At 54.1% G+C, this 68,927-nt stretch overlaps 2 protein-coding genes and 1 long non-coding RNA gene across 10 annotated transcripts in view; all 3 read right to left on the reverse strand.

Annotated features, from left to right (window-relative positions):
* Positions 1 to 9,864: 9,864 nt before the first annotated feature.
* On the reverse strand, positions 9,865 to 14,686 carry LOC111092674. Its single transcript, XR_005379477.1, has 3 exons — positions 14,584 to 14,686; positions 10,902 to 11,021; positions 9,865 to 10,674 (listed from the first exon to the last, which is right to left on the reverse strand). It is a non-coding gene; the product is annotated as an uncharacterized LOC111092674 (long non-coding RNA).
* A 6,922-nt stretch (positions 14,687 to 21,608) lies between these two features.
* On the reverse strand, positions 21,609 to 52,469 carry PPM1F (protein phosphatase, Mg2+/Mn2+ dependent 1F). Of its 4 annotated transcripts, none has more exons than XM_038576001.1 (9): positions 52,411 to 52,428; positions 51,248 to 51,435; positions 45,570 to 45,815; positions 41,056 to 41,198; positions 35,813 to 36,015; positions 35,002 to 35,190; positions 31,739 to 31,882; positions 26,935 to 27,028; positions 21,609 to 25,742 (listed from the first exon to the last, which is right to left on the reverse strand). In XM_038576001.1, the coding sequence occupies exons 3-9, from the start codon at positions 45,764 to 45,766 to the stop codon at positions 25,390 to 25,392; spliced, it is 1,323 nt and encodes a 440-aa protein (XP_038431929.1). In that variant the 5' UTR covers positions 45,767 to 45,815; positions 51,248 to 51,435; positions 52,411 to 52,428; the 3' UTR covers positions 21,609 to 25,389. The 4 variants fall into 4 exon arrangements, with proteins under 4 accessions (XP_038431929.1, XP_038431930.1, XP_038431928.1 ...); XM_038576002.1 differs by lacking the exon at positions 52,411 to 52,428 and adding an exon at positions 52,340 to 52,356 and having other exon boundaries at positions 51,248 to 51,279; XM_038576000.1 differs by lacking the exon at positions 51,248 to 51,435 and having other exon boundaries at positions 52,411 to 52,469.
* A 4,673-nt stretch (positions 52,470 to 57,142) lies between these two features.
* The window catches only part of TOP3B (DNA topoisomerase III beta), a 24,677-nt gene continuing 12,892 nt past the window's right edge, over positions 57,143 to 68,927 (reverse strand). For 3 of the 5 annotated variants that reach the window (XM_038576005.1, XM_038576004.1, XM_038576008.1), the window contains 13 exons: positions 68,529 to 68,725; positions 67,924 to 68,080; positions 67,023 to 67,136; positions 65,245 to 65,335; positions 63,592 to 63,746; positions 63,330 to 63,435; positions 62,488 to 62,634; positions 62,200 to 62,373; positions 60,819 to 60,947; positions 60,187 to 60,336; positions 59,714 to 59,814; positions 58,758 to 58,959; positions 57,233 to 57,714 (listed from right to left, as the gene is read on the reverse strand). In XM_038576005.1, the coding sequence (XP_038431933.1) occupies positions 57,233 to 57,714; positions 58,758 to 58,959; positions 59,714 to 59,814; positions 60,187 to 60,336; positions 60,819 to 60,947; positions 62,200 to 62,373; positions 62,488 to 62,634; positions 63,330 to 63,435; positions 63,592 to 63,746; positions 65,245 to 65,335; positions 67,023 to 67,136; positions 67,924 to 68,080; positions 68,529 to 68,725 (2,205 nt within the window). Of the gene's footprint in view, positions 57,715 to 58,757; positions 58,960 to 59,713; positions 59,815 to 60,186; positions 60,337 to 60,818; positions 60,948 to 62,199; positions 62,374 to 62,487; positions 62,635 to 63,329; positions 63,436 to 63,591; positions 63,747 to 65,244; positions 65,336 to 67,022; positions 67,137 to 67,923; positions 68,081 to 68,528; positions 68,726 to 68,927 lie in introns of all 5 variants that reach the window. The other 2 variants (XM_038576007.1, XM_038576006.1) reach the window with 2 other exon arrangements.

The following is a 68,927-nucleotide window of genomic DNA, read 5'->3' on the forward strand; positions in this document are numbered from 1 at the left end:
TTAAAAAAATTAAAAAGAGGGGCAGCCCCCGTGGCGCAGTGGTTTAGCGCTGCTTGCAGCCCAGGGTGTGATCCTGGAGTCCTGGGATTGAGGCCCACGTCAGGCACCCTGCATGGAGCCTGCTTCTCCCTCTGCCTGTGTCTCTGCCTCTCTCTCTCTCTCTATGAATAAATAAATAAAATCTTTAACAAAAATTTTTTAAAAATGAAAAAGAGAATTATCATATGAGCCAATAATTCCACTAGAGTATTTACCCAAAGAAAATGAAAACACTAATTTGAAAATATACATATACACTTATGTTTATTGCAGCACTATTTACAATAGCAAGAGATGGAATCCAAGTGTCCTTCCATAAATGAATGGACACAGATGTGGTATATATACAATGGAATATCACTTCAGCCATAAAAAAGAATGAAATCAGGCAGCCTCAGTGGTTTAGCGCCACCTTCAGCCCAGGTTGTGACCCTGGACACCTGGGGTGGAGTCCCACGTCAGGCTCCCTGCATGGGGCCTGCTTCTCCCTCTGCCTGTGTCTCTACCTCTGTGTGTGTGTGTGTGTGTCTCTCTCATAAACAAACAAACAAATAAATAAATAAATAAATAAATAAATAAATAAAATCTTAAAAAAAAAAAGAACGAAATCCTGTCATTTGCAACAACATGGATGGACCTAGAGGGTATAATGCTAAGTGAAATGAGTCAGACAGAGAAAGACAAATACCATATGATTTCATTCATATGTGGAATTTAAGAATGAAAACAAATAAACAGAGAAAAAGAAACGAAAAGCCAAACTCTTTTTTTATATATAAAGATTTTATTTATTTATTTGAGGGAAAGAGAGCATGAGCATCGGAAGAGGAGCAGATGGAAAGCGTGAGAAACAGATTCCACACTGAGCGGGAAGCCAGATGCAGGGCTCCATCTCAGGACCCTAAGATCATGACCCGAACCTAAGTCAGATGCTTAACCACCTAAGCCATCCAGGTGCCCCCCAAAAACCAGACTCTTAAATACAGAGAACAAACTGGTTTTCGCCAGGGAGGCCTGTGTGGCTCAGTGGTTGAGCGTCTGCCTTTGGCTCAGGGCTGATCCTGAGGTCCTGGGATCGAGTCCCACATCGGGCTCCCTGCATGGAGTCTGCTTCTCCCTCTGCCCATGTCTCTGCCTCTCTCCGTGTGTGTCTCTCATGAATAAATAAATACAATAATAAAAAAAGAAAACAAAACTGGTGATCACCAGAGGAGTGGGGGGTGGGGGATGGGTGAAATACATGAAGGGTATTAACTACACTTATCTTGACTGAGAAATGTAAAGAGTTGTTGAATCATTATATTGTATATCTGAAACTAATATGACACTATATGTTAATTATAGTTGAGTTTAAAATATAATTAAGGGGATCCCTGGGTGGCTTCAGCGGTTTAGCACCTGCCTTTGGCCCAGGGTGCGATCCTGGAGTCCCGGGATCAAGTCCCACGTCGGGCTCCCGACATGGAGCCTGCTTCTCCCTCCTCCTGTGTCTCTGCCTCTCTCTCTCTATGTCTATCATAAATAAATAAATCTTTAAAGAAACAAATAAATAATTAAAACTTTTTTTTAAATTACTGAAGACAGAGTTTCAGCGCAGAATGAAGAGTAAACGAAACCCAAAACATCAAAATACCAGAATATTAGATTATGGAAGTTAGGCAATGTATAATAAATAAGGCAAATGTAAATAAATATGAAAAATGTAAATAGGGGATCCCTGGGTGGCTCAGCGGTTTGGTGCCTGCCTTTGGCCCAGGGCACAATCCTGGAGACCCGGGATCGAATCCCACGTCGGGCTCCCGGTGCATGGAGCCTGCTTCTCCCTCTGCCTGTGTCTCTGCCTCTCTCTCTCTCTCTCTCTCTCTCTCTCTGTCTATCATGAATAAATAATAAATAAATAAATAAATAAATAAAGAAAGAAAGAAAGAAAGAAAGAAAAATGTAAATAGCTAAAGTTTCTATATAAAAACAGGAAAATCTCAGATCAGATCAAAAGACAAACTCTGAATATGTACTGTTGTTAAATATAAAAAGAGTGCTAAAGAAATACATATAGTATAAAAAGGCATTTGGCACCTTAGTGGTTCTATTCGTTAAGCATCTGACTCTTGATCTGAGCTTAAGTCTTGATCTCAGCATCATGAGTTTAAACCCTGCCTTGGGCTCCATGTGGAGAGTACTTAAACAAAATAAAAAGATATTGTAACACCAAATTGTACCCCCAAAAATAGCAACATAAGGGCAGCCCGGTGGCTCAGCGGTTTAGCACCACCTTCGGCCCAGGGTGTGATCCTGGAGACCTGGGATCGAGCTGCACGTCGGGCTCCCTGCATAGAGCATGCTTCTCCCTCTGCCTGTGCCTCTGCCTCTCTCTCTCTGATAAATAAATAAATAAAATCTTAAAAAAAAAAATAAGGTGGCTACTCCTGGAAGCTTGGAGGGCAATTTCTTTAATATTAGGCTGAAGGCTGGGCTGGCCACTGGCACCATTATTATATAACACCACAGTGGCCCAAACAGAGCAGCTATTTTTCATGTCCTTTTCCGGGGTCCTCTTATCTATTCATCCCTTAAACTTCTGAATCCTCTGCTTGCCAGATAGAAACTTTCAGGTGTAGGTTCAGAAAACTTTGAATCCAATGGAGTCAGGATGAGGATGAAGTTTGCCAGGCACCCAAGGTGCAATATTTAAGAGGTGATGGCTCCAGGGTCAGGGAAGCACAGCAGCAGCAGCCGTGGGAGGGCACCTCCTTAAATACTGCATCCCCAGTGCCTCAGTTGCCTCACCCGAGCCCTGGCCCTGTCAAACCAAATTGGTCTAAACAGTAAAGACTGTCTCATCTAACAGGAATCCCACAGGTAAGGTTCTTGCCCCTCTTCTCTGCCCCTTTCTAGTCTCTACCCTATTCTGTGCGTTGACATCATCCTTGGGCAAATGGGGAGATGGCTTTAGCATCTCCAGACTGCACGTGGTGCCCCACTATTCAAAGGCAGAAAAGGGATTGTGTCTTTGGGAGTCTCCTTCTTGGAACTCTAGAACTTCTAGAATTCTCCTTCTTAGAAACCGCCACTCATCAGGCTTCTGCTCATGCCTCACCAACAAATGGGGTTATGTGCCCACCACGTCTAATCATCATCAAGAAGGATGGGGCACCTGGGCAGTGCAGCCAGTTTAGTGTCCAACTCTTGGTTTTGGCTCAGGTTGTGATCTTAGGTTGAGAGATCGAGCCCTGCATGGGGCTCTGTGTTCAGCAGAGAGTTTGCTTGGGACTCTCTCTCTCTGCTCCTCCCCTCCCTCTAAAATAAATAAATAAATCTTTAAGAATAAGGAGACCACCGTGAGTGCTTTAAGCTGGTCAAGGTTTACCCCAGGGACCTAGGAGAGGGTGACTCTCCCCTAGTTTTATGGGGAAAGGTAGACACCCCAATCAAATTAAGGATGCAGCATTCAAAAAGAAAGAGGGAGTGCATGGGCCACTGCAAGGGTTATCTCACACGACGTACTCATCCCAGAGAAGCCATCACCTTCACCCAAGTCTCCCCGTCTAGCCCAAATCACACATATCAGTTCCACATTCAAGCATACAGGCCTTCCTTACAAATCTCTCCTTGAACCTCCCACGTGCCCACTCTGTTTCCAGCTCACCCAAGGGCCCTTCTACTGTCTCAGTTCCCCAAGCCAAAAAGTAAACACTTTCTTCAACCTCACTCTTTACCAACCCCAACATCCAATTGATACCCAAATCCTCCTCCCTGGTCTACCTAAATATTGCTTGCTTTTTATTTATTTTTTATTTTTTTAAGATTTATTTATTTATTTATTCATGATACACACACACACACACACAGAGGCAGAGACACAGGCAGAGGGAGAAGCAGGCTCTGCACCGGGAGCCCGATGTGGGACTCGATCCCGGGACTCCAGGACCGTGCCCTGGGCCAAAGGCAGGCGCTAAACTGCTGAGCCACCCGGGGTGCCCCTATTTTTTAATTTTTTAAATATTTTAAGTTAACATACAGTAAAATTGACTTTTAAGATGTACAACTCGGGATGCCTGGGGTCTTCTTATCTGCTTATCAGTTGAAAATGAAGAACATTTTTTTTTTTCCCCAGTTTAGGGTTGTTATAAATAGAGCTACTATAAACATTTCTGTATAGGTTTCTGTGTGAATTTAAGCTTTCATTTCCCTAGAGTAAATACCCAACAGTGGAATTGCTGGGTCCTATGGTAAGCCTGTATTTAACTTTACAAGAACCTGCCAAATTGTTTTCCAGAGTGACTACACCTCACACACCACCAGCAATACAGGAGAGTGCTAGTAACTGTATTCTTGCCAGCCCATGGTATCATCAATATTTTTTTATTTTGGCTATTCTAATAGGTGTATAATGGTATCTTTTATGTTTTAGTCTATAAGTTTTATAGTTTTACATTTAGATCTATGATCCATTTTTAGTTAATTTGGGCATAACATGTGAGGCTTAGATTGAGGTTCTTTTTCTTTTTCTTTTTCTTTCTCCTCCCATGGAGGTTCAATTGTTCCAATACCAATTGTTGAAAAGACTGTTCTTCCTCCACTAAAGTGCCTTTGCAGCTTTGTCAAAAATCAATTGGCAAGAGGTGACATCAGAGAAGATAGCAGAGTAGGGAGTTTCAGGACTCTTTACAGAAACAACTAAAGTGGCAGAAGGGCCTGCAGCGACTATTTCAGAACTCTGGAGGCCAGAGTCTAGCTAACACTTGCAGTAACAAGGGGGGGGGGGGGGCGGGTGATAAAGAGGCTGGGAAATTTCAGTCAATTTCAATTTTCTTATGGGAGCAGATGCCATGGCTGCCCCTCATTCTGGTAGCGGGCAGCTGCAGGGACTGTAGCCTGCATTCCTGGCAAAGCCTGTGGGACCCAAGGAGTTCAACAACAACCTTGTCCTCCAAAAACTGAGATTGTGGGGTCTGATTACTAATTGCAGCTTTTGATTGCTGAGAGGCCGGCACAGAGGTTGGCCATTGTTTCAACCCCAGCCTGCTGAAGCAGCTCCCCAACTGTGAGAGTATTTAAAGAGATAGAACCTCTTTATTTTTCCTCTCTTGGGAGCCAGACATTTTTTTAAAATCTTTTATTTTTTAAATTAATTAATTTATTTATTCATATAGACATAGAGAGAGAGAGAGAGAGAGAGAGAGGCAGAGACACAGGAGGAGGGAGAAGCAGGCTCCATGCCGGGAGCCCCACGTGAGACTTGATCCCAGGACCCCAGGATCACGCCCTGGGCCAAAGGCAGGCGCTAAACCACTGAGCCACCCAGGGATCCCCGGAAGCCAGACATTTAAGGAAATTTCATCAGATCGTTAGCTGACTTTAGAAACAATGAAAGAGGAACTTCAGTGGACACCATCACGAGGAATACACCCTGTAAAAATAGTTTGGAAAAGTCCTAAAAGGATGGCTCCAGCCATCAACAAGCAAAATCAACAATCCCTAAAAAGTGAGAGAATTAAATTCCCAGAATTGCCACAGAAGAGTACTCAGAATGTCCAGTTTTGAAGAAAAAATTTAAAAACATACAAAGACAGACACCTGGTGGCTCAGTAGTTGAGTGTCTGCCTTGGCTCACCCCAGTCCTGGGATCAAGTCTCCCCACCCCCACCCCCGCCCCATCCAGCTCCCCACAAGGAGCCTGCCTCCCCCTCTGACTATGTCTCTGCCTCTCTCTGTGTCTCTCATTAATAAATAAATAAATAAATAAATAAATAAATAAATAAATAAAATCTTTAAAAGAAAAAAAAGAGGTGGATGCTTAATTGAGCCACTCAGGTGCCTCTATCTTCTAATTGCTTTTATTTATTTATTTATTTTTTTAAAGTGAGTGTTCTTTTTTTTTTTTTTTTAATTTATTTATTTATGATAGTCACAGAGAGAGAGAGAGGCAGAGACATAGGCAGAGGGAGAAGCAGGCTCCGTGCACCTAGAGCCCGACATGGGATTCGATCCCGGGTCTCCAGGATCGCGCCCTGGGCCAAAGGCAGGCGCCAAACCGCTGCGCCACCCAGGGATCCCTTCTAATTGCTTTTAATTATTATTTAATTATACTTGTTTATAACTTTTATAATTATTTTATAATTGTTATAAGTTTAAGATATTATCATTCCCAAGACAACCATTAAGAAAATAATTTGAAATATATAGAAAAGGAAAAAGGAGGGAATTAAAATGGTACACTCCAAAAATAATCAACTAATTTTTTAAAAATTGGTGGTAATAGAATAGACAAACAAACAAACAAAAAAATATATATATATGACACACAGAAACAAATAACTAAATAAATCCTTTTTCACTGGCAAAAGGAAATTCCAGGACATTTGTGTATCAGGCTTAGTGAGGAATCAGTCCAAACTGGAGCACAAAGAGAATTCTGAGGAGGAGGTCTTCAGGGAAAAGATGAAACTGATCAATTATGGCATGAACATTTGGAAGGATTATTGTTAATGTGTTTGGAACATTTGGAAGAAAATAGGTCTAGGTACTTAGAAAACTAAACAAGTGAAAAAAAAAAAGAAACAATTATAAATTCCAGGTAAAACCACCTTGTAAAGGAAAGAAAATCTAATAGTTTACAGCTTGAGTAAAGAATGTTTATGTGGTCAATAATGTAAACACAAACTATTGATTCAACTATAAACTATAGAAACCTATAATGTGAGAATAAGAGGAGAAAAATGAGGGTTAGAGTGATGCATAAAAGCTCATTCCTCACTGCCAGAATAAGAAATAAATATTGGGGCAGCCCCGGTGGGGCAGCCCCGGTGGCGCAGCGGTTTGGCGCCGCCTGCAGCCTGGGGTGTGATCCTGGAGACCCGGGATCGAGTCCCACATCGGGCTCCCTGCGTGGAGCCTGCTTCTCCCTCTGCCTGTGTCTCTGCCTCTCTCTCTCTGTGTCTATGAATAAACAAATAAAAAAAAAAAAGAAAAGAAAAGAAATAAATATTGTCTAAAATTGATAAATAAAAAAATAAATCCTTGTTTTCTAGTAACCACATTAAATGTAAATGGATTAAAACTATTACAGTAAAAGACAGAGATTGGCAGAATGGATAAAAAATAGGACATGTCAGGGAGCCTGAGTGGCTTAGTTGGTTGAGCATTTGACTCTTGATTTCAGCTCACATCATGATCTCAGGGTTGTGAGATTAACACACACACTGTATGGAGCCTGATACAGTCAAGAGTCTCCTTGAAATTATCTCTCTCCCTCTCCCCCCTCCCGTGTTCTCTCTCTCTTTAAGGTACATAAATAAATCCTTAAAAAAATAGGATGTGTCTTTATGATGTCTACAAGACATTCACATTAGATACAAAGACACAAAGAGATTGAATGTAAAAGGATGGGAAAATGTACTCCATGCAATAGTAAACAAAAGTGCTGGGGTGGCTATACTATTATCAGACAAAATAGACTTTCAATCAAAAAACTTTACAAAACAGGGACGCCTGGGTGGCTCAGTGGTTGAGTGTCTGCCTTTGACTCAGGGCATGATGCTGGGGTCCTGGGATCGAGTCCCACATGGGGCTCCCTGCAGGGAGCCTGCTTCTCCCTCTGTCTGTGTCTCTGCCTCTCTCTGTGTCTCTCAAGAATAAATAAATGAAATCTTAAAAAAAAAAAGAAATTAAAAAAAAACTTTACAAGACAGAAATAAGTACATTATATAGTCATATAAGGTTACATAAATCAAGAGCATATAACTATAATACATATATATGTACATAGGGGCTCCTGGGTGGCACAGTTGGTTAAGCATCCAACTTTTTTTTTTTTAATTTTTATTTATATATGATAGTCACACAGAGAGAGAGAGAGGCAGAGGGAGAAGCAGGCTCCATGCACCGGGAGCCCGACGTGGGACTCTATCCCGGGTCTCCAGGATCGTGCCCTGGGCCAAAGGCAGGTGCCAAACCGCTGCGCCACCCAGGGATCCCAGCATCCAACTCTTGTTTTTGCTCAGGTCTGATCTCAGGGTTGTGAGGTAAAGCCTCACATCAGGCTTCATGCTCAATGAGGAGTCTGCCTAAGATTTTCTCCCTCTCTTTTTCTCTCCCTCTCTGCCCCTCCCACTGCTCACACGGGGTTTCTCTTGGAAAAAAAAAAAAAAAAGAAAGAAAGAAAAGAAAAGAAAAGAAAGCAAAGCAAAGCAAAGCAAAGCAAAGAAAAGAAAAGAAAAGAAAAAGAAATGAATCTGGGGAAATTACTACTGACTATAGTTCTTGAAAAAGAATTATAAGAGAATCCTATGTACAATTGCATGTTAACAAATTAGATAACCTAGAAGAAAGGGACAAATTCCTTGAAACACACAAATAACTTAAATTGACTCAAGAGGAATTACCAGACCTCAGCAAACTTGTGACAAGAGATTGAATCAATAACCAAAACCTACCAACAGGGCACCTGGGTAGCTCGGTCAGTTAAACACCTGTCTTTGGCTCAGGTCATGATCCCAGGGTCCGCATTGGGATCAAGCCCCGCATTGGGCTCCTTGCTAAGTGGGAGTCTGTTTCTTCCATTCCCTCTGCCTGACATGGCCCCGTCACTCTCCCTCTATGTCTCTGCCTCTCTCTCTCTGTGTCTCTCATGAATAAACAGATAAAAATCTTTTTTTAAAGAAGTTACTTTAAAAAAAAGAAAGAAACAAAATGATATCCTTAAAAAAAAAACTATCAATAAACAGGGGTGACTGACTGGCTCAGTTGGTAGATAAGGGGCGCCTGGGTGGCTCAGCGGTTGAGCATCTGCCTTTGGCTCAGGGCATGATCCTGGGTCCGGGCATCGAGTCCTGCATTGGGCTCCCTGCGAGGAGCCTGCTTCTCCCTCTGCCTGTGTCTCTGCCTCTCTCTGTATGTCTTTCATGAATAAATAAAATCTTAAAAAAAAAAAAAAAGATATGAGCTTTCAACACTTCCATTTGATATACTATTAGAAGTTCTGGTCAGAGAAATTAGTCATGAAAAAGAAATAAAAAGGCATCCAAATTAAAGAGGAAGAAATAAAATTACTTCTGCTTGCACGTGGCATGATCTTATAAGACCCTAAAGATCCTACAAAACACTGTTCAAACCAATAAGCAAATTGAGTAAAGTTGCAGAATACAAAATCAACACACAAACATCAGTTGCAGGGCAGCCCCAGTGGCTCAGCGGTTTAGTGCCGCATGGAGCCCAGGGCGTGATCCTGGACACCCTGGATCCAGTCCCATATGGGGCTCCCTGCATGGAGCCTGCTTCTCCCTCTGCCTGTGTCTCTGCCTCTGTCTCTCTCTCTCTCTGTCTCTATGAATAAATAAATAAAATCTTTAAAAAAAATCAGTTGCATATTTATGCACTAACAATGAATGATCCAAGAAGAGAATTAAGAAAACAATTCCACCTGAAATAGCATCAAAAAGTATAAAATACTGGGGATCCCTGGGTGGCTCAGCAGTTTAGCACCTGCCTTTGGCCCAGGGCACGATCCTGGAGTCCCGGGATCGAGTCCCACATCGGGCTCCCGGCATGGAGCCTGCTTCTCCCTCCTCTGTGTCTCTGCCTCTCTCTCTCTCTCTCTCTCTCTCTCTCTCATAAATGAATAAATAAATCTTTAAAAAAAAAGGTATAGGGATCCCTGGGTGGCGCAGCGGTTTGGCGCCTGCCTTTGGCCCAGGGCGCGATCCTGGAGACCCGGGATAGAGTCCCACGTCGGGCTCCCGGTGCATGGAGCCTGCTTCTCCCTCTGCCTGTGTCTCTGCCTCTCTCTCTCTGTAACTATCATAAATAAATAAAAATTAAAAAAAAAAGGTATAAAATACTTAGGAAAAATTTACTAAGGAAACCAAAGGTTTGTATGCTGAAAACTATGAAGCATTCCTGAAAGTAATTAAAGAAGATACAAATAAATGTAAAGACCTCCCAAGTTTGTGGATTGGAAGACAGTATTGTTAGGATGTCAATGCTACCCAAAATGCTACACAGATTCAATACCATCGCAACCAAAATTCCAGTGATGTCATTTGCTGAAATTCATCCTAAAATGCACATGGAATTCCGAAGTACCTCAACTAGTCAAAACAACCTTGAAAAAGAAAAAAAAAAGTATAGGACTCATGCATCCCGATTTTAAAACTTATTACAAAGGGACAGTACCCAAAACAACATAAACAAATACGGGCACACAGACAGACATAAAGCTGCTTTGAAGTCTTTGTCAGACATTCCCACATCTATGTCATGTCAGTGTTGACATCTACGATTGGCTCCTGCCAGGCAAATTAAGGTTTTCCTGGCTCTCTGTAGGCTGAGTAATATGTGTTCATTGTTACAAAAGCGTTGGATTGTATCCTGGACATTTTGAATATTATGTCATAGGACTCTGCGTTCTGTCTAAATCCTATGAGAATGTTGATGTTTTTGTTTAAATAGGCAATTGACTTGGTTGAGTTCAGGCTGGAAGTTTTATCCAATCTTCTGTGGGCTGCAATTTGGCATCAGCTCCATTTACAAGCCTTTGCAGTCCTATTCAGCTCCGTCCTCCAGATGTACCATCCAGTGGCCAGTCTGGGGCCTGGGAGGTGTCTGCCCTAGTTTAGTCTTCAAATCTACAGTGTGCTGTTGGGAGTCAGATACACACAGTTAATAAACCACTTTGCAATCTTCCCAATCCTTTTCAGTTCCCTGGGGTTGGTTCCTTTTTGTGTCCTCTGGCCAGAGATGTAGGGCTTTATTTCCCCCACTTTTCCACATTCTCCCACGACTGGACCTATATCTGGAGCCAAGTGGTGGAGGAGAGAGAGAGAGAGAGAGAGAGAAAGGGAAAAAGAAAGAGAAAGGCTCACCCTCTTGAGAATCACAGCCCCTCTGATCAGAGATGAAGATTCTTCTCACTCAGAATTTTAGGTTCCTGAAGGCCCCCATTGCCACTGCTACTGCTGCTGCCACCATCAACTCAAAATTGCCTAGGGAATGAGAAGAGAAAGACCAGAAAAAAAGATAAAAAGAGAAACAGAATCTTTCCATATTTCTCTCCATGTTTAGAATGGCCTTTCCCACTCCTCTAGCCAGAGTAAGGGAGTTCTCCTGACGCTCTCTCGTTCATGCTATGTGCATTTCCAGGTTTCACACTGTGTTGAGTCTAGACTGGGTGACACTTGAGGGAGGGGAAGGAGGAAATTCACTCTAATTCACTACTCATACTTTGAATTCTGGCATTCTTCCCTAGTGTGTCCATTATTTTTTTTTTAAGATTTTATTTATTTATTCATGAGAGAGAGAGAGGCAGAGACATAGGCAGAGGGAGAAGCAGGCTCCATGCAGGGAGCCCGACGTGGGACTCGATCCCAGGTCTCCAGGATCATGCCCTCAGCCGAAGGCAGGTGCTAAACCGCTGAGCCACCCAGGCTGCCCCTAGTGTGTCCATGATTATTTACTTTTACTCTCCAGCTTTTATATCTGCATTCAGTGGGAGAGACAGGGTGGAGTTTGCTGATTCCGTCTCATTCTCATCTGGCACATTTCATTTTGTAGGGTGTCCTCGACACAGAGATGCATTATGATTTTGGTAGGTTCTAGGCACTTTTGCATTTGTGGGCTCCTTCCTCTAGGAAAAAAATTAAAATACATATTATATTGCTTTGGTACCAAGATGAATATAATCCAGGCTGGATTCATTACTATTAACAGTCTTTTATGTCTTCTGATTGCATGATAAATTAAGACTAAAATATTTTTGTGGGTCTCTAAAAATATGATGGATAAATTGACTCTGTTTCAATCAGGGTCTGTTCAATGTTTCTTCGAGGCTAGACCCAGGACGTGTCAGAGTACCGCTGAGATGATAGTGTGTTATTCTCAGCATATCACGATGATGACTTGATTGTCATGGGACCCTCGACTGGTCACAGGAACCTTGGCTTCATTGTCAAATTGCTGTCTGCTGGGCTTTTTTTCCATACAGTTTGCATTTTCTCCTTTGTGATGCATAAGTATTTTGTGGGGAAATATCTGAGACCATGCCAATTCTCCAGTTGTCTCTATTTGCCTAATAAACTATCCTGAAACCTAGTGCCATCACGAAAAGCACTGTATTGGGACACCTGGGTGGCTCAGCGGTTGGGTGTCTGCCTTTGGCTCAGGATGTGATCCTGGAGACCCGGGATTGAGGCCCACGTCGGGCTCCCTGCATGGAGCCTGCTTCTTCCCCTGCCTGTGTCTCTGCCTCTCTATCATAAATAAATAAATAAATAAATAAATAAATAAATAAATAAATCTTAAAAAAAAAGAAGAAGAAAAAGAAAACCACTTTATTGTTCTTATGGATTCTGCAAGGCACAGTATGTCTGCCTTGGCTCTGCTCCCCCATGATCTGGGGCCTCAGTGGAAACGACTTGAACTGCCAGTAACGTCTTAAGTGGCTGGTGACTGGAGGATTCACTTCCAAGACGGCACCTGGGCTGGGGTGGCTGACAGGCTCAGTGGGGATTACTGTCATTGGAGACACCAGCGTGTGATTTCTCTCTGTGGCTTGGATTTTCTACAGCATGACTGCGGTTCTGAGAGTTCACAAGAACACCAGAAAGAGTGTTCCAGGAGACAAGGCAGAAGTTGCAGGGTTCTTCTGGTCTGGCCTCAGGATTCAGTGTCCTTCCTGCCATGTTCTTTTGGTTACCAGTGAATCTCTATGCTCCCCCGGATTCAAGGAGAAGGCAACTATTCACCTCCTGGTAGGGGTGTGGCTGAAGAGCATGTCAGGTGGGGAGATTCTGGGATTTTATTCATTTATTTGAGAGACAGAGAGAGACAGAGAGAGAGAGAGAAAGGGAGAGAAAGAGCAGGAGCAGGGCAGAGGCAGAGGGAGAAGCAGACTCCGTACTGATCAGCGAGCCCAACGCTTGATCCCAGGACCCCGAGATCATGAGCTGAGCCAAAGGCAGATGCTTAACTGATGGAGCCACCCAGGCGCCCCTGGAATCAGCCTTTTCTTCAAGAAGACATAATTCCTTTTGGTGAAGGATGATGTTCAGAAACCAAGATCTGGGTGCTGATGTGCTTGTTGCTAATGGGATGACAATGCCTCTAGGCTCTCTCAGTGGGCAGTGCTAGGGCAAAAGTGTGCACACACACACAAACACATGTGTGTGTATAAACACATACTCTCTGTGTCTCTCATGAATAAATAAATAAAAATAAAAATCTAAAACACACACTCATACATATGATCATATACACACATATATACATACACGTGTACAAATATATAATACAACATATACAATCCTGTAATTACACAATATGTATTTGTTCCATATATGCATGCGGACCATACACACACACACACAGTTCACCCTGACACCTCCAATTCCTTGGCCTGCCCCCTTCCCACATTTGTGGTTCTCCTCCAACAGTGAGAAAAACCTGGCTCCCATCATCCTCAATATATTTGCTCAATCCCCTTGTGTGTAACTGATTTTCCGACCATACCAGCTGCCTCCTTGGCTTCCAGCCATGCTGCCATCTCCAAGGAGAGGGAGGGAGGAGAGCGAAGAAAGAGAAGGAGGGTTTCAAGCACTTTGCAAGCTCACCCTCCACTCGGTCCCTACTTCCCCTGCTTCCTTTGGTCCTGACCCGGCTTGCCTGGCCTCTCTGTGGCTAGGAGCCCTGGGCTCTCCCTGCCCCAGCCCCTGCTTCAGTCCTTCACTCCTTCTGGCTGCCCTTTCACTCTTTCTTTTCATTTTATGATTTTTTTTTAATTATAAAAACATTTCTGTGCTCCTCTTTACAAATTCAAATAATGCAAAGCATGCAGAGCAAGGCATGGAAGTTTACAGCTACGCTCTGCACTCCACCTCCAAGAGATAACCAGACTTTCCCCTGCTTCTAGGAGCACACTCATGTGTGCATTCATTTTCATACAATTCATATTCATAGAATTTTAAACATTCATGGGATAGTTTGATATATTTTCATTGCTTGTTGTCTTGGTCTGAGCATAACACATCTGCCACAGTCTTTCAAAACATACATTGGGATCCATTAAAAGAATGTACAGTAATTTCTCCTTTTACCTACGGTTTTTTTTTTTTTTTTTTAAGATTTCATTTATTTATTCATGAGAGAGAGAGAGAGAGAGCAGGCTCCATGCAGGGAGCCCCACGTGGGACTCCATCCCGGGTCTCCAGGATCACACCCTGGGCTGAAGGCGGCGCTAAACCGCTGGGCCACCCGGGCTGCCCCCCTACAGGGCCAGGGTAACTTTCCTGGGGGCCAGATGCCCTCCCCAAGCGCTGTCCCCCTCTGGAGCCTTGTCCAGCATCCGCAGGCGGGCTCTGGCCTGGGTTTGGTCGGGGGAGGCGGGCAGGCCTCGGAAGCGGCGGGAGAGCGAACTCCGGGGTTGGCTCCCGGGCTCTTCCCCTGGGTGCACGCGGCGGCCACGACCCCCACAGCTCCCGCAGGGGGCGCTCTCCCCCACCCCCCGGCCCGGCCGCACCCCCGCCGCCCGCACCTTGGGCGCCCCACACCCACCTCGCCCCCAGTTCGTGTAAATCCCACGCCGACGAGCCTGCTTGCGTGCGCAGTGCGGGAGCCCCGGGCAGGCGCCGCACGGTCCCAGGCCGTCCGCGCAGCTCCCCCCGCCCCCCCCCGCCCCGCCCCGAGACAATCGAGGGCTTGTTGCTGCCGAAGAGACCAAAGCCTGGGCCGCGGCCCTGGAGGCCCCGGCCCCGCCGCGCCGCACAGCCCGCACCCCCTGCTCCAGCCAGGCCCGGGGACCGGGGGTGCGGGGTGGGGGGTGGGCGGGGGGCCCCCACTCTCCCGCCTTTGCTGGCTATTTCCCTTCTAAACGGAGCCACCGGGCAGCTCCTGGGACGTGAGGTTTTTGAGCAAAGCATGCTGGAGGCTAACGGGCCGCACGCGCAGGATTCTCAGATTCACTCTATTCTGACTCCCCGCACGGACGCCCACGCAGCCGGGCTCCGTCCCTCTAACACGCGCGCACACACGCGCACACGCGCACACGGCGGCTTCCCAGCCACAGCGGGTGGTGCCCGGAGCTGCGAGTTCGGACTGGGGGGGGGGGGGGGCGGCCTGGCCGAGTTGGCTGCACCCGGCCCCTGAGCCTCTCCCTCCAGGGCCTCTGGGTGAGCCCCGGCCCCCCCGCGGCCTCCTCAGGCTCCCTTGGGTCCTCCTGGCCCAGGGTCACCTCCCAGCACAGCCCCAGCCCTGCAGCTCCAGGCCCGGCCCTGCTGCCGCAGCCTCCCTCCCCACCCCGCCTTCCCTCTCAGCTTTCTGGACTCCCCCAACCACACTGCCCGGAACCCAAAGTCTGGCCTGAGCCTTTTTACTTTTTATCAAGGTGTGCCCCCAGGAGAAGGGGCCTCTGTCCCCCGGATTCTGCACTCCCAAGTCCAGACCAGCCGACCCAGCAAGTGCCTGTGAAGAACTGGACTGTTTTGGTGTCCTGAGATAACACTAAAGCTTTTTTTTCCTCCCCTTCTGATCTTAAAAGTAAAACATGCTTACCAAAATTTGGGAAAATACAGAAATAGTCATACAAAACCAAAATAGAAATCCAACCACCCAGAGGTAACGATGGTTCCAATTGTGGTAATTCCTTTGGGTCTTTAAAAGAAACTTTATTTATTTATTTTTTTAAAGTAAGCTCTACACCCGACATGGGGCTTGAACTCCACTCACAACCCCAAGATCAAGAGTGGCATGCTCCACTGACTGAGCCAGGTGCCCCCCCTTTGAGCTTTTCCTGTGTGTACATACACATTTATGCATAAGCTTTCATACACTTTGTGTTTTACTTTTGTCATTTAACATCATCTTCTCAAATTTTCTCCTAATTTTTATATTTTTCTGGTTATTTAGATTCCCCCCCTTCCCCCCCTTAAGCCTCCTAAAATTCAGGAACAGCATTTTAAAGGCTGAGTAAGATTCAACCCTATGAGCAACTCCAGCTGGTGGAGATCTGGGCTGTGCTCCATCGCTGGCTACAGTCGCAGCGCCCTGGTAATTGTGTTACTCCTTGTCCTCCCCTCCTGGTGGACACAGTTCTGCATCCAGACATGGGAATGTTTGCCCTCGTCCCAATTCGATCATGAATAGGGGCCTCGCTCATCCACATGGTGTCACCCTGTGGATAATCGATGACCTGGACCTCCCTAGGAGGTCCTCCCAGAGGACAAGGGGTTGGCAGGGTGGGGGAAAGTGGATGGAGGTGGTTCCTGGGTTCTGTTGTGGGCACCTGGGTGGAGTGGACAGTGAACCCAATCCCTAAGATGAGGCGGGGCTCACAGGGAGTGTGGTGAGTTTGGATACATTGAGTCAGAGTGTCCAAAAGGAGGGCAGCCCAGGGTGGCTCAGCAGTTTAGCGTCACCTTCGGCCCAGGTTGTGATCCTGGAATCCCGGGATCGAGACCCACGTTTAGCTCCAGAAGCATGGAGCCTGCTTCTCCCTCTGCCTGTGTCTCTGCCCCTGTCCCTCATTCTGTGTGTGTCTCATGAATAAATAAATAAAATCTTTAAAAAAGAAGTGTCCGGAAGACTTTCCAGGGCATTCTCTAGAAGCAGTTGGAGACCCATTGCTCGCCCACCAGAGGCCAGTGGTGGGGGTGGGGGTGGGGGAGTACTTTGCTTGCCACGGATTGCTTAGCAGCTCGGTGGAAGGGAGAAGCCAGTCACCCCAAGCATTTCACTAACACCTGTGTTAGGGCACCAGTGGGCGGGGGGAGAGGAGGAGAAGGGACACTGAAGTTTCTGGCAATTTATCATGACTGTCCTGTCTCCTAAGCTTATCACGCACAGGTCTCAGATGGTCTGAAGTGCAGCATTGTTATCAACTGAACCTCAGTTCAAAGAAAAGGGGGCACATGCTGATGGTCTCAGCTGGAGCTCTAGCTTGGCCAGATTTACCTTCCAACTTGGAACCTCTGCCTCTGTGACTCAGTGGCCCCTGGTAGGGCAATCAATGATGGCCCCTCCCCTCACTGCCAGAGGAAGGATCTGGTGCCCAGAGGGAAGAGAGACCCCTTAAGGTCAGCAGTGGGGGATGTATCCTAGAATTCCAGAGGCGGGGTGAAGAGAGTCCCCACCACTTCCACGTCTAAGTCAATCCTCGCTGCAGCCCTAGGAGGGGGTTGTCATCATCCCCGTTTGCAGATGAGAAAGCAGAGGCTCCGAGAGGTGAAGTTCCCCTGGCTGCAGAGGCAGGCTCGAACCAGGTCTCCGCTCCCTGCCCCTGCCTGCCACCCCACCTGCTTCCACAGGGAAGCTCCCTCACCTGTCTGGCCTCTGCTGACACTTACAGACCTGGTGAGTTACAGCCTTCCTTCCGTGGATGTGGCAACACCAGCCTAGGGCCTGGCCTTCAGCTGAAGACACAAGATGCAGAGACTGTGGCTCCTGACCTAAGGGAGAGAAATCTAACTGCACAACTGCAAAGCACCATATCTCTATTGCTCGGATGACAAAAATAAACCCCCAGGAGGGCAGTGACCCACACAAGCCCACATGGTCATTTAGGGCCAAGAGCAGAACAAGGCAACAACCTCGTCCCCTGTTCCTTAAAAGTCCCCCAAGAGTCAATCCACACATACGTTGCCCACCCCTGTGGGTAACCGAGGGAGTACAATCTGAAACCACAAGGAAAAAAATAAAAGGAGAAAAAAAATGAAGTCACAAGGAGATGCCATTTCATGTTCCACTGATAAAAATTTAAAAAACTGATGGAATCAAGCAAGTGCTGGTGAGAGTGTGAAATGGTGGATGCCCCATGCACTGCCGCCCGTATAGCACAAGGTCTTTGCACAACCTTTTCCAGGGGGTGAAGAGGCGGTGGCTGCTGCTGTCTTGCAATTCCTAATAATTTACCAAATGGGGGATCCCTGGGTAGCTCAGCGGTTTAGCACCTGCTTTTGGCCCAGGGCATGATCCTGGGGTCCCAGGATTGAGTCCTGCACCGGGCTCCCTGCATGGGGCCTGTGTCTCTGCCCCAGCCCTCCCGTGTCTCTCATGAATAAATAAATAAAATCCTTAAAAAATTTTTTTCAAACGGGTCTGCATTTAGATTTGCACAGGGCCCTGCAAGTCCCGCAGCCAGTCCTGCCTGGCGATCTCACTCCTCCATATACACCCTAGAGAAACTCTCACATGTGGGTACTAGGAGACCCATCAAGAATGCTCAGAGCAGCTCCATTTCTGCAAAAGGCCAGAGACCCACACAGCACGAATGAATCGGAGAAACAGAATGCTGAGTGACAAAAATGTGAAGAACGCACACAGCCAAGTCCTGTTTTCATAAAAAAAAAAGACAAGGAAAATGAATAGCAGCGTGGTGGGTGCCTGGCTGGCTCAGTGGATGGAATGTGTGACCCTTGATCTAGGGGCTAGGAGTTCGAGCCTCGCGTTGGGTGTAGAGATTACTTAAAAATAAAATCTTGGGGGCAGCCCGGGTGGCCCAGCGGTCTAGCGCCTGCCTTCAGCCCGGGGCGTGACCCTGGAGTCCCGGGATGGAGTCCCACGTCGGGCTCCCTGCATGGGGTCTGCTTCTCCCTCTGCCTGTGTCTCTGCCTCTCTCTGTCTCTCACGAATAAATAAAATCTTCAGAAAAGAAAAAAGAGATGTCTGGGTTGCTCAATGGTTGAGCATCTGCCTTTGGCTCAGGGTTTATCCCGGAATCCGGGATCAAGTCCTGCACTGGGCTCCCTGCATGGAGCCTGCTTCTCCCTCTGTCTGTGTCTCTGCCTCTCTCTCATGAATAAATAAAATATTTAAAAATAAAATAAAATAAAATAAAATCTTGGGACGCCGGGGTGGCTCGGTTTGTTAAGTGGCCAACTGTTGATTTCGGCTCAAGTCATGATGTCAGGGTTGTGAGATTGAGCCCCATATAGGGCTCTGTGCTCGGTGGGGAGTCGGCTTGAGATTTTGTCCCTCTGCTCTTCCCCTTGCTTGCATGCTCGCTCTCTCTCTTTTTTTTTTTTTTTTTTTTTTTTTTTAAAATTTATTTATTTATGATAGTCACAGAGAGAGAGAGAGAGAGAGGCAGAGACACAGGCAGAGGGAGAAGCAGGCTCCATGCACCGGGAGCCCGATGTGGGATTCGATCCCGGGTCTCCAAGATCGCGCCCTGGGCCAAAGGCAGGCGCCAAACCCCTGCGCCACCCAGGGATCCCCTCTCTCTCAAATAGATAAACCAATCCTAAAAAAAAAAAAAAAAAACAAAAAAAAAAAAAAAAAAAACAAACCTCTATAAAGATGATGCAGAGAGGTAGGCCCTCAAAGGCATACGTGGAGCTTTGGTATTGTTGGCCAGACCATTTGAGTTTGGTCGGTGGGTCTGTAACGTATGCATTATTATCTAGGACATCAGTTCTCGGGCTGTTTAGGGTGGATACTCCTTATTTTGACGGGGGAAGAGCCCACCCGGGGGTGCTGCAGTCAGGATCAGTGGGGAGACCCGTGCGGCCCGAGCCGGGGACCCGGCACTCCTGAGGCTGAGCAGAAGCTGCTAAGATCCAGCTTCCTGACGTGAGGCCTTGGTTTCCAGAGAACACAGCGCTGCCGCCAGACAGTAAAGGTACTAGGTTGCAGCATGTGTACATATAGCTCTGACTCCAAGATTTATAGCTTTTGTATTTTATGTTTCATTTTCAGTGAGTTTATATTGTCTTAGTCTCTGGGCAAAAGGTCTTTCATTTCAAGAGGTCTTCCTTTTTTGAAAAAAAGGTTTTATTTGAGAGAGAGCGAGCGAGCATGCGCACGAGTGGGGAGGAAGTGGAGGGAGAAGTAGCCTGTCCACTGAGCAGGGAGCCCGATGCGGGGCTCGATCCCAGGACCCGGGGAGGGGAGGTGGTCTCCCGTGCCACAGCCATAGTGGCCCAGGGGCCTGCCCGGGAGGAGCAGCAGAGCCACCGTGGCCGCCTGCACTGTGGCCAGAGCTGGCGCCTGCCCGGGGCCCTCCACCTGGGTGGGAGCAAGCCCACGGCTGCTCTGAGGAGGTTGTGCCCACTGCTCGGCCTTGGGCAGGCGGATGGCTGGGACTCCACCGGCCCAAGTGCCCAGAACTGACCCAAGATGAAATGTGGCTTTGTGTCTGGGCCTTGACTGTCCTTGACTGGTTCAGAACCTTGCTCTGGCCCAGACCAGCCAGACCAGAATGGGGGTGCCATGCAGGACCAGAAGGAGGTAGGTAGCTAGGTCTAGGACCTTCTGAGGGGGACTCTGGGGGCAAGGGAGTCATCGGCCCTCCCAGCTGGCTCCCAGTCTCCGTCTCCCTGGCTCTGCTGACGGTTGGGCTTGCTTCCCCAGGCCTCCCTCCCCTGCTGGCATAAGACGCAGTCCTGACCACCCCGCTTTCACCCTTCCTGGAGGCAGGCGGTTGTGTGTGCCAGACTTGGCCTCTGGGTGCAGGTTTGTCTCCCTCTGGCTGATGTCCCAGCCCCCACCCGCCATCGTGATGGGCTGGACTGGCAGGTGAAGGACACCCAGCTGCCCCAGAAGCCACTCAGCCCCTGCCTGCCTGCTGCCTGGCCCCTCAGGCCTCCCCCTCCCCCTCCCCAGCGGCCCCAGAGGGGATGCTCTCCTGGGCTCAGGCCTCTGAGCTCAGTGAGAGTGGGGTGGCGGGGGGAGTGCGGAGCCGCCATCTGGCTACAGCAATGAGATTCAGACACACGAGGCAACTCGTTTGTGAACAATCAAGACAGCATATACTTAAGAACGAGGTTCTGCTGGGCAGATTCTGCAGGGAGCTTCCAAGGAGGCGGAGGGGACCGGGCAGGGGGAAGACAGATGGGTGAGTAGGTGGGGCTGGGGGGGTGGTGCTCAGGGCCTGGCTCGAGCCCCAGCCCCCTCTCGGTGACATGATGGAGACAAATAAAGCTGCCTCCCTTGCAGAGAGGCCTGAAACGGGAGGCGCACAGAAAGCTCTCAGGGTGATTTGGGAAGGGACTAGAAGCTGGCCTGGCAAGGCCCAAATGTGGGCAAAGGCTTAGCTCCAGGGCAGGGCTTGGGAGGAGCGAGGGACACAGCAATCTGGCTAGCTGGTCCCAACCAAACAAACCCCAAAACACAAGTGCCTCCCTTACACTTTGGGGCCATGGTTCAGCAGTGTCTGCATGGAAGCATTCTGGATGTTTTCCTGTTGCCCTGGAGTCCGAGTTCAGCCAGGAGCACAAGAGAGCTCCTGGCAGCTGCTGGCCTGCCCTCCCCCATCTGAGTGTTCCGCTGGGAGGGGCCCCATGCTCAGGCTCCTGTGGGGTCCCCAGTGTTGTGAGGTCCCCCTGGGCCTCGCCCCTCTGTCAGCCTCTGCACAGGCTCACAGTGGCCAGACCCTCGGCCTGCTGGCACAGGGTGGCCTAGAGCCCAGGGAAGAGAACCAGGCTGGGCTGGCTGGCCAGGAGGCAGGGCAATCTCCCCAGTTAATCTGCTGGCTTTGTGGGGAGATTGGTAGATGGCCCCCCAGGGCCCCAGCGGCTTTTAAACACACCCTGTGGACACTCAGGGGCACCAGGTGCTCAGAGGTGAGAGAACGCAGGACTCGGGCGTCAGGGTTTCAAAACTCGTGGTTTATTGACACTTGAGCACAGTGACCCCTGGGAGGAGACTGAGTTTCTGCCCCCACATCCTGGGACTTGGCCCTGCAGACAAGGGCAATGGCCATCCCGTCTTGGAACAAGACGCCCCTTGCAGAGAACACCTCTCCCAGGAGCCCTGCTGAGACGTGCAGAGATGAACCCTTGGCAAGGCTGGCACGGCGCACTGAATGGCAAAGCTCGGCGCATTTGGCAAAGCTGTGGAGCCTCGACGAGAAGCGCGGGCCTCCTGGGGCTGCCTCCCGTGGGCTACAGGCAGAAGCAAACCCAAACCAGCTTATTTTGCACGGGCCCATTGGGCTTCGGTGCAGCCCCCGTCAGGGCCAGGCCTAGACCCGCCCGGGCCGCGCCCGAGCCCTGGAATACTGCTGAGGTAGCCAGGGCACCCACGAGGGAGGGGGGCGGGACACGGGGCTGCGGCCCAAGGCTGGCTCCGGGCCTCTCCAGGGGGGCCTGGGCCCGCCACCATCCCCCCTGCAGCGCACCCCTTTCCTAGTCCTGGGCGCGAGGACAAGCGAGGTCGGGGAGGCCGCGCACCCGGCCCCGCACGGCAGCAGGCTGGCAGCACGACTGGGCGCGGAGGGCGCGGCCGAGCCCTGCCTTGTCCCCGGGCCTGGCACCTGCTGCCCCCCTGCCGCTGCCTGGGCTCAGCTCCACCTGGGCCCCAGCTTGTGATCCACATACGGCGCCAGCGTCTGCGGCTCCTTTCTCTTCCAACCCACTTAGCTGCAAGAATAGACACTAATAATACTTCATCACCCCTCCCTGCTGGCGGTCGGGGCGGGGGGGGGGGGGGCTCCCGCGGCACTGGCCGCGGCTCCCCAGGATGCACCAGGCTGGCCCCTGAACCTCCAGAATTCCAGGATCTGCCACACAAATCCAGTGCAACCCTGTACCCTCTAAAGGAGAAACTGAGGCCCAGGAAGGCTCCAGGACTTGCTCAGCTCACACAATGAGCTAGTGGCAAGGCGAGGGTTGGGAAGGGGGGCCCGGCTAGGGGCCCTCCTCGGACTGTGGCCTGAAGAGAAGGGGGGCCAGGACTTTCAAGGCTGACCAGCCCCTGGTCAAGAGGGAAGAGGCCTCTGTGCCTAGGTGCTTGCACAAAGCCAGCGTCTGTGCAGCATGAACAAGGGCGCCCTCAGCCCCAAGGCAAGGATGGGCAGCACCAGACAGCAGAGGCCTCTGCCAGAGGCGGGGTGGGCACTGGGACAAGCCTGGAGAGATCTCCTGGGAGAGCCTCGAGCCCGGGCAGGAGTCAGACCATCACGTGGGGGATCCGGGCCCCACGGGTGAAGCCGCACTCCTGATGGCAATCACGGAATAAGATTAGCAAAGAAATGAGAAAAACAGAAGCTCGTGCTTCCTCCATCTGCTAAGATCATGCCCAGGAGCAGCCAGGCTGGTGGTGAAGGGCAGGGCCACGTGCCACCTCCTGCCGGCCCTGGGCCGGGAAGGGCCGAAGAAGGGCTTTGGACCCCCGGAGAGCAGCAGGGCCTTCCGGTTAAGTGGGGCAACACAAGGTCACTGTTGGCTCCTACCAAACCTTCTTGGAATTGTGGTGTTTAAGGTACTTCCCATCATTTCCACGGCACTGACCCCATCATCCGAGCAGCTCTATCCCTGCTGTGGGAGTGAGGGGTAAGCGCCGAGCCTGCGGGTGGCACCTCACTGCCCCACTGCCTGCCCGAGCTGGCTCCCTCCCTTCCTGTGTCAGGGTCCGCTTGTCTGGGGCCTGGAGGGGGGCATCTCACCCACTGCCCTTCCCTGGGCTGAGGGCCCCCGAGGCTCCCAACTGCCCGCTTCCTCGTCAGCAGGGCTCCCTCTGTGCACGCGATCAGGGTCCTCCCTGCGCTCTCTTTGCTGGGGCCTGGCTACTGCGGGTGGACTCTGCGGACCTCCTGGCCTGGGGGCTGGTGCCAAGCTCCCTCCTGCTGCCCATCTCCCAGCGACATTCTCTAGAAGCCTCAGCTCAGCTACCTAATGCTCTTCCCAGGCCTGTAGGCCTGGGTCCTCCCACCAGAGATCCCTCTCTCATGGCCCTTGACTTCTGCCTGGACTCCACCTAACCTGCCACTTCCAACTTGACACACATGCCATATCCGCCTCACTGGATGTGAGCAGCCAGGCACCTGGGGTTTCGTGGCTCCCAAGCCTCACCTGCCCAGAGCATGCTAGGGAATGTGGAGCCCTCCCTGAGGCAGTTAGGCTGTGGGCAGAGCCAGGTGGCAGAGGGTGACAGCCATGGCGAGCGGGAGACAGGAGGGTTTTGGGGGCTGTGGGGCAGGTGAGCGGGACAGGCTCCAAACCAAGCCAAAGCCCCCCAGCCTGCTTCGGACTTGCCAAGGCCTCTTCAGCGTGTTTCCCAATGAAACCGACTCGATTACTAACACAAGACATTCTAGAACATTCCAGTCAAACGAGGAACCCGCTTCAAGGAGCTCAGTCCCTCAGCCTGGGCACCAACCAGAGACATGAGACATGAGACATGAGCAGCAAGGCCAAGGTGTGGAGGGAGGCTGGCGGGGCCATGGTCACCCGGAGCTCCCGGAGGCCCGTGGTCTGGCCCAGGTAGCACAGCACAGCCTACGCTCTTAGGGGCTGCTTTGCTAACTTCCAGCAGCGAATGGAATCATGACAAGTGGAAAGAACTCGTCCGGGAAGAATTCTAGCCAAAATCATGCCACTAGAACAAAATAAATCCTGCTTTTGTAAAAAACTGAAGCATGCCTATTAGAATCCGTCCCAGGCCCGGCGGGTCTAGCCTTACCTAAAGCTGTTTAAGGCACTTGAATGGCTTATTAACACCACCTGGAAAAGTGTTTGTTTCAATCCTGATTTAGGAAAAAAAAATTCAGTAATACTGCAAAAGAAGTTTCTTCAAAAAAAAAAAAATCAATACTTAAGTTTTCTAAGAATAAAATAAATGCTAAGCTCTGCTTAAGTTATATGACACAACAGGTCAACTTGGCACTGACAAAACAAAGGCAAAAACCTGAAATACTGCTTCTGAGTTAGACTTCCCTGGGGGGGAAAAAGCCCACAAATAAAAAGACACACGTGTCATCGTTCTGACCTCCCCCTCCCTGGGTGTGCGCGGGATGGGGGGGCAGGGGGGCAGGGAGGCTGGGGGCCGTGAGCACCCACTGCAGACCAGATCCCTGGTGCGCCTCCCTCCCCAGGGGCCGCTCTCCCCACTCGGGAAGCCAGCTTGGCAGGCCAGGCCCAGCCAGGCCCATCTGTAGAGACTGGGGCCTCCCAGCCGTGGCCAGTGAGGAGCAAACGAGAAGCCTGAGCCAGGCGCCCAGGACACGCTTGGAAATGTCCGTCGCTCCTGGGTCTGCCCGGGGACTCACGTGCAGCATCCTGCTGCCCCGGGCACAGGCCCAGTGTCTTTGGTCTGGCTGTGGCCCGCGCCTGTGGCCTCTGGCCCTGCCCCTACCCAGTGGGGCTGGGAGCAAGAGCTGCTCCACTTCTTGGGTCATCTTCTCTTTGGTGAGGTCTCTTCCCTAGGCCTCCTTTGGGGATCCAGGCCACCCCACTGCCTGCCCGAGCGGGGCATGAATAACACCACCACCCAGTGCAGTTCCCCAGACACCAGGATGGACTGATGCGAGCAGGGGGTTCGGGGCCCTGGGGAAGCACTGAGGATGGCACCCGCCTGCCCGCCACCGCCTGTCGGGTCCTAAGGCATCTGAGGGGAGGGGTGCGGGTGGGGGCAGGGGGCCTACACCTCCTAGCTGCTCTGCGGAGTGCTGGTCTCTGGCTGTGAGAGGCCAGAGGGCACATCCCCTGTCCCCTGGGCCCCGCCCTTCAGTAGGTCTCGGGGGTCCCTGAGGAAGACCACCATGACCGTGATGTTGTCGTGGGAGCCCCGCTCCCGGGCCGCGGCCACCAGCTCCTCGGCAACCTGCAGCCCGCTGCCCTGCTGCCGGGCCAGGTGGCTGTGGACGAGGCCCGCGACCTCCTGGTGGGGGACGACGTCGAAGAAGCCGTCGCAGGCCAGCAGCAGGTAGTCCTCGGAGCCCGTCAGCTCCCGAGAGGCCGAGTCCGCCTCCCCTGACACGTAGGGCTTCTGGAACACGTCCCCTGGGCACGGGAGAGAAGGGCCTCATGTCAGAGGGCCGGGCTGCCCGTGGCCGAGTGCATCCCAGCGGGCCCGGGCCTCGCTGTGGCCACCCTGCTCCGACCCCTGTGTTCACCGTGGGGGCAGGTAATTTCACGTGGTGCTAAGGGCTATGAAGAAAACACGAGAGGGCAATGTGGCAGGCTTATTCTGCTGTCCAGAGGGCAGAGTTAGAGCCCAGCTGGGCCAGAGGTCAGCTCTACAAACGGCCTTTTCACTTCCAGCGGAGCCGGGCCTGGAGTCAGAGAGGGCAGCTGGCTGAGGTCGAGGGCCTGCTGTTCCTTGTACTCACGTCTGCAGGTTCCCTTCCTCTCAGGCCCCTCTGCCTGAGACCCCAGATCCCATATGCTAGCAAGTCCCATGGGGGTTACCTTCAAGGTGAGCCCGGAACCCACCGTCCCCTCCTCACACCTTGCCCAGGCCCACGGGTCCCCTCCTTCTATGGGTCCCCTGCCCTCCAAGCGTGCACCAGACTGCTCCGCTCCCTGACGTGGAACCACCTGGGGGGCCCCCCTCCGTGGAAGGAGCCTCCGCTTGGAGAGGCTCACCTGCCACCTCCCCAGCCCTGTGTGTCCAGGGACCCAACGGTGGCAGCAGAGGGAGAAGGGCTGTTGGGCAGGCACCTGTGGCAGGAAGGCCAGGAGGGACAGGTGCCACATGGGGCTCGGCAGGAATGGAGTTTTAGTACCTTCGGGGAGACGTGCGGCTGCTGAGCCCTAGGCGGGGGCCCAGCAGCCATAGGATGCTGGGAAAATAGGCTTGTGGGGGACAGGAGGCTGCTTCTTTTCCTTTTTTTTTTTTTTTTTTTTTATTAAGAATCAGGATGAATGGGGGGCAGGTAACCAATAATCTTAAATTATAGAATATTTGTAAATGACCTTCTAGCACGTATAGCAGCTATCCAAGGGTCTCCTAGGAGGTTTTTCTGGGGAGCTGTTTTAGTGGGGAGATCACTGCTACAGCTTAAACCAGGAGGTGGAAGTTTCTGAGGTGTCTGCACGTGCGCTAACTTTACCAGAGGCCCCTCGCAGTCTGATTACATGGCCCCACAGGCCACAGGTGCTTTAGCAGCCCAGGACGCGACTGTCCCCTACAGCTGGGTGACCCTTGGGCCTCAGACAAGAGGCCTCCGTCTCCCGCCCCTTGGCTCCTTACCGATGGCTCTGGACACGGCCAGGGTCCCGTTGACTCTCCAGCAGTCCATGTGGGACACGAAGCCGCCCAGCGCCTCAATGCGCTCCTTCTCATCCTGTGGGGGAAGCCAGAGTAGGGGCCGGGGTGCACCCGCGGGGCAGGCTGCCCAGCGTGGCTGTGCGAGGGGAGCTGCAGCTCGTGAATGATGCCCAGAGGAGGCATCAGGACAACAGTCAGAGACCAGGGAGACCTGAAGGGTCTCCGGCTGCAGGAACAGCCACCTCAGTTACGGTGCAGACATGGACCACCCGCGGCCACTGACCCCCCGTTGCCTCACCTTTCACTCAGGATACTGTCCCCTCATTGCAAGCCGCTGGGACAAGAGCACAGAGAGCAAGCCTGTGCTCCGTCCTGGCGACCTGCCAGGGCTGGATGAAACCTGACCCAGGCCCTGTTCTTTCTCAAAGCCCTTCCCCCAACCCCAAGTGGAAGCAGCACCCACCACCAGGGCACCAGCCTCCTCGGCTGGGAGCTTCCCACGCCCCCCGGGACAGTGTCTGCTGGCAGCCCAGGCCCCTCTCTCTGGGACCACAGATGTGGGCCCTTCCACCTGCAGAGGGGCTCCGCGCTGATAGGGACCTACTGCAGGGGGAGGGGCACACTGACACCAAAGGCTGGGCCTCCCATGCGGTTCCAGCGGAGGCTCCCGCACAGGAGGCAGGACAGGACCTGACCTGCCTGCACTGCTCCCTCTGGGCCGGAGCACCCACCGTGGTGTGGGCGGTGCCAGAAAAAGGCCGAAAGGGCCATGAATGTGGGCAAGGAGGAAGGAATAAGCAGGTGGAAGGGGAAGAGAGACTGGCAGGGTCTGGGGAGAGGCAGGTGGATCCGCGCACATGCAGAGGCCTACGGACCTACGGACGGGAGCAATCCCTGGCCTCCGGCCTGATCCCCACCCCTTGGGGACTTTGAGGAGCTTCGCACAATTCAGAGGGCACCCCCAACCTGCGTCTGTAGGAAGATATGGTTTCCTACACACTCCAGCCCAGCACAGCCCACTCAATGTCCGCGAGGTGGGGCCATGGCGAAGGGGTGACAGAGGGTGAACTGTGAGCTGCCTCCGGGGCCCTCTCACAGCCGGGCTGCACAGCCCCCAAGTCCACCTCTGCCCCCTGGGAACGGGAACTCCTGGACACCGCCGCTCCCAGTGGGAATCTCCCAGTAGGTCCAGTGCTCCCTGGCACGCTGAGCCTGCAGAGGCCGTCCAGCCAGGGGGCTCAGGCTTTCTGAGCCGGCTGTGGGGACAGGGCTGGGCTGAACGGGAGGGCAGAAAGGTTGCTGGGTCACAGCTCCTCTGTGGCCGCCGCTGACGGAAGCACCTTTGCGAAACCACTAGCTCAGGCCCTCGGCTTGATGGGCCAACTCCGTCTGTGAGCCAGAGAGCAGGCGGCCGAACCAGGCCTCACTTCTCTATCCCAGCATCCCTCCTCCCACTCACTCCCTGTCCTGACCCTGGTTTTCTCCCTCTACCCTCATGCTGCATCCCAGCTGCCTACCCCATCCCATGACTCCCACCTGTGTCACCATGCCTGGCCCAGGACTAGGGGATCATTGGACTTGGGGCACCCCTATCTTGGTCTCCTATCTCCTTGACACCCACCCCTCAGCTGCCTTCCCGCTCATCCTCCCCACTGGCCCGAAACAGCTTCTCCACGGTCGAGCTCAGAGCTGGTGGCCAAGTAGGTTCCCACTAAGGGCCATTTCCCACCCAATCTGGATTTCGAGGCCCTACTCAGCTGGGCCTCTGGTCCCCTACTTCAGAGAGGCGACCCTGTCCAGCCATTTCCTCTCATTCCCTCCTGCCCTGGACTGAGTGGCCTCACTCACCTGAGCACTTCTCAGGCAGTGGCCTGTTCCTCCTGGGCTTGGCTGGCAGTGAGGTCAGCTGCACAGCCAATGTGACCGGCACTGCACTCGGCCACCCCCAGGCTCTCCTCCCAGGTTTCCATCAGGCTGTGCTTCCCTCCTACTTCTGATGGCACATGCCCGCTCTCCTGCCACACGCTCCCCCCCACCTCCCACACACCTCAGCTCTGTGAGCATGCAGCCCCCAGGCCCGCAGCCCCAGACCTGCCTGCCTTCACAGGGTGTCTTACCGACCCTGCACTCATAGGTAACACCCCACCTCGTCCTCCCTGGCCCCTGGTCCCCTGACTAATGGCATCACCATCTTCTTGGATAACCAAGGCCCCCTCCCCATCCTCAAAAACCTGGATTCTTCTCTGTCCCTCCTGAGGCTACCTTGACAGGCAGGTCCTCCCCATTGCTGGCCAGGAGACTGCAGTGGCCTTTATTGTTACCCAGCTCTCAGCCTACCCTCCGGTGGTCTGATCATTCCAGAAGCTTCCAGAGATTTCTTATGAAGTTCCTAACACAAGAGCAGTTTCTCAGTGGCTGGTCCTGCCTAAACCTACCCTTTCCTTCTGGACCCTATGCCTGGCCTATTGGGGACCACCGACTGCCAGGATTTGGCTCCTGCTCCTTCCCCTCTTTGGCATCTCCCGGCACTTTGCCCACTCCTGTGGCTTGTGGCTGCCCGTTACCCTGAGAGGTGCTAGGAGGCTCACTGCCTCAGTAAACTCCTGGGTGCTGTTTGCTGGCCTGCACTGAATCCAGACAGCAGATCCAGGCTCTGTCCAGACAGCAGCAGACCAAGGTAGAGTGCCATGGGGTCCCCACATGTACCTCACAGCCGGTTTTGGCAGCTGCCAAGCCCTCCCTGCAGCTCACCAGGTTGTCACCAGTTTCCTACTCTCGTGACCAATGTGGTGATGGCTGCTTTTTGTGGGAGACTGTTCACCGGGTCTTTGATTACTTCTCTGTGTGGGTGACAGGCTAAGCTTGGGATCACAGGGCTCATTAGCTGGGCATAGCTGGCGGGGTCAAGAGAGCTCTGGGATCTAGTCTCTCCAGCCATGTGGGGTGCATATTAACGAGGAGAACAGACACTTTGGCAGGCTTCTCCCATGCAAGCTGTGGTCCCAGCACCCCACATGTCCCAGGCAGCTTGATTCTTATCTCCCGGGAACCCCGTTTCACAGACAGGTGCTCAAGGCTGAAATGGGTAGAGCCAGGACCAAGCACAGCTGTCTGGCTGCGCTCTTTGTGATGCTGCTACACTGCAGGGCTCAGGCAGTGTCTGGGAAATGCTGCCCAGAGAAGGCCCTACTGGGCTGGAGAGGAGGCACACCAGCAAGCTTGCAGGGGTGCAGGCAGGAGCAGGCCAGGCACCCCGAACAGAGGCTCGTGCCTAGTTCTGACTTAGACTGCATTTCACCTGACTGCTTGTCTCAGGGAAGAATGGTCCACCGGGGAGCAGGTGCCAAATGCCTCAGGGCTGCAGTGAGGGTGGAGGGACACAGGACAGATGCCACTTCTCAGTTGTGTCCTCTGGGCAAATTACTTACGTCTCTGAGCCTCAGTCCTCTCCTCTCTATGGTAGGGAGAACATATGCAGGAGCTGAGGCCAAGGAAAGCTGCGTTCCCCGCTGTTTTAGGGATCACTGCCTGACACTCCCTGCAGTACTTTCCAAATCCAGAAGCCACAGAAGGACAGCTCCAGTCGGTTATATAAAAGCCAACGTGTCTACAAGGCGAAAGCCCATAAGCAAAGACCAAGTGGGGGGCTATGTGCAAACTGCTGTAGACAAAGTGCTGACCTACAAACTGATAAGAACAATAGCAACAGCTCCGGAGACAAATGAGTCAAGGACAAGAACGAAGGGCTCTCCAGAAAGGCAATGTAAATGATCTTCAGTGTTTGAGAAGGTGCTCAGTCTTGGTCCATGAGACAAACGCAAACTGAACAGCCGCCTCCCTTCCCCTCAGACTGTCAGGAGCCGACGGTTCGGTGGGGCCGTGGGCAAAGGGACTCCCGTGGCCACGCAGCCTGAGGGGAGCAGTGTGGCAACTGTGCCAGGACCACAGTTGTGAACACTTGGACCCCTCCGCCCCACTTTTAGGAAGCTGCTCTGTTAACGTGCTGCACCCTGAGCAATGAAATATCGTACAAAGCTATTCACTGCGGTGTTGCTCCTAGCACAGGGACTGAGGGAGCCTGGATGTCCATGGACAGGAGTCCAGAACGGAGCTCTGCGGAGCCCTACGGAAGGGTGGGGGCGCTGCCAGTGCTGCCGTGGAATGCCCAACCACGTGGGGATAGCCGAGTGGGGACAGGGCACGTGGGCGTGCCCCAGGATGTGATCTCCTGCTCTCCTACTTCAGGAGACAGGCAGACTGGACACAGAGGAATGTCATCCTTGTGTTCAGGTGACGACCCTGAGGCTCAGACAGTTGAGTGACCTCAAGATCTCAGCGTAGCCACTACCCAATGAAGCCCCAAGGCTGGTTCCTTCCTACCCTGGCTCAGCATCACCTCCTCCCTGGAGCCATCCCCCATAGCCTAGGTGGCCAGCTACCCTTGGCCCACCCGCACAAAGTGTGGGACCCAGCACTCAGACCCTGCTTCCCGGGCTGCCTGCTGGGCAGAGGCCCCAGGTCTCCCCTGCAGCTCCAGGCTCCATGCCACTGTGGTGAGAAGGGCTCACTTGGGACTTTTGGCTGTTAATGCCTCAAGCTTTAGGGGACCGCCCCTCTTCAGCCCCAGACACTGGAGTCAGAAGGGCCCTCCCTCTGGAGGAACACCAGGAGCTCCCTAGATAGATGGTCCAGGGCCCCTCTTACTTCCTCACCCATCCGACCAACTGCTATTGTGCAGTGTGACAGGGGGCTGGGGATGTCCCAGGGATAGACAGAGGGGGCTTACCTGTCGCTCAGGCCTGTGAGGCTCCATCAGCTTCACCACCTGTCCCTGCTGCACCAGGATGACCTGGGAGTCCCCAAGCCAGGCGATGTGCAGGGTCTTTCCCACGATGAGTGCGCACACCCCTGTAGTGCCGCTCTGCAGCCGCTGCAGGGAGAGAGGGGAGCGGGTGGGCTGGGTGCCGGCTCTGCGGGCCCACGCCTGTCTAGACGGACTGGCTCCTGGAACAGCGCTCAGCCAGGTCAAAGGAATGAACTGGTAAAGCACACTGGGGCACAGGACTCTCCCACGCCGCATGACAGGAGAGCACATCCTGTGTGGTCCCGTTTACATACAACTCTAGAAAGCACGCACTCTATCATCTGTAATGCCTGAAAGCAGATAGGTGGTTGTCCTGGGATTAGGTGGGCAGGAGGGTGGGGTGACAAAGGACGGAAGAAACACTTCGGGGGTGATGGATATGTCCGTTACTGTGGGGAGGGTTACACAGCTGTAGACACATGCCAAAACCTATCCAACTATACACTTTTTTATGGAACCAACAGCACATTGTACACTTGTAATATGCACAATGTATTATGTGTCAGTTATATCTCAATAAAGGTATCTTTTTTTTTTTAAGATTTTATTTATTCATGATAGTCACACACACACAGAGAGAGAGAGAGAGAGAGGCAGAGACACAGGCAGAGGGAGAAGCAGGCTCCATGCAGGGAGCCCGACGTGGGATCCGATCCTAGGTCTCCAGGATCACGCCCCAGGCCAAAGGCAGGCGCTAAACCGCTGCGCCACCCAGGGATCCCTCAATAAAGGTATCTTAAAATACTAGCAGCCTAGTCTAAATACCTGCTTCAGAGAATCACTATTCTGGGAGGTGGCCCGGAGCTCACCGCCCGGGGTGACAGTGGCCACGAGGGCTGAAGCACCTCAGTGGCTCCTGCGTTACAGTTTTATTTATTTATTTATTTTTAAAATATTTTATTTATTTATTCATGAGAGACAGAGAGAGAGAGAGAGAGAGAGAGACAGGCAGAGAGAGGAGAAGCAGGCTCCATGCAGGGAGCCCGACGTGGGACTCGATCCCAGGACTCCAGGATCATGCCCTGGGCCAAAGGCAGACGCTCAACTACTGAGCCACCCAGGTGTCCCTCGCTTTACAGTTTTAGATGCTACACGGCTTTCTATTAAGATGCAAGTCTGGCTTTGCTGATTTCTGCGGGAGTATGTGCTCAGAGCATCTGCTGTACACCCCTTTCCAAGTGTCCTTACGAGCTATGTTGACTGGGGCAGGTCCTTTAAGCTCTCTGGGCCTCAGTTTCCTGATGTCTAAAATGAACACAATTTTAGTAGCCACCTCGCAGGGCTGCTGGGAGGGCCCCATGGAAGTTCTGCAGGTAAGGTTCAGTGGGTGGTAAGTTCACAGAGGAGGGGTCAGATGTGTTCTTTCAGAAACAAGTGCCTCATCCCTACGTGGCTACAATTTCCGAGGAAGGAAACGCCCAGCAGACACCAGCAGCCTGCCAAGACCTGAGTGAGCAAGGGGAGGTGGGGCCATGTATTAATCATGCGTTTTATTTTCTCTCTTTTCTTCTTTATTTTATTTCTTAAAAAAATTTTATTTATTCATGAGAAATCCAGAGAGAGAGGCAGAGACACAGGCAGAGGGAGAAGCAGACTCCATGCAGGGAGCCCAATGCGGGACTTGATCCCCGGACCTGGGATCACGCCCTGAGCCGAAGGCAGATGCTCAACTGCTGAGCCACCCAGGTGTCCCAACTTTTCTTCTTTAAAAAAAAAAAAATTGGGGGGGATCCCTGGGTGGCTCAGCGGTTGAACGCCTGAGCCTGCTTCTCCTCCCTCTGCTTGTGTCTCTGCCTCTCTCTCTCTCTCTGTGTCTCTCATGAATAAATAAATAAAATCTTAAAAAAATAAAAGTTAAAACAATTTTTTTTCAATATTTTTAAAATTTTTAAGTAATCTCTACACACACTATGGGGGTTGAACTCACAACCCCGAGATCAAGAGTCTCACTCTTCTGACTGAGCCAGCTGGGTGCCTCTACTTTCTGAGGCTCTGACAAATTAAGGTACTTACTAATCCTGGAGAGAGTGCCCCTCCCAGGACAGGCTGATCCTTAAAGACAGCAAATGTCTGCCCCGAGCACACAAACTTCATGCATGAGCCAGGCAGCCGGTGTGAACCCATGTCCTCAGCCACCTCCTCTGTCTCTCATGCCAGGCTCCTTCCCCTGGCCTGGACAGCTGGGGGCAGCCCCAGTAGCAGAGAGCCCATTGAGGTTATACAAACTATCCAATCCTTTTTTAAAGAATGTTTTTAAAAGATTATTTGAGAGATGGAGAAAGGAAGAGAGAGAGCAGGAGTGGGGAGACAGGGCGGGGGAGAGGGTGAAGCAGACCCCCGCTAAGTGGGGAGCCCGACACAGGGCTTGATCTTAGGACCCTGGGATCATGACCTGAGCTGAAGGCAGACATTTAACCTGACTGGGCCACCCAGGCGTCCCGAGAAACTATCTAATCCTAAACATGCCTACCCTGCCTCGCCCAGGCCTTCCTGTGAGGCCACCGTGAAGGCTCCGGCCATGCTGTGTTCTCTGCCTCCTGACCAACCCTGGTGCCTCCCCATGTGGCCCTGTGTGGTAGGGTGTCTCCTCTTGGGCACTGTAACAAAACTCCTCTTTCAAGGTGGTGTCAGTGCCTGTCATCTTGCCATACCTAATTGAAGCAGAATCCTGGGCACATTTTAAAATAGGCTGCCCGGGGGCAGCCCAGGTGGCTCAGCGGCTTAGCGCCACCTTCAGCCCAGGGCATGATCCTGGAGATCTGGGAGTAAGTCCCACATCGGGCTCCCTGCATGGAGCCTGCTTCTCCCTCTGCCTGTGCCTCTGCCTCTCTCTCTCTCTGTGTCTCTCATGAATAAATAAATAACATCTTTTAAAAAAATAAAAAATAAAACAGGCTGCCCTTCCCTGTGAACCCTGCACACCCACCAGAGTGGGGCAGGTCCATGTCGCTGTGGGGCCAGGCATGCTGGACCAGAGGCAAGCCTGATGCTGCTTTTATTCAAATGAAAGACAAAAGCCCCCTTTTACTGTAGGAATGAAGAGACATGAGGGCCAGCAGAGTTTAGTGAGGACCTTCTAACACCACCAATCGCTTTGATTCCTTTCCCTCTGCCAGACGGGCCTCTCTGATGCTAATGGCTACTGGCCCACAAACAGCATGCGAGGCCCGCTCACTGCTTCTTACCTCTCGCTTGGCTTTCCAGAGAAACATCTCATCGGTGTGCCGGAAGGCTTCTCTGAGGGCTCCCGCGGGGTCCGTGAGCAGCTCCGGCTGGCGGGCCAGATTGGTGTGCACGTGCACGGCGGCGTACTGTGCAGCGTCCACCCCTCCGTGACCATCGAACACGGCAAAGTAGGCTCGGTCCACGGGGTCCTGATGGGGAGTGCAGTGGGAGTCACACTGACCTTGCCCCGACCAAGGCTGCCACCCAGCTGGAGGCTCTAGTCTGCGGGTGGAGCCCAGGCACCGCCTGGGGTGGGTCTGGGAAGAATCAGCATGGCCTGTGCCATCAGACAGGTCATCCTGACTCAAGCACTTAGGAGCTGCAAGATTTGCAAAAGGGCAAGGCTCCAGAGCTTCGGTTCACTTTCTGTAACGAGTTGCTGGAGCACATAGAATGAGGGATGGTGTAGCAGGTGGCTCCCAGCACCTGAGACAAAGCAGCGTCAGAACCATGAGTCTGGGGTGAGTCCTGGGGCCTCCCTTATGACAGACTCAGGCAGATCCTTCACTTTCCTCAGTCCCGTAGCTGGGAAAGCAAGGTGGCTGGTGGTTGCTCTGGCCCAGAAGTAAGTGCTGGGGCAACGAATGGGGCCTCCCAGACCCCCGATGAAGTGCCTGGACTCATCAGGTACCTTGGCCTTCAGGGGACAGCTACAGGGATCACTCCTGCCTCAGCTCTGGCTGGCAGCTCTGCTCGGAACCCCCACACAAGGCCTCCTAGCCTGCTCCGACTGGGGCCCGGGAGGAGGAGCACTGGAAGTGGAGCACTCACCGACAGGCCGAAGAGCTGATTGAAGGCGGGAAGGCACACATGCCGGTCCTCCATCTTGCGGCGTGTATTCCGGATGGCATGCATGGAGACCAGCCACTGCCGCTGAGGAACCTGGGCAGTTGAGGGCACCTGCTTCTGCCACTGGCTGCATACTTCCCAGAGCTGGTTAAAGCAGCTTCGTGCCAGGCCCTTGGCATCCAGCACTGATGGGCGTGAGAGAGGACTGTTAGGGAAGCACCAAGGCGGGCCAGCTGGGCCCCACTCACTCGGCCTGCCCCCCTTTCCCTGTGGCCCCTGTGGCTCTCCAGACAGCACCCACCATAGGCCGGCACAGGCCCCACCAAGCCCATCACCCCCGGGCCATTCTGAGCGCACCAGCCTAGCAAACTATGCATGACGGTCTGGGTCATCGGCACTGAGCACAGTCTGGTTTGGCAATATGCACAGGAAGGAGCCTCCCGTCCTACAGTGAGCAATTCCACTCATGGGAGCCCACCCCAAGGAAACAGCCAGAAATGCAAAGATAATTTCAGAACAAAGTACAAAATCATTTATAATTGCACGTTAATTAGAAGCAATATATATCCAGTGACAGAGTAAATTATGGTCTATTCTCTTGATGAAGAATTAAGCTGCTATTAAACATGATTTTCGCAACTAAACAGGCAACTGCCACACGGCCCAGCAACTGCACCCTTGGGCACTTATCCCAGAGAAATTAAGACTGTGCTCACACAGAAACCTGCGCGCCCCAGGGTTCACAGCAGCTTCACCTGTAATAGGCAAAAACTGGAAATGGCCCAGGTGTTTTTCACCCTGTGAATGGGTAAACTTTGGTACATCATGGCACGGAATACTACTTGCAGAAGGAAGGAAAGAAGAAGCTACTGGCACGTTATAGACACCTGGATGAATCTTCAGAGAATCAAGGCGGAGTGAAAAAAAGCCTATCCCCAAAAGTTATGTACTCTATGATTCCATTTATAGGCATTCATGAAATGACAAAATTATAGAAATAGAAAAGATTAACAGTTGTCAAAGGTTAGGGATGGGGCACAGGGCATTAGGGTGTCCATTAAGGATAACCTGAGGGATCCTTGTAGGAGGAAATTGTTCTGCATCTTGATTATGTCAAGATCCTGGTTGTGGGGATGCCTGGGTGGCTCAGAGGTTGAGCGTCTGCCTTTGGCCCAGGGCAGGATCCTGGAGTCCCGGGATAGAGTCCCACATCAGGCTCCCTGCTTGGAGCCTGCTTCTCCCTCTGCCTATGTCTCTGCCCCTCTCTCTCTGTGTCTCTCATAAATGAATAAATAAAATCTTAAAAAAAATCTTGGTTGTGATATTTTACTGTAGTTTTTAAAGATGTTACCATTGGGAGAAACTGAAAGGATGCATGCAATCCCTCTGTGTTAGCTCTTACACAGCATGTAAGCCTACGGTTATCTCCAAGTTTAATGGGAAAAAATTAAAGGGTAAAACAAAAATGGACTTTTGTAGAGCGTGAGAGCATGTAAAATGCTGGTTGCCATAATAAGGAAAAACATTAAGAAAAAAATGCAATGGGAAAAGAACAGAAAATCCCACATACAGTTTGATCACAAGGACATGAAAAAGCCTTCAACTGTTTGGATCCAGAAAATAAAAGGCAAGAAAAGCGTACAATCGAAATGTCAGCAGTGGGTGTCTGCAGGTGGTGGTTCTACAGGTGATTTGTTTTTTTCAGAATACTTTTATGGCGATTTCTCAATTTTCTGTGACAAGTGTGAGCCCCAGATGATGGTTTCAAAATATGTCCATAAATTCTCTGACGGTTGACTGGGAGCCCAGTTCTCTCTCTTGAGCATGGGCCTTAGCGACCAGCTCCTAATAAACAGAATGCAATGGAAGTGACCATGAGCTGCTTCCTAAGAGGCGCTAGGGCTCCCATCTTACACATTCTCTCTTCCTCCCTGTCTGTCTCTGTCTCTGTCTCTCTCTCCATCTTCCTGGTGAATCACTGGCCCTGAGGGAAGCCAGCTGCCATGGTGTAAGGACGTACGCGTAGCCCTGTGAAGGGTCCACATGATGAGGGAGTGAAGCCTCGTGCCAACAGCCAAGTGACTGAAACCCTTGGAAATGGAAGCTCTGCCCCACTGGCCACAGGCCCATGACCATGGTCTCGGGAGACCCGGGGCCAGAACCACCAGCTCAGCCGCTCCCAAATTCCAGACCCACAGAAACCATGCGATAAGAAATGTTTGTTTTAAGCCATTAAATTTTAGGGGGCATTTGTTATGCAACAACAGGTAATAGTCCCTAAAACACACACGCACACCAATCCCAAATCCTACCTAAACCTGCCTTCTAAAGAAAAGATTAACAAGGAACAGGTCCCAAGGAATGCTTAGGTGGCAAGCCTCGGAGACTCAGGTCATCTCCACATACTAAACCCTCCTGGGAATCTTGGTGGCCCAGGTGTATGAGGCAGGTACAGGCACGTCAGGCCAGGCATCAGAGGGGGATTTAAGGGCAGACCCCCAGGAGAGCTGCAAGCCACACTGGAAGGACTTGCGGGGGTGGAAGGGAGGTATTGAAAAAGGAAGACCTCTGGCCCGAAGGTGGAGGCCACAGAACGAAAAGAGAAGGGCAGAGGCCAGGGGAGGCAGAGAGGGTCTGTGAGCACAAGAGGCCATGGCAAGACACGTGTGAGGGAATCCACGCATCAAGGCGGAGGTACTAGTGTCTGGAACTGGCCACTGTCGCCGCATCTGGGACACAGGTGATCATCAGGGGTTTGGCAAGAGGTGGGGGACCAGCAGGGCCGGCCCAGGGGGCTGTGGGTACAGGAAGGCTCAGCTCGGGGACGACAGGTCCACACGCACTTGGCTCAGTGAACCCCTGCCAACCGGTCGGAGGCCCCTCGCTCAGCTGGGCTGCGCCACGGCCTCCGCAGCCCCCTCCTTCCCTGGCTCTGGATGGCCGGGCTCAGATGACCGTCCGGCAGGGCTCCTTCCCTCTCCCTCTGGGCTCCGCTTCTATCAGGCCTGAGACACCCAGGGAGGCACAGGGACCAGGTACTCTCTTGCCTTAGGTTTGTGCTACCTTTCCTGCCGACATGTTTGAACCTGAATTTCAGCTTGTGCAAAGGCAATCACGCCGACGATAAGCGATGGATAAGCAACGGGAGGCGCGGCTCGGCCTCCTGATGCCGCCGCAGGAGCCGCCCGGGCCTCATCCTGGCGCCCACAGGACCGGCCCACTGGAGGGGCCCGGCTGGCGTTTCGGCCTGACCCAGCCACACGGCCTTCGTCATACCGCTGCCCTCGAGCAGTGGTGCTTCTAACACGCGCCGTGATGCCAATTCTGCGAGAAGGGCTTCGAGACGACAGACCTTACTGCGTGCTGCTCCGGTGACAGGGACGGCTGACCCAGGCCAGCCCAGGTGGCACGGAGGGCGGGGCAGGCTGTGACTTCCTCCCCGCGGGGCCCAGCCTCTTACCCGGCCTGGGAGCCCCCACGTGGAGCGCCCGGGGCCTGCCGCCAGCAGGTGGCGCTGGGTTCCCGCGGGACTCACGGGTGGGGCCCTCCCTTTGTGGGGCGGGAGCCTGCAGGCTTTGCTGAGGACAATGGCTCCCTGTCACTGGGGCCCCGCCACCTCCCAGGCAGGAATGCGAGGCCCCGCGGCATGGAATGTGGGCAGGAAGCCGCGGAAAAGGCAGGGGACACAGATGGGAACTCAGCACTGGCTGAAGCGAGGGGCCCGCGTGGCTTTGTCTTCTTTCTCTGCGCCCCCCACCCCCACCCCCCTTGCTTTGCCCTCAGTGCTCGCACTAATGCTAAGCTTCAAGTCACACAGATAACAAATATGGGACAAGACGAAAGTCATCATAAGCGATATATAAGAGGACCGGATCAACAAATCTATGGCAGTCCGTCCCCCAACCCCATGCAGGAGTTCGCTTTTCACGGTTTCGGGTACAGGCCTTTGACTGCGGTCTGGAAAGGGGACCATCCTCCTGATGTACTGTCAGAGGTCAGTGGTAGCCTAACCCTACACTGTAACCCTCGTCCTTACCTCCCTTCATCTTATCACGTAGGCATCTTACCATCTCCGTCATCACCAGCAGGGTGAGAGCGGTACACTAAGATACTTAGAGAGAGGACGGCCACCTTCGTAGGACTCTCATTACAGCGTGTTTTACTGTTCTATGTTAGTATCAGATATTGTTCATCTCTTACCGTGCTTCGTTTAGAAATTAAAGTTTGTCATAGGTATGTGTGTATAGGAAAAAATGCAGGATTTGGTATGATCTGCAGCTTCAGGCATCCCCTGGGGGGTCCTGAAATGTATACCTCTAGGGCAGCTTGGATGGGGGGGGGGCCATCAGTGTAGCGCCGCCTTCAGCCCAGGGCGTGATCCTGGAGACACGGGATCGAGTCCCACGTCGGGCTCCCTGCATGGAGCCTGCTTCTCCCTCTGCCTTTGTCTCTGCCTCTCTCTCTCTCTCTGTGTCTCTCATGAATAAATAAATAAAATCTTAAAAAAAAAAAAAAAAGAAATGTACCCCTCTCAGATGAGGGGGGCTAATGTATTAGGAAACTGAAAGAAAGACACGCAACATAAGAGTCCTGACTTTTTATGATGAGGTTCACTGCCCACTCTGGGTCCCCCTGGCTGTGTGGGGTGGCCCATGGTGCGCCCCACTAACCAGTGTCCTAGGAGGAGGCAGACGGACAGGCCCACCCCAAGCTAGCTCTCACAGATGCTGCCGTGTCTCCACCCCACGGGGTCCCAAGTTGGATCAGCCGAGGCAATAGGCCCAAATGCTGGCATTTTCACCCAGCTGGACCTGAGGCTGGCCCCAGGCAGCCGCTCACATGTCACCGCCTGGCTCCCACGCCACCCTGGGGGAACGTCAGCTGAGACAGAAGAGCAAGTGGGCGACGGACTTACCACATCAGCTTCCTCCCATGTAGAACGGGAAAAGCATTATTCATCCCCTGGCAGCTTCTGAAGCTCAGGGAGATGGCTGCCACGCTCCCCCTGCCGACCTGACGCTGCTACAAGTGCCTTCTCTGCATCCTGACTCTGCCACTGCTGCCTGCTGCCCGCGACCGCCCTTCCACCAGCAAAAACGGGAAAAGCAGCGGCGCCCACTTGAGCCCTGAAATCTGGCAAACTGGCACTTCCCCGCCGCCCGTCCCTTGTCTGGCTAGTGTGTTCGCCTGCTAGGCCTCCAGGCCAGGGAGGGAAGAGAACTCACAGGTCACAGGGGCCTTCTCTTCCTCATCGTCATCTTCTTCCTCCTCCTGCCTGGGCAACTTCCTGAATTCAGAAAGGTCGGTCTGTAGCAGCTGGGAAACTGCCTCATGGGCCAGAGATGCAGCAAGTGGAGGTGGAGCGCTCCTGGGGACAGGAACAAGAAGTGAAGGGGGGCTGGCACGGCCCCAAATGCTCCACATGGAGCCCTCCTCTCCACTCAGGGAGGCCCTTCCGGAGGGAGTGACGGCCGCTTGCACCACAACGTGCAGCAACAAGGAGCAGGCCGGCCTCTGAGCCCCAGGGAGCTGGATGGGACATCCACTCGATGCCACTTACCAGGTCCCGAGCTACACCAAACATGATTGGGGGCTGCCGGGGGGAGAAGATGTGTCTGCTGGGCTCGGGGCCGGGTAGCACAAACTGCCCAGTGTCCAGCCTGATGACTGCTTCTGGTCACCAATACTGGCTAGGGACCTCTAGTGTTTCAGGAGTCTTATGGGTTGAACTGTGTCCCCCAAAGTTCATATATTGAAGTTCCAATTGCCAGTGCCTTCAAATGTGACCTGACTTAGATACAATTAGGGACACCTCGGTGGCTCAGTGGTTGAGCATCTGCCTTTGGCTCAGGGCATGATCCCGGATCCAGGGATCGAGTCCCACATCAGGCTCCCTGCGAGGAGCCTGTTTCTTCCTCTGTGTCTCTGCCACTCTCTGTCTCTCATGAATAAATAGATAAAATCTTAAAAAAAAAACAAAGAAACAGATGCAATTAGAGTGAGGTCTTACTGGACTAGGGTGGGTCCCTAATCCCGTAACACTGGTGTTCTTCCTTATAAAAAGGGGACATTCAGACACAGATACACACAGCGAGAACTCTAGAAGATGGAGGCAGATGCTGGGGAAATGAGCCAGAAATCACCAGAAGGAATCAGCCCAACTGGCACCCTGATCTTGGATTTCCAGCCTCCAAAACACTGAGACAATATATTTTTTTAAGAGGCTCAGCCTACATGCGCTGTGTCCATAGAAAGTGTCCCCTGGCTCTTGAGCATAAGGAGCCCATCCCAGGGACGCATGGATGGCTCAGTGGTTGAGCATCTGCCTTTGGCTCAGGGCGTGATTCTAGAGTCCTGGGATCGAGTCCCGCATTGGGCTCCCGGCATGGAGCCTGCTTCTCCCTCTGCCTGTGTCTCTGCCTCTCTCTGTCTCTGTCTCTGTGTCTCTCATGAATAAATAAGTAAAATCTTAAAAAAAAAAAAAAAGGGAGCCCATCCCACTGGTGGCCCTGTATGTCTAGACATATCCCAACACCGGAATCTGCCTCCCCATCAGTGGGAACCCTTCATAGGCCAGAGGATGTGTGTTCACCCTTGTGTGTCTGTCCTTGAGGGCTGGGGGCCAACACCCAGGGTAGCCAGTGATTCTCTGCTGGGCAGACACACCTGGCTTTTTCCCCCAAGGGCAAGGACCTCCCAAAAGCTACGTAAATGGGTCCACTTCCCTTTGGGGGATAGGCATCCATGGTGTGTCTATAGATAGTCTTAGGAATCTACTGGGATGGATTTATGATTTTTTTTTAAAATGAGAGGGTGACTCAGGGGAGAGGCCTCTGGAACTACCTTTGAAAAACAACCAGCCGAGACATGAGAAATGAGTTCCCCTGCCATTTGGGGATTTCCTGCTAACTACTGGGTTTTCCTTTTTCACAGCAGGGAGAAGGGGCACTGTTCCCTTTGCTCCTGGGGAGGTGGTGCTGTGGCTTCCTGCAGGCCTGCAGAGGCCACCGGGGCAGGGAAGCAGCTTCCGGCCCTGGGGACACAGACAATGCCTGGACTCAGGCCACAGGCTTGGCTTCCTGGATGCACCCTCCCGCCCCATCCAGGGGTCCCCCTCCCCCCTGCCTCTGCACACCCTCCAGGCACTCAGGCCCTGCAGTGGTCAGGGATCCTAAAGACTCTAGAAGATGCTTCAGTGAACAGAAAGTGTGTACAAGGCCCAGGTACCCAGCAAATACTCCAGTCCCACCCGCTTTGGGGTTTTCAAGCTTGCATCTAGCTGCAGAGATGAAAATGAAGAGGAATAATTATAGTGTAAGGTGTGCACTGTCTGGGGACCTGAGGTGAGACACGGAAATGCTGACAACAAGGGGGAAGACAGGATGTAAATCACTGCGCCACTGGACTTGGTGATCTGACTTCCCAACAGTCTCATGAAGGACACCATTTACAACCTGAGACAGCGCCAAGCACCACCCTGCTTGCGGCCCCTTACCCCCAGGGGCCTACACGCTGCCAGGGGACCAGAAGGGAGGGACGGGAGCGCGCCAGGCTGCTGCCAGGGGACCTGCTGTGGGGGTGCACCTGACAGACACAGAATAGACAGCATGTGACCACACGTGTGAACACTGTGTCTGCACAGGGAAGAAATACTAGAAAAGGAGAAAAAGAACTGAAAGTAAATCCGTTAAGATGAATAGAAAATATATGACTTGCCTGCTCTGCCATCCTGCTAATTAACGGGGTGCCTGTTCCACACCTGAGCCCAGGGCCTGCCACCAGGCCTCATGGGGCCCCATGTCACCTCAAGCAAGTCCTGCTTTTCTCCTACACGTAGCCTGAGACACTTGCCCTCCAAGTAACAGAAACTCCTCACCCCCCCAAGCCCTGCAACCTGTAGACCTGTCTAGTCAGACCCCTGACTTCTCTCTGGGCAGGAGGGCCCGTTACCTGTACCTGCTCCTGCCTGGCTACCCTCCTCTTCCTCACCTCCTTCCATCTCTACTGCCATGGAGCAAAACCAGCCCTACCTTCTGGGATCCTGCCCCTTGGGGTACGTCCTTCCTCTGTGCCCTCCCTCCCCCTCCCAGCCACCCACCGATGACCCTCCCAGGCCTGGCCCTATTGCTCATCCCTCTCCTGACGCTGAGCCTCTAGCCTGGGGCTCTCCTGTTTCCATCCCCTGGTTATTTCCTCTTTATCCCCTGGACATGGCATCTCTAGCACAGCAGGCCGGTGCTCTCGCTCCCCAGGCTCTGGGCTCACATGCAGTGGCAGCAGGGGTACCAACTCTCCCAGGCCTGCATGTCCTCCCACAGCCCCTAAAGCCCCCACAGGAGCCCCAGGTGGCTGCAGGTGGGACAGATCCTGTCGCCCCAGGTCCTGAGGGAGGCAGAGCTCCGGGAGTCCTTTGCTCCCCTGCACCCAGCAACTATGGCCAATTCTGCTCCACCGACTTGCTTTATGCCACCTGCCTCTAAAATATTTCCTCAAAGTGGAACCAAACAGGCCAGGAACGCCCTCTGTACATGCCACACCCTAAAGAGACACGGTCACTGGGCATGTCGGGAAGGATGCAGGTCAGCTCACACTGACCTTCACACTCCATGACCTGGGTTCCTACACTGTGCGGGGTGAGCAAGAGTCATGAACTCTGTGGGGTCCTAGCAAGCAGGCTCTTAGGGGGATGTAGGGATAGAGCTGATCTGCTACAGAGGAAGCACGCTTGAAGAACACTAAAATGCCAGTATCCTGAGGCTAGGGGCATGTTCCAACTTCAGGGGTGACACGGTGACTAGGGACTGTGGGCCCGGCCCCTGGGGAGGACGAGGTTCACACAGATGCTGCATGGGCCACTAGCCTTTACTGTCTATTGCTTTCTTCCTTCAACTCTGCTAAGCTTGTTGCTGTCTCAACTCTGCACCTCAGCTGCCTCGCCTGTGACCAGGGATAGCACCATCACCTCTTGGGCCTAGGGGCACTGTGGTCTCTGTGCGAGTCACACGGCCTGGCCCTGCCCCTCCCTGAGGCCTCAGCCAGTCTCTTAACCCACCTAGCCTCTTCCTCCTCATCTGTGAAATGGGACAGAAACAGAATCTACTGCATCTGTTAGAGGTTGAACTGTGCCCTGCTCCCCACCCCCCAAAAGATATGTTGGAGTCTTAACCTGCAGTGGCTCAGAATGTGACCTTATTTGGCATGAGGGTCTTTGCAGGTATAAGATGAGGTCATACTGGAACAGGGTAGGCTCTTAATCCAACAAGACTGGTGTCTTACAAGAGGAGGAGAAGAGACCCAGACAGGGAGGGAAAGCCACGGGAAGACACAGACAAACAGGGCAGACACCACGTGACACCGAAGGCCAGGCTGCAGAGATGCATCTACAGGCCAAGGAACACCAAGGACTGCTGGCAATACCAGCAGCTGAGAGAAAGGCCTGGAACCAATTCTCCATGGCCTTTGTTTGAGAGAGCAGAGCCCTGCTGACATCCTGATCTCTGACTTCCGGCCTCCACAACTCTGCGATAACACATTTCTGTTGTTCCAAGCCGCTGGGCATGTGATACTTTGTGACAGGAGCCCCGGGAAGGGATGCAGCACTGTCACAGGGATGTAACTGTGGGGCATATTCAGCACAGGACAGGATGTGGGGGGTAAGCAGCAGCGGCGGTCACCCGCTGGCGCGTGGCACATGCCAAAGCCCTCGCTCCCACCCCCTCCTGGCAGGTACGCCACCTACCTGTTGCTCAGGAAGCCCATCGCCAGCTCGGTCAGCTCGCCTTCCACCTCCTCCTGGCTCAGCACAGGTCCCGGGAGCTTCCATGGCAAAGGGGGCTCCAGGCTCAGCGGGGCTGGAAAGTCGCAGAGGAAGGCGTCCAGGAAGCCTGGGATCTCCTCTGCCGTGTGGCTGCTCTGCGGTGGGGCTCCAGAGGCCATGCCCAGAGCATGCCGGGGGTCTCTGTTGGGATTCCAGGCGGTATTCACTCTGAGGAAAGGGAGGGTCAGCAAACACATGGGGGATCAGTGTCCCGCTCTTGGGGTAACCGTGCCCTCATCCCCACAGTGCTGCGTGTGCGGAGCTTTGCTTTCTCTCCTTCACCTCAAGGCATCAAGCAGCAGGTGCCACACCTACTCCAGGGCCTCAAGACAGAAGGGCAGAGCAACTGGCCTCACATATAGTTCAGGGGACCCAAGTAAGTGGGAGCACTAACCCTGGTCAGTGTCCTGACACGGGTCCAAGAGGGGCACTTGGGAGCCCAGAGAAATGGCTTCAAGAGACAGACCTGGGATCAGAAGCCACATGATGCCCTGAAGGAGAAGCGACAGAGAAAGAAGGCACGTTCCTGGTAGAGGATGGCTGGCAGGTCAAAGGCGGGCAGGAGCGGGGACACGAGGGCCAGACCATCGAGGCAGGAAAACACAGCAGGTAAAGGGGTTCAACCTGACTCTGGGACCTTGGCAGCCAGAAGGTGGAGTAGTGATGCCACCAGGTCTGTGAGCCAAGAGGGGAGAAGGGACATCTGTCAGGGAGAAAAAAAAAAGGGGGCCTGGATGGTGCCAGGGTTGGCCCTGTGATGTCTTGGATGTGGGCAGGAAGGGGAATAGGAAGGGGCCCCAGAGGCTGCAGGGCACGACGTCTGGCTGCTCCCTGGGATGCAGGGCATCCCAGGGCCTGGGTGGGAGAGAAGCCGGGAGCTGGGGACATCTGCGATGTGTCTCTCCAAGAGGAAGAGTCCTGGGCCTCCTGAGCTCCAGCTGAAGGAGACCCACCGGGGACAGCCCCGTCACTAACCCCACTGACCCTGAGCACCGGCTCCCATCTCTCAGGCTCTTCCGTCCTCATCCTCAGGAAGGCCACAGGCTTACGAGCTGCCAGGCCCTTCGTATTGCCTGTAACGACCCTGGGAGCCAGGTCGAGCCCTCATTTCAGAGGGAACGCCGAAGCTCGGAGAGGGCAGCCCTTTGACTGCGAATGGCTGATGGGGTCTACGAGGGATTCCAGAGCCCACGCTCCTCACCATCCCACCCAGCTCTTCTCCCACGAGGGCCTCACTCGCACTCGCTCCTGCCCCATCCTTCTCCTGGGCCTCCAGCAACTCTCCCCGAGGTCCAGACCTCCACGCATGGCCAGCACCCCCTCTTCCCTCACCTTGCCCCCCGCCCTGGGTTCATGGGCCAGAGAAGGCCTGTCTGTCAGCCTCCTGCACGGCCTGCCTGGCCTCCCGCTTCTCATGCTCAGGCCTCCAGACCCAAATGGTCCCAGGGCATCTCTCTCCTGGCACATACCCTGTCTCCTTCGCTGTGTAGGCCCCACTTCGTACCCCACGCCCCGGTGTGCCTCCTCCCCAGGCACCAACCCCGAGCACAGGCCCATCTCACCCATTCCCCTCTGGCTGGTGCCTGCTGAGGTGGTCGAAGCTGAGCCTTCCTTCCCAGGGCTGGGGCACCCCTAAGGCCTCCATAACGTCCCTCTAGGCAGCCTGCTTTGGGAACAGTAACAGATTGACTGGAGAGTCCAAGCAGCACCCCAAGTTCCAGGAGGAGAATGTGAGGAGCAATTTGGCGGTCCAGTCCCTCCCCAAAGCCTTCCAGCTTCTGAGGAGTACATGCAGGGAGAAGGCATGGGAGAGACTCTTCTGGAATTCTTCATGCCTACAAAGGTTACCAAAGGGCAGCTGTGGACAAGGGTTGGAAATTGGAGGCTGAAGGGACCTGAAACCGAGAGGAGGTGTGAGAGCCCACCCAGCACCCCCAGAAGAGCACACCTATTGGCTTGGCTGTCCTCATCAAGAGCCACTAACTCTCTTTAAAAGGCACCCGGGTGGCTCAGTGGTTGAGCGTCTGCCTTTGGCTCAGGGTGTGATCCTGGGATCTGGGATCCAGTCCCATATCAGACTCCTTGCATGGAGCCTGCTTCTCCCTCTGCCTGTGTCTCTGCCTCTCTCTCTCTCATGAATAAATAAATAAAATCTTAAAAAAGAAAAAAAGCCACTAACTCAGCACAAGTCTTGTGGGAGAATAAAGAGAAAAAACACAAGAGCCCAGGGTGAAGGGGAGTGGGGAAGTTAAATGTCTAACCTGGGAAGGACCTGCAGGGACAAGGCGGGTAAATGGGAAAAACACAAAACCTCTCTCTTTTGGAGACCTCTCAAAAGTTGACTTTTTAAAGGAGACACAGGAAGAATATAGAAATCAGGGCACTGAGGACGGAGGGTTACGGGGACGGATTTAAAATCCTTGCTATCTTCCACATTTACTTGTAAGTAGGAGTAAATACAATGCAGCCCCAGGTTACAAAAAGACGAACGGGTAAAAAGCTACAGAGAGTAAAATAAAGGGGCAGAAATCAGGACAAGAGCAGGCCGGACAACCGTATCATAACCACAAGGGTAAGACTTTGTGAAATGGGGAGATCAGAGAAGGCTGGGAGCCCGCGGGGGGGCGGTGAGGGTCACCTGGGGAGAAGGCAGGCTGCTGTGAGCTGTGGAGCCGGAGAACCAAGCCGGGGGTGGAGGGGGGACAAGAAGACAGCGTGACTCTCCCAGCAGGCTCCGACACCCTTCGGCAGAGAAGGAGGCCAAGCCACCTCCTCCCCTTGCCAACAGCTCTGGCCTGTTGCTTGAGGAGAGAAATGCGAGTGATGCAGAGCTGCCCTCATGCAACGGCCGCGGGCGTAAAGGCCTGGCTCCCTGCAGGCCCAGAAACCAGGCTCTAGTACATCACTAAGACCTAGACGAGAGGAGAGCTTGCTCACGCATCTCCCCAGACGCACAGGAGGGCCCTAGTTGGAGAAACCCTGCCCCACAGCGTAAAGCACAGAATGCAAGACCCTCCACCTGCGACATCACTTGCTGGTGGCATCTGCTCAACATCGTGGAATGCAGGTACCTCCTTCGGATGCTGTTTCCTGTGCCTGGAGCTCCCTCTCCCCGAGTCTGCCCCTTTCCTTGGGGATCGGAGTCCCCCTCTCTGCACTGCCTCGGTGCTCTGCCCTGTGCCCACTGCCCCTAGCCCAGGCCCGATGGCAGCCCGTGTGTGACAAGCCTGCTGCGTAGGGCCAGGGGAGGGGGCGAGCGCGGGCAGGCGCTGTGGGCCTGACAGTGCTTGTGTGCATGCCGGGCCTGCATCTGCCAGGGTGCGGGCTGGCTTATTCGCAGGGCCTGCGCCAGCTGCCCTCCTTTGCTAGACAGGCAGGTGGCCCAGAGCCATCCTGCCTGCTGAGGACCAACCGGGCTTGTTTCTGCATCACCTGGCTGAGGCGAGGGGCAGGGAGAGGAGCTGGGACCCGGCTTTCCTTCTTGGGGGCCCAGCTGGCATAAAAGACAAGAGTAATTTCCCTCCTTGGCCTTCTTTTTTTTTTTTTTTTTCAACAAACTGAATCTGTGATATTTGCCATACAGATATGAGCAAAACAATCCCTGCTCCCAGGAGCCCAGGACCTACAGATAGAGGCACAAAGAGGGTAGGAGAGATTCCTAAGGCAAAGGGGGCCCCGGAGACAGTCCCAGTGCCAGGAGGGACAGGGGACCGTGCTGTGCTCCTGAGTTCTTGCAGGCCTGCCTGGGGCGGACAGAGTCTCAGTGGTCGGCCGGGAGAAAGCAGGACAAGGTGGGGCAGATGAGGCAGGGCTGGTGCAGGGTGTCCCGACTGGAAGCAGGGGTGAGGGGGCCTGGGGAGAGGGACTCAGTCGGATGTGAGTCTGTGCGAGTCATCAAGGACCGGGGGTGGGCATGGGAGGAACACTGGGCTGCCTGCCTCGACCAGACTGGCCAACATGGCCCACAGCCGGGTCCTCCTGGCTCCCAGAATGCAGCTGCTCTGCACGGCTCATCAGCTGGCAGCCACGGAGGATATAATCACGGCACTGCCAGCTAACACCCGCCAGGGGCCCAGCTGCCCGCGCCAATGACACACTTCCTGCATCTCCTCTTTCCACCTCCCAGCAACCTGTTGTCACTATCCCCAGGTGGGGGCTGCGGGGGGCGGGGGGCGGTGCGGCAAAAGACCTGTGCAGTTTGTTCAAAGTCCCTCAGTGGGGTTCACTTTGGGGAGTCTGATGGTGGAGCCTTGGCTCTACACTGCAACAGAAACCCTGCCCACCCCTCACTGGTCACCAGCCTGGGGAGTCAGTCTCTCGTGACCTCTTCTTTCATCTCTCTGCCCATCACCCTGTTGCAGCGCCTCATCTCCATGCTCCTGTGCCTTGCCTCGTGGCATCCCATGTTGCCCCCCCCAAGGCCTCTCTGACCCAAGCTCTGCTGAAACTGTCACAACCCTGGAGTCCAGCACACTGTCTTCCATGTGCTAGACCCCTAAGAAAAAAATATTTTCTTCTAGTTTATCAGTTTTGACTCATAAGCTCAACGAATGCATATTTGTACCACTGCTCTTTTCTTCATCTTTAAAAAAGATTCATTTATGCATCTTAGAGAGACAGCGCATGCATGTGAGCACGGGCAGGGAGAGGAGGAGAATCCTCAAGTAGCCTCCCCACTGAGCACAGAGCCTGACCCACAGGGCTCAGGGCTCCATCATGACCCAAGCAAAATCCAGAGTTGGCCGCCTAACCGACTAAACCACCCAGACTCCCCAACTGCCTCTGCCGAGAGGTATGGACAAAATACTTGTTCGGAGTCCTGCTTGACCTGGGAACCCAGGCGTAAAGCAAAAAACAGCAATTCTTAAGAAAGGAAACTGCATCATCGTTATAACCGTATTGCCTTCCTTATTAAAAACGTTTCTGTAAACGGAGGATCTTATTTCTTCATTCATAAGTAACCCCTGGGAAGAATATGGTGTAAGTTTTCCAGATCTTTTTCTACATACGTATCTTTCTTCTTTTTAAAATATTTATGTAAAATACATGTGACATACGATTTATCATTCTGCCCATTTTTCAGTCTCCGGTTCTGTGGTATGAAGCACATTCACACTGTTGTGCAAACAGCCCGTTTTAGGAGCTTACTTTCTCACTAGATACCACACTCCCCAAGTCAGGAAGCCACCCCTGTCCTCTGAGGCATTAGCACAGCCCTTTGCGCCTGGTGGCTGGCAAGGGCGATGGCAGAGGGAAGAGGCTGGCCGCCTCCTGCCACTGCCAGTGGGGGGGTATGGGCTGTGATAAGCAGCCCGAGGCCTGGCACCTTCAAGGAGGAAGTGAAGATAGTCTGTGGAAGACCGATCAGAGGAGAAAGCTTTTACAGACAGGGGTGGCCTCAGGCAATATCGCAAAGGAATTCTACAAATGTACTTGTACCGGGCTTTACAGCTTCCAAAGTGGTATTCAAAGTGGTATTTGCACAACCCTTCTGAGAGGTACGAGCTCTTAGCTCACACTGCAGACGCAGAGATAGGCTCGGGGAGGGTCAGGAACCCACCTAACGTCCCACAGGTAGGAAATGGCAAAGCCAGACTCACATGAGGTCTTCTCAAGCCTTTGGCACTTCCAGCTTGGTGGTGGGAGGAAAAGAATGAGATTTGACAACAGGCCAGGTACGGGCATAGAGGCCAGAAGCGAGGCGCCCTGAGGTGGCGCGGTTGGTTGAGCGTGCAAGTCTTGGTTTGCGCTGCAATCGTGATCTCCGGGTTGTGAGGCTGATTGAGCCCTGGGGTGGAGCCCAGAGTGCAGGGCTCAGCGGGGAGCCCGCTGGGGTTTCTCTCTCCCTCTGCCCCCTCCCCTCTGAAATAAATAAATCTTAAAAAAAAAAAAAAAAAAAAAGGCCAGCAGTGAGCTAGAGAGGACCTCAGAGGCTGGCCTTACATTCTATCTCCCAGGGTGGGAGTACAGCTCAGCCCACAGACCTGCCCCAGGAACTCCCACAAGGACGAGTGTCACCGGGGCCATGTGTGCTGCTGGGTGGAGGCTGGGGGGAGGAGTCCCTCACCATCGACTAGTCCCGGCTGCTGTGAGGCCCTGCATTAAAATCCCTACGGTCAGGTGCCAGCTTTCCCTGCTGCACAGAGGTTAAGGGCTTGCCGGGGCCCCAGAGCGTCCAGCGGTGGAGTCACCTCGGCCCGAGATCTCCAGCTCGCACCTGAGGCTGAAGCTGCGGCAGCCGCGCACTGGCCTTAACTACATCGCCGCTTGCAATCACTCGGAGGAGGAGGGGGCCACGCGGGGGCCGGGCCGTGGGTCGGCACGTGGGCAGGGATGTGGCCCCGCAAAGGTGCGGGCGCCGGTGGGCAGGGGCGGGGGCAGGGCACGGGGCTCCCGCACGGGGGTCGGCCGCGGGCCACGGGCGCGTCACCCCTCAGCATCCCGGCCTCGCCCGCTCGGTGCCCACCTGGCTGCGGCGTGGCCACACCCCCGCCGGCCCAGGGCCCCCCGGTTCTGCACCCTGGCCGCCCCGGCCCTCCGGTTCTCTGCCTCGGGCCCCCCAGGCCCCCCACCGCGCCCTCCGCTCCTCGGCCACCCCCTCGGCCGCGGAGCCCCCGGGTCTTTCCGTCTCGGCCTCCTTGCCCCCGGCCCCCCTGCTCCGCTGCCCCCGGGTCCTCGGCGCCCCGTCTCACCGCTGCACGCCTCAGGTGCCCACCGGCCCCGCGCCCCGGGCCTCCCCGCCCCCGGGCCCCCCAGCCCTCACCTGCGACTCCGCCGCTCGGACCCCGCGAGCCGCTCCCGGCCGGCCCCGCCCACTTCCCGTCCCCCGCCGCCGGGCTCCGCGCAGGCGCAGGCGGGCGGCGGGCGGGCGGGGTCGGGCCTCTGCTGCCCCCTGGCGGCCGCTCGCCGGCGGTTACAGGCGGGGAAGAGCCGCGCGGGCCCCCTGGCTTCGGGAGCACGACGCTCGCGGCCGCACTGACGGCCTCAGTTCTCGAGCCGTGGGGTGGGGGTGGGGGCGGGGGCCGGGGAAGCAGCCCCTACCGCGCCGCGGCCCGACCCCCGCAGCAGGCGCCGCGGGCAGCCGGTGAGCGCCGAGCGGGGATGCAGGCCCAGGCCCGGAGCCCGGCTGCCCGGAGCGGTTGTGTGGGTTCTCACTGCCGTTAGGACGACGACCGCAAACGTATACAAATTGATGATTTGCAGCCCTGGGGGTCAGAAGCCCGCAAGGGCGCAATGGGCTGTAGGTTAAGTGTCAGTAGCGTGCGGCCCTTCGGGGGCTCTAGTGGGGGGTCCTTCCCTGCTGCACTGGCTCCTAACGACGGCGTCCTGCCCCCTGAGGGCTCCCCCGTCTTCAAAGCAGGAGACCCGGGATCGAATCCCACGTCGGGCCCCCGGTGCATGGAGCCTGCTTCTCCCTCTGCCTGTGTCTCTGCCTCTCTCTCTCTCTCTGTGTGTGTGTGACTATCATAAATAAATAAAAGTTAAAAAATTAAAAAAAATAAATAAATAAAGCAGGAACAAGTCCTGGAGCTACCACCTCTCTGGCTGCCGCCTCTGGTTCCCTGTTCTTTTTTTTTTTTTTTTTTTTTAAGATTTTATTTATTTATTTATTTTTTAAATTCTTATTTATTTATGATAGTCACAGAGAGAGAGGCTGAGCCCCCCAGGCATCCCTCCCTGTTCCATTTTCAAAGACCCTTGTGATGACATTGGGCTGACCAGATGATATGGATAATCTCAGTATTTTCAAGTTAGATGATGGGGTGCCAGGCTGGCTTAGTGGGATGGGCATCGGACTCTTAGTTTTGGCTCAGGTCACGATCTACGGGTCCTGGGATCAAGCCCCATGTGGGGCTCCTCAATTACCCCGGAGTCCGCTGGAGATTCTCTCACTCTGCCTCTGGCTCGCCTCCCACACACCCATGGGCTTTCTCTCTCAGATGGATAAGTATAACCAAAAAAAAAAAAAAATTTAGGGGCATCTGGGTGGCTCAGGTCATGATCCCAGGGTCCTGAATCGAGCCCTACATCAGGCTCCCTGCTTAGAGGGGGAGCCTGCTTCTCCCTCTCCCTCTGCCACCTTCCCTGCTCATTCTCTCACTCTCCTTCTCTCAAATAAATAAAATCTTTAAAAAGTTAGATGATGTGAAATCTACATTTTGTCTGCAACCCTGATTTTCCTTTGCCATGTAATCTAACACAAGTTCCAGAGATGAAGTCATGGACATCTTTGGAGGGGACATTTTTCTGCCACCCATGAAAATGTTTCCTTTTATAGCTGGAAGAAACAAATGAACTTTTAGATCAAGGATGTTTTAATATCTGTATTAATATATTCATCTTTATATCAACACAGTCATACGATAAAATTTTTTTGAATTTTAAAACATTTTTATGGAAGAAGGGACCTTGAAAGTCGTACTGCAGCCCTACCTCCTTGACTTTCAGGTCCCCGTATGGGCCTGTCCTTTCCAGGAATCACGGTCTCTGGGGCGCTTCACTAACAGGAGGGATTCAGGGAAGCAAGAAACCTTGGAGAACTAGCAGTTGACTGATGTGAAAGGAAACCATTTTGGGTAGGGGTGAGCCTGGCAGGCAGGGGGTGTCTAGGGAGAGAAAGCAGGGTGGGGAGGGATGCTGGCTCATGCCTTTCTCCTATTTACGCCTTCCTGGATCCTATAACCCACCCCTGTCAGTGTGGTGACCCCAAGCAAGGCCTGAGGTTACTTCTTATAACTTGTCCTACTTTGGACATGTTCCTTGGCTCATCTGAGCCTGTTTCCTTACCAGAAAGATGGGAACCGGAGCAACCAACCTATCTCATGGGGTCGTTGTGAGATCCTGCATCTGCGTTTCTCAAGTCTGGCAGCAGAATGAGGATGAAGTTTGAGAACCACGGCACAGGTGAAGGGGTGCTTGGGACGATCTCCTGCGCCGAGAAGGGGGGTGCCCGTGAAAGCTGGTACACCAGCAGGCCTCTTCAGCGCGGGCCCTCGTCAGACTCTTTGAAGCACCGAGTCCACTGAAGGTCGGTGGCTTAGAGATGACAGCGAAGCGAGGCACTGCCACTGGCCAGGAGCTGGCCCCTTAGGGGGCACTAGGCCAAGCCACTGCTTGTGAGATTACTGTGCCCTGTGGCTTGTCAACCCCACCCTGTCTGCATTCCATCACGCCTCAGCTTCTGGCTCTTGGCTTTCACCCTCATGAAAAGAATCTTTCAAGTCACTCACCCCACCCAGCCGCCGATGTTGGGCCCCGCTTCTCTTACCAGACCGTCGCTGGCGTAGACCATTAGACCACATGGATTTCCCAAAGCGTTCGGCCTGGGTTCTCCCCCTGCCCCCTCCAACTGAACCCTCTCCTGGTCCCCTAATATCCATTATTCTGGAACCCCACCCCGAATCCTCTACTCCCCTGCCATAGGACCTCATGTGTCTGCAGGCAGTTATGCCTATCTTTGTGCCCCATTCCTTTACGCATTGCTAGACTCATCGTAGAGCCAGGGGGACCTTGCTCTTGAAACCACCAGCGATGCTGTGAGGTAGGAAAGAAGGTGCAAACCTCACCCCTGACTTCCAGGACTCCCGCTTGGCTTCCTGTTTCCAGCAGTGCTGCTCTCTCAGAGCGGACCCTCAGCTTCCTTGGCGTACTTTCAGGTCTTCAAGGACCTGACTGATCCAGGACAGTGGGGGTGAGGGGGTGGGGGGTGGTTCATATATGTAGGTCTGTGGTACCTTTTCCTGCCTAGCAGCCCTGGAAGGGGTGCCGCACTCAATTGAGCAGATGCGCATGAAGTACCTAGCGGCAATGTCACTAGAGTCTCAAAGTGACAGGAATGGGTACGGTCCAGGCCAATGGCCCATGTCCAGTCAATTCAGCCGGACAACCAGGCCCTGCTTCTGTGAGTCCTGCACAAAGGCCTGGTCCGCAGGAGCTTTGCCCCGTTCCCCCAGAGCAGGCCAGCCCGAAGCTACTGGCCTCCCTGATCTCAAGGGCAGAGGGTGCGGTCCTGAGGAGCACAGAAGGCCGTTCCAGCCAGAGGGGCCTCCTCTCTTCCTGTCCTCCTGCCCCTGTAGCCACACGGGAAGGGCTGTATGCTGTTGGATCATAGGAGATGAAGGGACCCGGAAGGCAGACTCCAGCTTTGAATGCCAAGGAGATTCATACGCAGTGGGCGGTTGTGGAGAAAAATTAATGAAGCCTTTGTGATTAGCCCTCCTTGGGGCTGAGCCTCTGTGCAAAATCCCGGTAAGGAACAGCTGGTTTGGGTTTAAAGCCTAAGGTACAGGCTCTGCCCCAGTAAGTCACTCTGGCCATCTACCTGGGCTGCCTTGTGTGGGATCCCAGGGCGTACTGGAGTTGGGTCTCCTTCCCATGGAGAAGGCCCTGGGTCCACCCACGATGTGATAGGGTGGCAGAGCAGTCACAGCCCTGTGCCAGGACACTACCTCCAGCAGATGCGGCCTTACCAGTGCCCCAGTCTGGTCACAGCCAGAGGGGAGGAGGGAAGGAGCACAAGCATCCTAAGAGTACCCCGTTCCCCTGATGCTGCACCCCAGCTTCCCGGGAGCCTGCCCTCAGGTCACCGCGTCCCCTCTGGCTCATTGTAGGTTTTCTTTGAACTTCTAGAGTGTTTTCAGAGTTCTAGGGACACTTGGGTTGGTTCTCTGGGGCCTCCCGAGAGGGAGCCTGGAGGGTACAGTGCTTGCTTGGAATGCTGGGTGGTCACAGGTGTATTTATGGAAACTCTTCTCAGCGCCTTGTATGTTCCAGTGGACTGTGAATCTGCTCCCCAGATGGGGAGTCCACGTGCAAAACACTACTGACCTGTCCCTCACAAAGTTGTGTTGCACTGCACCCCCGTGAGAGCCGAAGTGGGGCAAGGGAAGCATGTCAGGGAGGGCAGGCTACAGAGCAGTCTGGCTGATGGATTCAGGCAGGCAGATGGCTGCAGTGGGGCTCCCCGTCACTGACCATGGCACCCCTGCCCAGTTCCTCCTGGTAAGTGGCTGGCCTGCCTCTGTCTCGGACAATAAGGGCTCATGTGAGAAATCAGAACAGGTCCTGGGAGGCCATCAGGGTTGGATGCACCACACACAGAGCTGCTCAGAGCCGCCATCTGACTCCAGTCAGCTGCAGCGACGGCCAAGGTCCAATGAGGACTTCCTTCAGCCTGGCCTCCTCCGGCAGGCCTCCCTCCTACATCTGCCTGGGGTGACAGGCAGTTGGTGCCTTACTTTCTTCTTTGCAGACATCGGGACGCTACTTGTGCACACAGCGACCATGCCATCCCACACATACTGAAATATGATGCGAGCCTCGGACTGGGCTTCATCCCCCTTTCTGCACTTGGTGGCCTTCCTACAAGCACCGCCAGCGTGCGGGCAGAGCAAGGGCACTCAGGAGATGTGTGCAGAATGAAGGGAGAGGTGGGGCAGGGAAGAGATGGGCAGTGAGGACACCACAACCCTCTGGCACCAGTGAGAGGTCCCGAATTGCTTGCTCTGAAGAAGACAAACTGCATTTTAATGATTTCTGTGGCCCACGGGAAACTATGTGGAGCCTGGTGAGGGTTGGCGGGGCCGTCATACAAAGTAGGCAGCCAGGGCTGACATCTTGTCCTTCGGCCGCCTGGCACTGGGCTTCCCTGTGGGCCGCCGGCCCCGAGCCCGCCCTCGGCCCTGCCTCCTCCCTGGCCCTCCCCGGTGCATGGGGTGGCAGGAGGCTGCGTGCTTCAGCTCCACCAGCTCCTGGAAGACAGGGTCGCAGAAGACGCAGCCTGTGTGCTGTGTCTCGTCACCTGGGAGCGGGGATTTGGCCTTGTTGAAGTCCACGGCAAGCAGGGCAGCCTCACAGGTGGGGCAGGTGTCGGCAGACACCCGCACACGGTAGGCATTCTCAAAGCAGTGTGCCACCACGTTGCACTTGTTGCAGGCCACCTTCCACTTGGGGCCTGAGGTGGGGTCCAGCACCAGCACGCCGCTCTCACATTCCACGCACTGGCCGATGCCCAGCATGCTCAGTGAGTGCTGGCAGGTGGGGTGTGTGCACTCATTGCAGCCCATGCCTGGCGGGGAGAGGACAGCCCGTGATGTGCACCCCCAGGCCCTCTCACCCCCCAGGGCCCTCTCCCAGGCCCTCACAGTCCAGATCCTTCATCCTAACAGAAAGTGTTTCTCTCTACCTTGCTCACCCTGGCTCTGGATTCCCCCACTGCCATTGGCCCTGCTTCTCTGTTTCTCTAAAACTTCCTCAACCTCTGAGTACCAACCCCTCAATCATTTCCAGAAGGCCTTCCTGGTGGCCTCCAGCCACGTCCATCCTCCCCTTCCACAGCTAATTCCCAGCAGCTCCAAGTAGCTCTTATGCCACTAGGTCACATGTGGCCATTAGTTTCCCTGGAAGATGCTGGAGGTCAGGGAAGGGCCTCAGTGACCTCAGCAGCTCAAATGCAGACTGCCCCTGTCTCATAAGTGAAGCTTGAGTCAGAAGGAGTGCATTGAGACCCCTGAGGGCTCCCCAGGTCCCCAGGTGAATGTGGGTAGATGCCTCTCACTATACCTTGTTCTTGTCTATAGCATGGGATGATGATACCCCAGGGGCTGAATGAGGTATAATGGAGACAGCACAGCAAGGGTGAGTGATCTGGGCTCTGGAACCCCCTCGCCCCCAGATCCTCGTCCCACTTGGACACATTTTCTCCTTTCTCCAGTAATAACTGAGAGAATAGAGAACAGTAGTGAATGCTGACTGAGGGTGCACCCTTTGCCACGAGGGCCCCTCAACCTGCTATAGCCTCTCTCATCCTAGCCCAGGAGGGGGGCTCAGCGTGCCTACTGCCCAGATCCCGAGTGAGCTAACTATAGTTGCCTGTTCAATTTGGACTGGGATGGGTAGTGGCAGGCCGGCTGGCTATGCCTCAGCAAGGCCAAATACACCCTAGGTCTCCTATCCCTGTGCCAGCGAGGGGGCTGGGACAGGGGAAGGCCCCTCAGAATCCAGCATGATGTGGGGCAGGGGCTGGGGCTGAAGAGGCACCACAGACACCCAGGGGGGATGGGGCAGCCTTGCCTCGGGGCAAGCAGTTGAGGCCCAGAGACTGGCACTCACCTTTCTTCATGTCTCGGAAGGGCGGGTGGTTGGAGCAATAGGGGCACAGTGGGTAGCTCTTGCCCCGAGAGCCCGATGACCACAGGACCAGCTCGAAGTCATCCAGTGGACACCGGAGCTCCTTGTAGAGCTTGATGGTGCCATTCTGGGGGAGGGTGTAGGTCTCGTCACAGTGTGAGCAGTGTAGGCGGCTTGGCTTGGCCTGCAGTGACACCAGGGAGGGAGCCTGGGGTCATGAGGCCCCCAACTCTCCTGCCCACCCTCTCAGAATATGGAAGTAACAGGTAACATGTAATGCCTAACATATATAATATGTAATATATAACATGATACGTGACACAAACATACAACATGTAACAAGTCGTGTATAAGTTATACATGATACAGAAAATACACCATGTAATAAATACAGTTACATATATCATATATGCAGCCTAATACACTGCTTACATGATACAGGAGTATTGCGTAAGACATCATGCATAATTCACGTGTATACCTCCACACACAACGAGGAATACAGACACAGGGTAATACGTAACATACAATACATAATGCATAATGTGTAACGTTTTGCCAGGTAACGACCTCTCAGGCCAGGACCCCAGGCCACCAGTCTCAGGATACCTGCTGCATGAGTGAAGAAAAGCAGTTCTAATAATCCCTGCACGCATGTTAATACCCAGGATGGCAAATAATGTGTTGTCAGGAAAAAACAGCCAGTGTGTTTAAGCAGCCTCACAGCTTTACATGTTCCTGGGGTCAGGGGTGCACTGTGGGTGTTTGTGGGCAAGGCTGTCATAGGCCACTCGTGCCTGAATGACAGCCAGGACAAAGACTCCTGCATGACCAAAGGTAAAGTAGAGGCCTCTGGAGGTGGCCAGACTTACCCGAGTCTGTGAGTAAGGGGGCCAGGGGCCAGAAGGGGCAGTGGGTGCCCCTTCACCCCCACTTACCTGAATGTACTTCATGAACCGGTGGCACTTTCCACAGCGGGAGAGGGGCTTGCCCGTGGCTGCCAGGGGTGAAAAAGACACCTCCATCAGCTCGTCCATCCCTGAGGGCAAGCAATGCGGGGAAGAGTCACATCCTCCGGGCCCCCGGCAGCCCACCTCCACCTCCGACAGGCGGGTGGAGGGGAAGGCACCGTGAGTGGGCACGGATCTGAGTGAGCGTGTCTCCATCCCCGAGGGTGCGGGGGGAACAGGATGGCAGAGCTGCAGCCTTGTTGGTCACCTGAGCTGGGTGCCTCGTGAGTGGTGTTAAGACGTCCGCTCCTTAGCCCCGAAGACAGCCCAGAACCCACGGCCTCGCTCTCCCAATGGAGTCCCAGAGCCCAGAGCCCAAATCTGGATGCTGGTCCCGCACAGCCATGGTGGCCCTGGCCCAGGAGCCTCTGGCCCAGTGGTAGGGAAAGGGCGAGCCTCACCGGCGATGGAGTCCACGAAGTAGTGGAACTTCCTCTTGAAGACGTCCAGCGTGTGGCCCAGGACCTGGCGGTAGTCAGCCTTGCCCTGGGCGATCAGGTTCAGCTGCTTCTCCACTGCGCTGCGGATAGTGGGGAGCACGAGCTCTGCATCTGCAAGTGGTGGGGGCCCTGTGAGCATGCGCACCGCGTGCCCGTGGCCGCCCCTAACTCAGGCTGGAGCCCGGAGACCCCAGGCCTTTCCTGGTCTACCCAGAAAATCCTGTGTGGAGGAGCCAGGGACACCCCGTCTCTAGGACTGTGACACAGTCCTGGAACTCCTCGGGCCAGGTCTGTGCTCTGCCATCTTCCTTGGTCCCCTTGGAACCTCTCGGGGAACAGAGCGCACAATTCCAAAGGAGGACCTACACCCCACCCGGAGCCCCCTAACACCTCCTGTTTTGGATTCTCTGCTCTTGTCCGTTCCTCCACCAACCGCATGGAGTCCCTCCTGGGGCACATCCTGAGGGGGCTGGTGTGGCATCCTTGCAGTGGGAGCTGGGGCCTCGCACAGGGGGCCCCACAGAGACTGTGGGCTGAAAAATGCAGTGCCACAGCCCAGGCGGCAGCCAGGAGCAGCAGCCAGCCGGACTCACCAATCTTGTAGTAGCCGTGCACCAGGACAATGCCCAGGTTGGTGGGTTTGAGGCGGCGCCCGCTCTCCACAGTGACGTAGTTGCGCTGGCAGATGTTGTTGATGTGCACGGGGATGCTGGCGTCTGTCCCTGAAACACAAGCCAACGCCCCACTGTTCTGCCACCTGCTCCCCGCCACGCCAGGCTCCACCTCTGCCCCACCTGCCCCAGGACCCCTGGTTCACAGCCCCCTCCCTCTGCTTCTGGCTAGTACTGTGCAGGGCACCACTGCGTGTGTTTCAAGAATCATCTTATGAACCCAAGAATGGCCCTCCCAGGGCCAGCGCCGGGTGCTTAATTCTCCTCTAAGACAAGAGGCTCACAGAGGTTAAGGAACTCCACCAGGGTCACGGGAGCTCATTCTACTTGCCCCTCACACCTGGTAAATATGACCTCCTTGGTCTCTCCTGCCTCAATCCTGAGCCACCCATCCTTCTGGAACCAGGACTCAAAACCCCTGAACACAGAGACTCCCATGCTCACTGCCAAACTGACCCCTGAAACCTGCTCAGTATGGCCCATGTTCTGGCTCCTAGATCCCGTGATCGGTTTCTAGGGCGACATCTCCCCCAGAGATTTTGGGGTCACCTGGCACTGCCAGATGCTGCCTTTCTCTCCCCACCCCTCCCCGTGCTGAGAAACCTCCTTAGATGGTGCTCAGAGGCTAAGGAGACCATCGAGGTACCACACTTGAAGGATGATGTTGGGGTTGGGATCTGAACCCAGCACATACCCTGCTGTACCCGCTGCATTCTTGCCAGCTGCTGGAGCAGCAGCTCCCCCCTAGGGAGAGCCTCTTCATGCAGCCGTGGGGGCTCCTGGCCCCCCATGTTGTTCAGAAAATCTCAAGAGTCCTCTTTGCAGGCACAAACTCATTTTGGTCATGGGGCCTAGGGAGCCATGGATGTCTTGTCAATGGGGAAAGACAGAGGATGCTGGGGGAGCAGCACCCACACACCACAGCATCTGTACCTGAGGACTCAGGCCCCTGATAGAAGTAGGCTCAGCTCTTCAGCTGAGGCCTCCACTGTCACCAGAAACCCAGCCTCAGATGGGATGTTCCCTGCCAGTCACCTGTCACGATTGTTAGTGACAGAGCAGAAGCCAGGTACAGCAGCAGGTACAGAGCCTGCGTAGCTGGTGCGGGACATCAGGGAACAGGCACTTCCCATCAGAATGAACACTGCCTGGGGAGCTGACCACAACCTGGGTCCCAGTTACCAGGTGCTGGGCACAGACGGGTCACTGGGAAGCTCTGGAAGCGCCGTCTCCTGGACCCCAGTCCTGGGATGGAGACCTTTGGGCCCGGGGCTGGGGCGGGCAGCAGGGCAGGTGCACCCACCAATGCCGTGCTTCTCCATGAGTGTGATGAGCTCAGCCTCCGTCAGGTAGTCGGGCGGGCTGGTCTGCTTCTCTAGCATCTTCATCTCGCTCACAGGAAAGCAGTCGCCCCTCTGGCAGGTGGGCAGGCTCTCCTCCAGAGGCACACTCTGCCAAGGCATGATCTCCGTGAAGCCTGGGGAGACAGGGTGCTGCCCCTCAGGGTCCCATCCCAGGCAGCCCAGGCCCGATGGATAATGTTCCGTCTGTGGAGGTTTGGGAGAAGCCACGCTGGCACTTGCAGTTTTACCTGGAGAGATGACGGTTTTCCCCGTGCACGTGAAGTGCTCAGGCCCGATTCTGAAGGAAATGGTGCTCTGGAGGTACTTGCAGTCATAGCTAACCGTGGCGATGAAGTGTCTGGTGATGTACTCATAGAGCCGCCACGCCTCACTCCCTGCAACAGGCATGGGAGCTGGTCACGGGCTGGGGGCTCTGGCTCTACCGACCCCCAGTGCTCTCACTCAGGCAGTAGAACCCTGGCTGTCGGCACGGGATAGTAGGGCTGGCCTGCACTGAAGCTCGAGAGAGGAGGAGGAAACACAGGAAGGGAAAGCGAGGCTCCCATCTTCCAGCCCGCTTTTAGGTGGGACTGCTCTTCAGGGCCTGATCAGTCCACAGGTAGTGACTTGCCACCATCACCTGAAACTTGGGCTGTGCACAGAAGCTCCTGTCTCTCCCTGTACGGTTCCCCCTTTCTCTGCCTCCTCCCAGGACACAGGCCACCAGCACTGGCTTGGTCAGGTGGCAAGACTGGGCCCTAGCACTCCCTATCTCGGTCCTGTTCTGTTCTGTCCTTGCCCATCTGTTTCATTGTCCTGCCTCCTGCGAGCAGCCACCTGCTCCCTGCACTCAGGTATATCATCACACACTTGCTGCCACCACTTCACCTGCCTTGTCTCATGCCACAGAACACAACTTTCAGGTGACCCCCTCTGCCACAGCCAAGGGCAGGTGGGGGAGGGAGGGAGCCTCCACATTGCCAGTGGGGCCTGACACTGTCCAAAGGGGCCGTGTGACTGTAGCTTCCAACCCAGAAGCTTGGGCTGTGTGTACGTGTGTGTGTTGAATGTTGGGAGGAGTGCCCAATACCTAATTCAGCCTCTGTGGCAGATCTCATGGGGGTGATGGGAGGATGGTCGCCGGCATCATGGCCTTTCCGTGGCCGGTTGATACCTTCGGCTAACAAGCGCTTTACCTGAGGGAGAGAAGACAAGACAGTGTGTGAGTCTGGGCACAGCTGCCCCTGCCCCTCCCCAACATGGAGGGGGCCAGCATCAGTTCTGGCTTTGGCCAAAGTGTCCGGGCCGGTCCCAAGACTCCGGCAACAAGTGTGCACAGTGGCTCTGCTCACCGTGTCGGCCCAGTAGGGGTGGTTGGCCTGCTGCCGCAGAGGGCCCTTCAGGTCAAAGTTCTCGGGGTAGTGGGTAGTCTCAGTCCTCGGGTAGCTGATGTAGCCTTGCGTGTAGAGGCGCTCAGCGGTCTGCATGGCATGCTGTGGCCCCATGCCTGTGAGAGATGGCAGGCTCAGCTGGATCAGGATGCCAGGGGTGACTAGGTCCCTGCCCATAAGCCAGGGCACTCAGGCTCCCCACCAAAGGTGGCCAGAGCCTCCTGGTAGGTGAGGGTGGTTCTGAATGGGCACAGCTAGAGCCCAGAGCTGATGGCCACCTGTGTCTGTGCAGATTATCCAAGGCCGAGGCCCTGAACCTGTGAAGGTGGACTTAGGAGAGGGATGCTCCAGTGTCACTATCATGACACTAGTGGCTATGTTGATGAAATGTGCCCTGAGATTGCCGATCTCTCACACCCTGGCCATGGAGTGTATGGGGTCAGCCTCCGGGTTTGCTGATGTCCCAGTCGGACAGGAAAATTATTAGCACATGCTCTCTGCTCTGAGCCCCTTGGGTGTTTCTGTCCTTGAGGCACTTTGGGACCCCTGAAGGAGGGCTTGTCTTTCTGCTTTTCCCTGATCAGCAGGGGCTGGCCCTCAGCTATCCATCAATGTCACTGTTGCCCCCTGAGGATCCCCAAAGGGGCCATTCTGCAAGGACACTGGCCAGCTTCCTCAGGCTGCAGAGGCCACCAATGCTTTGAGGCCCATAGCTGTCAGAGATTGCCAAACACCCCTTCTCATGACCATGGAAACGAGGCTCAGGGAAGTATACCAACGCTGGTCACACTTACCCCTGCAGGACACAAGCCTGGAGCGCTGACCTCCTACCCTTGGCCTCTCCCTACCCTGGGGAAGATGCTCTGGGGTGCTAATGCCAGGATGCCCCTCTCGGATAGTGGCTGTCATTGCCTCTGGTCTTGTGAGGATGCGCCATTTCAACCACTTCATCCTCAGAACCCACCCACAGAGATGGTCACAGTGTTCGCCTTGTTTTCCTGTGAGGAAATAGGCTCTGGGACAAGAAAGCAAGTAGCCAAGCTGAGATCGGACCAGACCTCAGTCCGGAGCTGGAACTCCATGGTCTAATGCCTCTATGGGGACTCTACTGAGCCAATGACATGCGAGGGCCTGCCCTACAGGTGGTCCCTGACCACGGCCTTCCATGTGTTCAGCCCTGGCAGCAGCTGCATGGATGTCTAGTAATAAAAAACAGTCTGAATTTTCTCCACGTAAATTCAAAGAAGCTGTTGAGTATTAACCAATAATCCTCTGAAATAGGATCCTCCTGCATGTTTGTTAGTTTGTTATTAGTTATTTCCACTCTGGAATTTAAGAGAAATTAGCTCAGCATTAGGCTCAGATTCCCACTAAGCCTTGCAAGATACTGCAGGTGGGCTGTGGCTTGACACAGGTTAACATGCAAGGGGCTACTCAGCACAGGTGCGGGGGGGGGGGAAACACTCGGCACAGGTGAGCATGGAGGGAGAGTGCCGGCAGAGGTGAGAGCATCAGCGCTGCCCTGCAACCCCAGGCGCTGCACCAGGGCTGAATAGCTCACGGTGTCCCACCCAGGAAGTCTTTTGTGGGCTTTAGAGGAACGTTCCTACATACCCAGAGAAGAGCTAGCGACACGCAGCATCTCCACAGTGTTAAGGGCGAGGGGCCTCTGCTTGGCCTTCTCTTTCCTGCTTGTGGCCTCCACCTACAAGACAGAATAGGTTCAGGGATTTGGGGTGGCAGGGGCAAAGACACCACAATAGAGAATCAGGATGTGTGGGCCAAAGGGTCTGGTTTCATTCAATTGGTCTCCCTGCTTCTCAGTTTCACTCTTCACCATGGTCTCAAGACTTGAATATGTATTCAGTCCGAGGAAGGGAAAAAGAAAATTCTTTTCTGGGGAACTTTCTAGGGAAAGAGGAAACATAGAAGAATGGGGAAGAGCCAGGAGAAGGGGTTACAAACTCATCCTACAGGAGCCAGAAACAGCCAGGCCACTGGGACGGCAGGTGAGGCCTGCGGCAGGCCACGGAGTGCAGGCCCACCTTGGGCAGCCACTTGCCTCTCGGTGCACCCAAGTGCTCCCACCAGGGGTTACTGGTGTTGCTACATCTTCCAGTTTGTCAACAAAAGCTGCAAATCAGGCCTTTTATGTGAAATCTTGTAATTTTCCAATGTTGGTAACTGTTTTGAAATGTTTGTAAACAGCATGTAGTTTAAATAAAATATCAATCAGCTTCAAACTCTGGGCTGAACGGTTGTCAGAAGAGAGGACTGTCTTGCCTGTGGCTAAAACAATCCAAACAACTGTGATGCTTTGCCCCTCCTAACACCACAGAGACCAGCCATGCATCAGGGCAGTGCCTTGTGGATTCCAGAAGGACAAATGTGGGGGCAAATTTAGTCCAAAATGGGTGTGTGCTGCAGTGGAAGCTGGGATCACTATGGGTGAGACCTGGAGATGGTGGCAAGGGGTATCCTGAGAACACGATCAAGGATAAAAGCGTGAAGCAGGGACGTCTGGATGGCTCAGCGATTGGGCAGCGCCCTTCGGTTCAGGTTGTGATCCTGGGATCTGGGATCGAGTCCCAAACTGGGCTCCCTGCAAGGAGCCTGCTTCTCCCTCTGCCTATGACTGCCTCTCTCTTTCAGTCTGTGTCTCTCATGTATAAATAAATCTTAAGAAAAAAAAAAAAAAGAAAAAGTGTGAAGCAGCTTTGGAGGAAGTTCTGGAAGCCTGCATCAATTGCATGTCTAAGCAGAGGGCACCCAAGGAAAGCTTGAAAAGGACGAGAAGGCAGCTGAAGAAGGCCAGGCCGTACCTGCACGACTGTGGTAGCTGGTAAGGCTGTGGGCCACTGCAGTGGCGGTGGAATTGCCCCCACCCCAGGCAGCCAGCCCCCTGCCAGGTGGCATCACCTTCTTCCTAAAAGCCCAGCACATGACTCTCAAATTCATAAAAAACCTGAGTAAAAAACACAGCACCATAAAGGCCAGGAAAGCTGACTGAGCCTGGGATATCCCATGCTAGCTGTGTGACCTCGGCCGAGTTCACTGACATGCACACAGGTCCCTCTAGAGTTGTTAGCGTCCGTATCACAGAAAAGGCACATTGGTGTGAAATGGAGTCCTGCCAAAAAGAGATAATGCCCCTGGGGTCACATGGATAGGGGCTGCAGGTCGTGGATGTGGGGCAATGCCTGGTACAGAGCAGGGATGTAGCACACAGTTACCGCTTGCATCAATAACTGTCCATCTTTCTACAAGATGTCTATTTCCAGAAAGGAAAGAAAGATGGGACCCTAGGTCACGAGCTACTCTTCTAGCCAGAGGCATCCAAGGTCTACCCCTGCCCCGAGCAAACGTGACAGATACACGTGGGGCAGGCCCACCTGGGCTTCCTTCTCCAGCTTTGTCATGTTTAAAAACATCTGTGCGATCTCCCGGTCGAACACTCGTACTCGGTCCCAGTCCAAAAGAAGAGATCTGTCTTTATCGGCATTGACCTATAGGAAAAAGTACAAAGGCAGAAGACGGGAAAGAAAATGTCCAGGTGAGCACACACTGCCAGGGAAGAGAATCGAGGTAGATGAAGCTGGTCCTCCTCTGGGAAGAAAATGGTCCCGGCTCTAAGGTCTCACAGCCATACCTATACAGGTGTGCAGAGGTGCACAGATATGTAGGCTGAGACCCAGCCCTGTCCCAAGGAAAGGCTGCCCTGACTCCAGGCCTCTCCCCTGAGATTTGGCAAGTAGTCTCGTAAGGGGAGCCCAGAGCCAAGGCTGCTGTATCCTTAAGGGTGTTGGAACCTCCGTCACAAATGCCATCCCTGCCCACCCTCTGACACCTGGCCAGCACTAGGTGTAGTCCTTACAGGGGCCCCCAGCCCTATGTCAACCAGACCAGCTCTGTATTGCTTTAAATCTTGTAAGAAGCTTACACGGACGGCATTATTTGGAGAAATGGTTCTAAGACTTCAAAAAGTCTGAAAGTCAGTGGCTTATGGCCCTTGGTCCAAACCTCGGACCTGACCATCACAGCTGACTGTTCTGAGGCATGATCTACCCGGCCCCCTCCCCCTCAAGGCTGAGTTCATTCTTGCCTCTCTAAATTCAATGCATTCAGGCCTATGAAGGCTGGGATCCCTTCCCTGAGCACCCCACAGACCACTCTGGCGTCTCTCCTGTGCCCTTGGCCTCGGGGGTTTAATGGGCCGGATGATGACAGAAGACCCTCAGAGTCCACAGCCCAAACCTGGAAAGACCCAGCGTGTGTAGGGAAGGGAAAGCAAACCTTGGCCTGCAGCACCCAGTACGTCTCCGGTTTGAAGGACTGGATTTTATCATGTCTCTCCACGCAGAAGCCCAGGGTAGGGGTTTGACATGGCCCAAAGGAGATGAGGGAGCTGTCTAGATTGCCATATTTTCCCTGGAAGTACTTAGTTTGAAATCTACAAGGAGGCATGGGGTAGAGAAAGATATTCTGGTCACGTATGCACTCAAAGCCACCATCGTTAATCACCCACGTTGAGTCCAGCATGGGGCCAGCTGGCGGCAGTGCCCCTGCTCAGAAGACAGGGGACAGAGTGAGAACGTGGCTCAGCACAGGGGCCGGGAAAGGTGTGTGTGGGTAGAGAGGAATCATGTGTTTGCACACATGGCACGGAAGGCAAGAGAGAAGAGTTTCCCCCATCCTGGGGCTGGGAAACCCTTCTATTCTATTCTATGCCCTCCACCCTCTCCTCAAGACCCATGCAGTGAGGCAAACACCCTGCCAGAGAGACAGTTGCCTTCAGGGTTTTTAGAATATGGACACTGGCCTAGTACTAACCAGGCCCAGGGGCAGCAAATGGGGACCCATGAGGCAGGAGCCCTGGCCAAAGGGAGGGCAGCCGGCACCTGGTGAACGCACAGCCGATGCGCAGGTCCAGCTCTTGCCTGGCGTCCACCGACAGCGCCTCGTTGTGGTCTGGCTCGCCCAGGCGGGCCATGGCGGCACAGATGTCCGTGTCTGTGATGGAGCTGAACCTGGCCCGGAACACGGTCTTTTCGCCACTATGGGTTGGATTCATGACGGGCAGCACAGCGTCCAGGACCTGGGGGAGGCAGCCCAGCTGTCACTCACCTTCCAAATCTCTGCCTCCACGCCTCTCGTGTGAGGGCTCCTCTCTGGGGCTGAACCTTGCTGGTGTGACTTCCTCTCCATCCTGCCAGACCCTCCTCCACCTCCTTGCCTGTCCAGAAGTCTGTCTCTCCACATCACTCCTGCTACATGGCTTCTTTTCCTTCCACTGACAA

Source organism: Canis lupus, chromosome 26, assembly GCF_011100685.1.
Source record: "Canis lupus familiaris isolate Mischka breed German Shepherd chromosome 26, alternate assembly UU_Cfam_GSD_1.0, whole genome shotgun sequence".
NCBI lineage: Eukaryota > Metazoa > Chordata > Mammalia > Carnivora > Canidae > Canis > Canis lupus.

Bases quoted from the DNA above. Each gene is read 5' to 3' on its own strand.
- PPM1F (XM_038576000.1), bottom strand. From the start codon at position 45,766: ATGGCCTCTGGAGCCCCACCGCAGAGCAGCCACACGGCAGAGGAGATC. The intron at 36,016-41,055 runs GTGAGTTCTCTT...CACGCCCATCAG, and splicing joins AGAGAAGGCCCCTGTGACCT to TGCTGGATGCCAAGGGCCTG. The intron at 35,191-35,812 runs GTGAGTGCTCCA...ACTCCCCATCAG, and splicing joins ATCAGCTCTTCGGCCTGTCG to GACCCCGTGGACCGAGCCTA.